The following is a 72089-nucleotide window of genomic DNA, read 5'->3' as shown; positions in this document are numbered from 1 at the left end:
CATTCAGCAAACTCTCATTTGATGGCTTGAGTAAAGTTTGCTAGGCATCATGCAATGCAGTACAAGTTTTATCCAATATAATCGTAAGTGTGTCTAAAGATGTGTTCAACGGTGGCAACGTCGTCATAATGTCGTTTTTATTGTAATATCCGTCAAAGTTATGATTATTATCAGTAGACCAGCAACTACAATGAACGTTAAATAATAAAGGAAACTCGGTGATGGATAAAGACCTTGGATTAAGAATAAAGCAAAGCAAAGATTTCTGAGCAACTTTTTTGGCTCTTTAGGTGTCAGACCACCAATTACTCCCTCCAATTTAGAACGTAGTCCTACTTTGACACAAAATAGTGCTTTTGATGTCATTGTCTACTTAAACTAATCAACAAATTTGCAGAAATGAAACTTTTGGTGAAAGGGAAATATATTTAGACCATTTTGAGCCAAAATTCACTTGTCTATGAGTTTGCATTAAAAATTCAGGATTAATGCGCTACATAGTACACTAATTTAAGATTTCCAGAAAACCGGGAGTTATTTTGGTAGTACCTGTCTTTTCAAAATCAGAAATTTGTTACAAGACTTTAAACATTGGTTGAAAATTGGCATGTAGGAAGGTGATACATGTACAATTCAGGATATACCTGGTTTCCTTGAAGTTAAACTTAAGGTAAAATATTTTGAAAGCTGTGAAAATTGCAAAATTTGGTTGAACAGATAGGGATTTTTAATTGGTGGTCTGACACCTTTTGAATACTCTTTCAAATCGACTAGAAACTTTTTCTTTTCGTGTTGATTTATCACAGGTCTTGTTATATCAACTTTACCATACATGTACAGTTGAGAAAAAAAAGTCTATATTTTACCCATTTTCATCATTGAATTTTATAGCTCCCTCCCATTGAATGCTTCCTAGATTCATTGCTCTTCAACTTTATACTTGTTTGTTTTCTAATGTATTTGTTTTTATCTGAGCGTCACTGAACAGGTCTTATTTAGACGAAACTATTTCAACTTAACAAAAAACAGAACGATAAACATTGTTTGGTGCTGGTTAAGTTAAAACTTGAGTTGAGAAGTACTCGTGTAACTCGTAGTGTAAATCTATCGTTCTGTCCATATTTGATTTCGGGCATTCAGCTTCGAATTCCACTTCATTTTCATCCATATGATTAATACCCCTACCTTCACCACTGTTTATGGCATCTCCATTCGGGGGAATTTTATAATCGTATTCCCTATATTTCAGCTGAGGGAAAGAGAAAGGCATAATCTTCCCAACTAGTGTACCTTTCACGTAATCAAAAAACAGCTGCAGTTTTGAAAACACCGTTAGGTCAGAACCACGATATATTCCGTCGTAAGGTGTTTATTGTTCTTTGAGAGTGACCAATAACATAGCAAGAAAAAATGTACTCCCTGTTACACGACTACCTTAAAAAAACTAAATTAAAATAACATAAGGAGATGTGGTGTGATTGCCACTGTAAGGCATTCGACGATGAACAGAAGCCATACTGGTTGTATGGAATATATGAGTATGACCTGGATAACTTGACACATCCGTTTTGTTGAAGATAAGATGAGAATAATTTTTTGATATGTTTGAAGCAATTAGTTTATCCATGTTTGAAAATAAAACTTCTGCATTAAACGCATGTTTAAAATAATCGTTTGACTTCACACGCAAATTCCATGCGTATTACTCGGGAATACCGCATCTTTAAAAATGCGTGTAACATGAGAGGTAGGAAATATGCATTTCTCATATATACGTATATATATATGTTTAACATGAATGGCATTTGGTCCTGTGTATGTTTGGATATTATTATTTAGTTTATGATGTAGATAATATAACAATTGCATCGATTGAACTTTAAAAGCCTTTAATTATCAGGCCGTCTCCCCTACCTTTTCCCTCCGCCATGTTATCAATTCATTTCATTATTTTTTTTAATAATTTCTCTAACCTTCTGTCCGCAAGAGGGTTACAGTAATGATCTTGTAATATTCATTTCTTCATTGATGTGACAGCTCCCGTTTTTAAAAGTGAGACTATCCTTTTAAAGATCATTAACCCTAAAAAAAAATCATTTTTCACCTACATGTATTACCTACGTATAGACAACACTATAAGGTTAAACACACGTATATATATTATGTTTCAGTAAGTTCAGGTAAAATAAGGTACACGTACAAGTCGAATGTAGATTAAGGATATACATTAATGTTACCAAACCAACTAATCAAATGACATATGAAGAGCAACAGTCAGTTTTGTTAGAATTAGTAATTTTGTAAGGATTTATCATTTTATGTCATGTTTCATCAGTACTAAGAGTGCCAATGAAAATTGTAGAGTACATGTATTTAACTGAAATGTTTAAATACAAACGTGATCAACACGTGCATTGTTTTATCATGACTGAACTACAGCGATTTTACAAATAAATTTATAATAATTACAATGACAGTACCAATTAAAATAGCCATGAATAACACATTTTTTTCACAGTCCCAGTGTTAGAAAAGATACATTTTATCCATAAATGTCAAATTAGACAAGAGCAGATAGAAGGTATACGCAGGTAAGCTGTACAAATATTGCATCTTCAGGAGTCAACAATCGGTAATATTAAAAAGCTTAATGGTAGATTTTAGCTGATTTAAACTAAACAACCACATTGAAAGCAGAAATGAACAGTTAGACGTACTTTGTTTTTCTTCGTTACCTTTTAGTGTGATTAGCAAAAACCCGTTAAAAATGATATTTAAGTTTCTTCTCATCATGTGCTTTTAATCAACGCCCAATGTAAGTGGAGATTTGAAAAATCATATGAGACATTACAGGATCCTGTTGTCTAGTCTAGGTTGTCTTTTGTATATATAGTGTTAACGCGTATTTAGTTTCTTCTTTGTCATATTTCCCATTTTGTAATCTGCAAAAAATGTAAGTATTATATCTGCTCTCTGTCTGATACAGGGTTTTCCAGTTGTGGAAGATCAAGAGTAAGTGAGTAATTGTTTTAAATCTTGTTCTTACACATACAATTTGTTATATAAAAAATCAGATGTGTTATGATTGCTAATAAGATCACTCTTCAAAGACACTAACTGTCACAAAAATTAACACGTGTCCTACTACTAGTATGTTCTGATGTTACATTATTGGATCAGTTAAGGGTGAAGGTTTGGAACCATAAAAACGTTTAAACCTACTGCAATTGTTTAACCTGTCCTGTTCAGTGGTTGCTGTTTGTTGATGTGGTTCAGAAGTGTTTCTCGTTTTTTATATAGATTAGACCGTTGGTTTTCCCGTTTGAATAGTTCAACACTAGTAATTTTTTGGGGCCTTTTTATAGCTTATTGTTCGGTGTGAGCCAAGGCTCCGTGTGTGATACCTCTTTGAATCTCATTTCAGAATATTGATGATTAAGTGATATAAAAACATAACTAACAGAATCAACTTTTATAGCTTAATATTCATAAATAACAATATTATTTTCACAGTCCCAGAGAGAGAAGACACATGTACCAAAATGTCATGGGACAATTCAATCTGCTTTTCAATTTCCAAAATGCAGTATCTTCTACCATTCTTGCTTTTGAAAACATATGAATTAAAATACTTGTTTTCTACAATTAAAGCTCGATTGTTCCTGAAAGGATTTACTAACCATTGCATGAGTGGATATGTTGCTTCACCAATTAGAAACATGATTTATTGTTGTGTTGTTAGAGGTTTTGTCAAGTTAATGTCTAGGTACATTTCCCCTTTGAAACAGAGATAAATGGGTGAATTTCCTAAATTCTGGCATTTTGACCACGATTTGCCAAGTTAACATTATTATCCTAAAACTTAATGATGTGTCAACCAATGCTTGTGATATCATTGAATAAAAACCTTTTGTGTTGTAATAGTCTGCTGAAAGTTGTCTTTGAACAATGACTGTAATACAAATCCCATCTATGACCCTTAGAATAGGTTAAATTATTAAGATATGTGTGATTTAGTTTAGCACTATTGTAAATCTAGATTTTTAGCAATTTTGTCAAAACAGCAACAGGTTACTGTTTGGACCTTAGTGTACTGTCTATCACGAGTAAGAGTGGATAAAAAAGGATAAATATAGAAACATTCAACTTTTTAAATAATAAATATGATCAACCTTCAGAAAGGCATTTATTTACCTTGAAAATAGGTAGTCCATTGTGGAAGCTGGCTTCCAACTGTGATTACAAATTAAAGTACAGCTATATATGGAACCACAGTTCACCACAAATTATACAAATCTTGTGATGAGTTTTTTAGAGCAACTAATGCATGAAAATGCATTGGAAATCTTCAATTAAGACTTAAATATAACTACTTAATTAATAATTATTTAAGATAAATGAATGACACGATAAATTGAAAACTTATTGATAATGCCATGAAAAGGCAAACCCCAATTAAAAATCAAACACCAGAATAGAAAACACAAAATAGGAAACTAATGAATAAGCAACAAGAACCCTAAAAACATCTTGTGTGACCCGGAAGGGAAATCAGATCCTGCTCATGTAAGTACAGATCCATTGTTAATTGCCATTAGGTAGCAATACACAGTTAGAAGTTTAGTTTCGCATTATGGCCCCTGTGAATTTTTTAAATATGAAAGTTTTTGTACAATAAAATTGATTTTTAGATAATTGAAGAATAATATAGCCTTCTTAGTGGGTTTATATGAACATTTAGATTGATTTTAACATGTTTTATAGGCCATTTCAATGATTGACAGTCCGTATTTTCCTATCCGTACCGTTCATAGGTCCATAAATTATTGTAGTGTTTATCAACAAAGATTTTGCGCTCGATCTTTTCAATTCAATTTTATGGAAAAACGAGCAGGAAGACATATGATTTTTTTTGGACCACTTGATAGATATAAACCTATGGATTCAGGAAAGGTATCACTGTAATTCATTGAAATTTTCCTTTAGACCAAATTTTGGAGACTTTTGTGACATGTTCACCCCCCTTTTTTGCTATATTTTGTATCTAAGAAATGCAGATTGTTGCCATGGTTACATCCAAAAGGGATTATATTTCACCCTTATGACCATTAGAAATCAAATCTATGGAAGATTCTCTTTCTACAAGTATATACATGTATAACACACATATAAAGCCTTCTTTGTTAGACAGGGGGAGAAAGAGGGTGTTTAAAAATTATGAGTGTCAATTTTAAGTTTTTTTCCTAACTGTGTATTGCTACCTTAGGTAGGGCACATTCGAGGATAAATGAACAGATTGGTGTTCCGACAATTGGAACATATCCGTCATATGTAAAACAGATATTCCAAAATGGTCAACCAACTCGTGATTGCGTCTGTAGAATCTTCAGAGGTATGATTTCAACTTCACTATTAAAAACTATTGGTATTAAAGCCTGTTTTGAGCAGCCATTAAAATTTATCATAGGCAGTTCCAAATAGCTGGGAGTTTTACACTACATAAGCAGACTCTGCTAGAATGTTAATGCTAATATAAAAATGAAAAGTTCACAATTAGGAAGCCGAAATCATCCCTTATGCCATTTAAATTTTGTTCTCAACCTACTCTCAAAGTTACTTTTAGATGTAGGTCAAGTAAGAGGTGAATTAGACTGAAAAAAATTGTTGTATTATTTAATTCAAGATCTGTAAGAAAGATGTGTTGAAATAGTCAACATACTTTACATTATAATATTAAAAATTGACAAAAACACTTCAAATGGATGCAATTTTATTATCTAAGGTCTACATGTTTCACCTGCGAGGCAGGCGTCTTCAGGACAATTTATATACAATGTATTCTGCCTGAGGTACTCAAAGTGGTGCATATAAAGTGACGCTATAATTAACAATGGTAGGTATTAGTAACGTAATGGTGGTTATTATTGTACAAATAAAAATAGAATGATGAAAAATAGATTTGAAAACGAAAGTGTTCAAGTTATAAAAAGATTGATATTAAAATGTTCTGTATATGGTTAGCATACAGTGGTGTTACTGGTGCATGGGTCAATTATGCTATCATCTTTAGTTAGGTCTATCATGTCTGTCTGGCTTTTCTTTGAAGATGTGTCTAAATAATTATAATTGTTCGTTGTGTACTGATCCCGGCTTTCATAATATTGATGGTACGTCTGTTGATGGTAGGATTTCTTTTCTTTTAAATAGCCATAACTATTGGTACGATATTTATTCCAGTCTATTGGAGTGTTTTGAATTTGAGAATTAATTGTACTATTTGAATCTGATAGGTATAAATCATTTTCCAAAATTTCTGATGTTTACATGTATTGTCGAAATGCGCATCTGGTGCAAGAAAATTAGTACCGTTAATTTTATTATCTTTCTTTTCTGGGTAGGTCACTGCTGATTTTCAGGCGATAATCCTAAATGTGGGTTTCTTTGTACTGTCCCATTTTCGTGCCTCAAAAGGTGGCACCCATTTTTCAACTTGGGTGGCCATCTGTTTTGGTGTTCCTGTAGTTTCTATGTAATTTTCTTGGTCTGTTCCATTATGTTTTTCTCGGATATAGTTTTTGATATTATATTTCCTGGTGAAATTCGCTTCGCAGGTGTTGCAGTTAAAATTCTGGACGGTTCCTTCATGAAAGGTTCTGTTGTGTCTTTTGAGTGTTCCTAAATTGGCAAAATTCTTGTTGCATTTGGTGCAATTGATTCCTATTGTTCCTTCTCTGTTCCTTTTCCTTGGTGTAACTTTAGTTTTCACCATTTTAGCGTCTTCTGTTCAGTGCCCAGGGTTCTGCTGTTAAAAGTTGTCTTATGCAGGCTTCCTCCGTTCTTAAGCGAATGCTGACGTCTGTTGGTGTCTTGGTAATGTCTGTTATTGTTACGTCGTGCCTACTGTGATTAGGTAACGTGAAATGTATTGATATTGGTTTGAATTTATTTTCCGTGTTAATGTCTTGAAAATGTCCACTGAATCGTTTAAAGTGTTTCCAGTTTGTCCTACATATTGTAAGTGGCATATTATGCACTCAATCATGTATACTACATTGTTTGTAGTACATGACATGTCGTCAGTAATTTTTATTTCATAGTTTTAGCATGGCTTTTTGCCGTTTCGGTTTTTATCATGTGTCTGCAAAGGTAGCAATTATGCCCACACGGCTTGCTGCCTTTCTTTCCGTATTTTGGTTTAATGTCGCTCTTGACTAGCATATTTCTTAAATTCACCTTTCGATTATATGCTACTGTGTATTTGTATTTGGTGAGGTTCATGGTGTCTGGTAATCTGTTTAAAATATATTTCTGATTGGTTAAGATTTTTGATATTTTTTCCGTTTTACTATTGTAGGTTGTAACAAATGGAATGATGAGGTTCTGAACTTGGTCATGTTGGTTCTGTTTTTCTTTTGAAAGGTCACTTCTATTTATACATTTGACCTTGGATAAGGCTTGTTTTATTGTCTGGGTAGTTTTTTTCCAGAATTTTTTCACGCATTTTTTGTGTATGGATTTCAAAGTCTTCTGTTTTCTTGTAAATTCTTCGTATTCTTAATGCCTGACTGTATGGGATGCTTCGTTTTTGGTGTGGTGGGTGGTTAGAGTTATAATAAAGGTAAGTATTCACATCTGATGGTTTAGTGTATAGTGTTGTATACATTGTTCCATCTTTTTCTTTAATCACGGTGGTGTCAAAGAAGTTGCTCCGCTCATTATTTTTCTCGCTGGTGAATTTTATTGAATTATATTATTCTATTTTTATTTGTACAATAATAACCACCATTACGTTATATTTACTAATACCTACCATTGTTAATTATAACGTCACTTTATATGCACCACTTTGAGTACCTCAGGCAGAATACATTGTATATAAATTGTCCTGAAGACGCCTGCCTCGCAGGTGAAACATGTAGATCTTAGATAATAAAATTGCAGACCATTTGAAGTGTTGTTATCAATTTTGAATATTATTTAAGTATTGCATTCGTTTGCATGATTTGACAACCCGGCATTCCAAGGTATCCACTTCAGGGACTCTACCAAAACGATTTGTAAGGCGTTGGTTCATCACACGGAGTTTAATACTTTACATTAGTACAATGTATGTAAGACGATTTCGTCTATATAGCAAAACGTGAAGTTAAAAAAACAATGCTAGCTTCTTTCCGTTCTTTCAAAAAATCTTCTGTATGAAGTAAGGTTTTTATGAATAAAGCGGCAAGTCGACAAGAAGCAGAAAACAGAACTAAAATTATCCCATGTATATATACACACAACTAGAAATTACCGAAAATATAATAGTTTCGAAACACGCGTCTGGCGTTTATTCAAAATTTAGTACTGGTATCTATGATGAGTTTATTCATACACAAAAGTAAAATCACCAAAAAAATACCGACCGCAGGGGAAAATTTTAAACGGAAAGTCCCTAATCAAATAGCAAAATTCAAAGCTCTAACACATCAAATGAATGGATAACAACTGTCATATTCCTTGGTACAAGCATTTTCTGATGTAGAAAATGGCGGATTTAACCAGGGTTGTGTTCAATATCGTAGCAGCTATATAATGCTACGTAGATTTGTGTCTACTGAACGAGTAGCTAGCCTAGCTGCTATCAATATCTATGCAACAGCTAGGCTAGCTACACGTTCAATAGTCATTAATCTACGTAGCACTATATAGCTGCTACGATATTGAACGCAACCCAGGTTTTATAGCTAGCTTAACCTCTCACGTGTATGATAGTCGCATACATACAAGAGGCTGTAAAATTGACAATAAACCTGAATTTCCTGCATGAAAATGATAATGGCAAATCTGGACCCCAAACAGAATCAAGTAAATAAAAATGAATTTTTGTTGGGTTCAGAAATGGAAAGGTAAAAATCAAATAAATCATCATTTAGTCACACGAAACAACAAATTCAAACTTGAGATTTCGTCGAAGCATTTTGAAATTATTGCACGGATAATGCTATAATTATCACTTTTTGCTACTCAAAGATCTAGAAACCCAGCAAAGATAAAAGATTTCGTTGAACTTTTTTCCAGTTAATGCACGAACACTGTTAGGCAACAGAAACCGACCTCACTCGGTAGTAAGGTTGAAAATCAAATCTTTCATTACTCTATGAAACCGAGAGAATGAAAGAGATAGCTTAAAACTAAAATGTAATATACTGTTACACTTAACCACTGCAATATTAAGAAACATTTGATACAGTGGAAAGTTCATGTCCACAATTAGATCGCATTGGAAATGGCAAATATAGTAAAGAAAGCGATACATACTTGGAAAAAAGTGTTGTGTGTCTGTTGTGTCGTAGTTCTCCTCTTATATTTGAAGTTTCCCTCAGTTTTAGTTTGTTATCCGGATTTGTTTTTTTTTCTCAATCAATTTATGAATTTCGAACAGCGGTATACTACTGTTGCCTTTATTTAGCAAGACTATCTAAGAATTTATTACGATGATAAATGGTTTACTTTAAGTACAAAGTAAACATTGACATCAAGTCATAATGGTTTACTTTTATAAATTGTTATTTGGATGGAGAGTTGTCTCATTTGCACTCATACCACATCTGCCTATCTATAATACTAAAATTACGAGGTCCAATTTGTCAGCCGTCATCACGTAAAAACGACGAATCACAGAATTCAACTTTATTATATATAACTAATGTAGTACAAAGGTGTAGATTAAAAATTACACCACTCCAGGCCCTTTTGTTTTCCACGTAATTAATATTGCCAATAATGAAGAAGTTCCGGGTCGAGTCCGCTACCGATACCAATAGTATATTCAACTGTTACCTATTACCTTATCTGTACGTTCCGCATCTGACAGGCGCACCACCAAACGTTGTGTTCAGGATTAATATGCTATTATACACGGGTCATAACCACAGGGTTGACACTACTAAATTGTCAAATTGTTACCTATTGTAGTATTTTAATCAGTTAGACTTTCTAAGATAACAATACGACTACTAAAAATCTGGACTAAGAATAAGGCGTATAGGTACAGTTTTCAATTTGTTAGTGGGCATGACGTAGAACAGCGAGGCAAAGAATCCAACTTATTTATAACTTATATCGGACAATGCTGTTGATTAAAAAATACTCCAATTTCCAGGACCTTTTGTTTTCCAAATAATTAATATAACCAATAATTGATAAGTTCCAGTTCGACGGGTTCAAACAGAAAGACTTGAAAGCAGAGAAAAACTGTGATTCTTATAATCGGCATGAATTTAACAGATGACAATACTAATACTAAAATAAGGCTTGCGCATAGTTATATACTTTAATTCAATCACGGACCCGTGATATCACTGGTGTGTTCTAGTACCTATAAAACCTCCTCAACAACGTTACCAATATCAGCATCTAAGTCTTGACGAGTCCTTACAGATGCATGGTGAAAGGCATTTAGTTTTCGCTCACCATTTCCCCCTCATATATAATAAATAGCTGAACAAGAAATTGTATTTACCTATTTTGCCCTTCTGCCTTTCACTTTATTCATTTTAAATATTAAATATTTATATTTATAAATATTAAAAGTTCATTTAAGCAACTGTTAAATGGAAATAATTTGATCAGCTAAATGATTTTGTACAGCGACAGAATGTTTTGTATGCCTTAAACGGTTACGTTTAACGGTTTATTGTCAATGGTAAATAACTTGTCACTATTGAAGTACTGCATGGCATCAAATAGTAGAGTATCAAAAGGCATGCTTTCAAAAGGAGGCAAAAGATAGCAAAGTCAAACAATAGTATACAAAACCAAACGTAGAATATTGAGCAACACGAACCACACAAAAATAGGGGGTGAGCTTAGATAGGCAGATCCTGCTCCACATGTAACACCCATCCTGTTGCGCATGTTACTACATACTAGTGAGGTATAAGGCGTATTTAGAGACTTACTTTAATATAATACTTTTCCACAATTTGCATACCTAAATCAACATTATAAGTTTATTGAATATAATGCACATTTGTACCCATATGGGTTGAAGGCATACATAAATCAACATAGTAATTTTACAATACATCATACAGAAAAAACCAACAAAAGAACCAAACATTATATACATATATGTATCTATTATGCAGTTGTTGAGTCCACCCTCCTCAGTGACCATGACTTTTTAACAAATGAAGCAGCATACTGCATAATTGACGGACAAGAAAGACATAAAACCAATGTATCCAAATTATCCATATTATCTATATCGGAATAGATATTTTTAACTTTTTGCAAAAATTCAAATCTCAAATCTTTATTTTTTGTACATGTAAATAAAAAATGCTCTTCATCATCTATTTTATTTAAACAACAATGTTGACATAAACGTTCTTCTCTTTTTATATTTTTGTATCTACCCCTTTCAATTTCCAAAATATGGTCTCATTACATAAACAAAAATCACATTTTAAAATGAATTTAATACTCTTACAAAATGTGTTGTTAAAAAAATTCTGCGTAATATAAAAAGGAAATTGTTTTTCACGTGATCTCAATATGTTAAGAAGCTTTTATGCAAACATAAATTGTAACCATCAATTTGATAAACCATATGATAAATGTCGCTGGACGCTACACAATCATTTAATTATGTATTATTGTTTTAATGCATACTGGTGTTACAGATGTAGCAATATAAGTTGTAAAAAGTACCTTTTCAAGAGATTCTAAGTTTTTCATTAAAACATAAATTTTTATGCTCAAAATTTATTATGTCACTTTTTCCGACAGTGTTTAATTCTCAAGTGTTTTGTTGTTCCACATCGGTCTTATAATGTTTCATGTTAAAATAATTAACAGCTCTGAAGAAATAATATATAGAAACGCACTGATACGTACAAGTCTAGAAGGTTTTTTTTTTAATATTGTTTGTATCATTGCAGCCTATCATCGAAGTGATAAATTATCCCTGGAAGTTGTTTTAACGACTTTTAGCAAGTGAAATCTTCTCTCACATAATTGCATTTTATACGTTTTAAAAGATAGAACTCAATCAACAACATTGTTTGGATTTGTCGAGATGTAATTGCTGGTAATAAATCAACGAAATTTCATTTATAACTATTTATTCTTCAACTAAAACCACAGAGAGTCAAGAAATTTCCTTGACCTATGAGAAAGCACTACTTTTGATTTGCAATAACAAAAATCCCTTAATATAAAATATTAGTAACTTAATTTTGAAGTTAATTTAAACCCTTCTTTTATTGGGATTTATGTCGATGACCTAATGTTTCATTGACAAATTAATTTATTTAACATGTATTAACTTTTGGGCTTTTATCAGGATCTTGTTGCTTCATATTACTCACAAAATTACATACTAGTATATATATTTGTTTAGGGGCCAGCTGAAGGACGACTCCGGGTTCGGGTATTTCTTGCTGCATTGAAGACCTGTTGGTGACCTTCTGCTGTTGTCTGTTCTATGGTCGGGTTGTTGTCTCTTTGACGCATTCACCATTTCCATTCTCATTTTTTTTTATAACATATATATTTGACAACAACAGATAATGTTTCGGACTCCTATAGGAGTCTCGGGATGATAATAGTTATCAAAGGTACCAGGATTATAATTTAATACGCCAGACGCGCGTTTCGTCTACATAAGTCTCAACAGTGACTCTCATATCAAAATATTTATAAAGCCAAACAAGTACAAATAAGCGGGACGATATCGAAAAGGTCATATATATGTTGGTCTATATATTACTACCTCAAGCTTTGGATCCTTATATTTATTTATTTATTTATTCATGAAATGCACATTTATACCCCTGGGGGTTGAAGGCATATACAAACAATACAATACAATATACACAATGGCAAATGAACATATTAAACATCATATATAAAGTGGTAAAACAGTAGTAATATTCTTATGGACAAGAACATTCATAATGCAACACTCTGCCAGAATACCATGATAGACCATATCCTAACACTACAGAGAGGAGTTATAATACTTCTTTTGGGTATTCTGATACTGCATTTACCGAATTTTCCAACCATGTTTCTTGCCTTGATAACTGTCCTGTCATTCCAGAGAGTGAAACTGAATTATCGGTATATTTACTATTTTTATCCAATAGTACGCGATCTCTGTTAAGGACAAGGCAGGTCGCGAAGGAAAGATAAGACATCCTCAGAAAAGAAGATCAAAAACTAGAACATGAACGTTAGAAGAGGCTTGAAGTTGAAAACCGCATACTACAAACCGAACTTGTGGACTTAAATGGAAAGACCAACTTTTCAGAAATATGTAAAAAATGTATAACTTATCATAGGAACTGAATTTGAAACTTGTGACAATAGTTTTAGTGTGCTCAGTATTTATATATGTATTAGGCATATTGGTTGAAAAAGTTAATTGACTGTTATTTTGTTTAAATTTGAGGTTGAAATACGGAACATAAAATTTCTTTTTAATTCGAAACTGATTGAAGAAATTAAAAATACAAGACTTATAACTAAATATTTAGCGACAAGTCTAGACATGGTAAGTTTATTTGCATACATTAATATTGTTGTATGTATTTGTTTTATTGGATATTTCTCTTTTGATTAATGTCGTCCCGAGGGGAGGGGGAGTGTAATGATGATCGGTTTTACTTAAGATTCATTCATTTTAAATCAACTTTGTATTATATATGGCTTCTAAACTGCCGAACTGGCCGTAGTTGGCTATGAGGTTACTGGCCCTACCAGCCTTACTCCGGTAGAACCGGCCCTTGTCGGTTGTATTATGACGTCAGACAACGAAATCTGCCTTTGATCTGCACTTACGAACTTACTTAAATAGACAGAAACTGAACATCACCCTCTTCAGCTTCATCATTTCGCTATTCTTAAATTATTTGGCTGATATTAGATTTATACTATTGGTAATTCTATGTTCGAAATTCATAAATCGATTAAGAAAAAAAAATCCGGATTACATTAAACTAAAACTGAGGGAAACGCATCAAAAATAAGAGGAGAACTACGACACAACATTAAAATGTATTACAGAGAAACGAACTATAAAATAACGATGGTAATTTTCTGACTTGGTACAGGACATTTTAAGAAAAAATGGTGGGTTGAACTGGTTTTGTGGCATGCCAAAACCTCCCTCTTTTATGGCAATGCTAAATATAACATTAAAGTGACAACATTACATGACAGGACTACAATACAAATAAATGGGAGAACATATAGGACAGAGAAACACAAGAATAATAGCTAACAAAAGGTACCAGGTATTAAATTTTATACGCAAGACGTGCATTTCGTCCACACAAGACTAACCAGTGACGCTCAGATGAACTCATAAACCCATGAACTCCGGAAACTCATTCCCGTTACGCACAGAATAAAGAATGATATAACACTTCTATTGTTCGGAAGAAATACACAAATAAATAGGGAAAAGGTGAATGAATGTTTAATTTACTTCTTAGTTTTATTTCAATTCTGGGTAAATTTTTACGATGTATTGAATTTTATTTGGATTTTACTACATGCTGTATTGATATACGTTAAAACTTATTTTTTCGAGCAAAATCAAACGTATTCATTGTTTGTTATTTTATGTTGGACTAGAATCTTCTATTACAGTTTACTTCAAGTAATAAAACTAATGCATATTGACAAAAGTGATACATCAGATATGCTTGAAATTGAAACTTTATTTTACTATTGTTGTTTTGAACAAATGCAGTTACTTTTTGTTTTATTATTCCCATAACAGTAACAATAATTGTACCTTGCAAATTGTAATACATTTTATTTCTGAAAGTGAGATTTTGTCATGATAATTATCTTCGGGACAAGGCAATTTTAATACATAATAAATATATTTATAATAAACTGTACGTAAAAAGGGCATTTTCATGACTTTGTTTTAAAATTAGTATTATTTAAGATTGATATCTCTGGAAGAAATATAGCGACGACAAGGTGGAAAAATCAATCAGGTACAAATATAAACGGTAGCCCGATATCTTTTAGTTAAGTGGTAACCTTTTAAAAATAACGTTCAGGAGAAGATATAACTAGTAATTCAATTTCATTTACAATTAAAAGACGTAATTTGTTGAATACATTCTAAACTCAATACAACCGTGTTAACCGTAAAATGAGGGTAGGGATTTAGAATTTTGTCTATATTAAAAAGAAGATGTTGAATGATTGCCAATGAGACAACTCTCCTTAAGAGACTAAAATGACACAGAAATTAACAGCTTAAGATCACCGTACGGCATTCAACAATTAGCAAAGCTCATATCGCATAATCAGCTATAAGTGGCCGCGAAATGACAAATGTAAAACAATTCAAACAAGAAAACTTATAAACTATATATTTGAACAGCGGTATACTACTGTTGCCTTTATTTACGCCCTAATTAATGTACAAAAATGAACGATAAAATATGTAACACATCAACAAACGACAACCACTGAATTACAGGCTCCTCTCCTAGCCTGGGACAGTGATGTAACAGTACAACACAAGAACGAACTATAACAATCAGTTGAAAAAGTCTTAACTCATCAGATGGATATAAATACTACACAAAGTGGACGTGGCCTGGTTCTTGTACATCTCAACACTTAGTACGAATCTGAAAGTACTCGCAGTTACTGAAAACTAATACAAAGCTACGAATAACTAATAAAAAATATCATGCATCAAAGACTAAATTATTATCCATTGCACATCCAACACCCAATGGATTTAGCATAAAGACGTCATTAACAGTTAGAGAAAAAATGACCTTGTGCAATGCCAAGTTACAGGTATCGACAGATTGTAGATTCGTGAATGTGTATATGTATATTAAATATGGTGTAGCATTCTACTGTTTTCAATGGATATATCGATCATGTATTTCATAAGTTATTTTATGTATCTGAAGCCTTGTTTCTATTTTTACGTATATTGACGCTATGTTTCTATTTATATGTATATTGGTGGTCAATATAAGAAATTTGTTACCAAATTTAGATTCATGACGTCACACATTACAAACCATTGAGGAAGCGCCGCACCAGTCGAAAAGAAATTTGCAGGCTAATTTATCAGAAGCAGACATCAAGAATTTAATGTTAAGTGCAGTCGCTTAGAATACACTAAAGCTAACACAACAAGCTATAAAGTTGTTCAAAGAATTTTTATGTTTTCAATAACATGTTAAATGTTTTGAAAAATACAATTTAAGAGTACACAGAAAGAACATTAAGCACCATTTCCCTAATACATTATTTACATAAGTAATATAAAAATTGAAGACTTTCACTCAGTCAATACGTTATATATATAGACCTGTTATATTATATTGACACTCGGACTTTTTCCTCGGTCAATATAATCTGAACAGGTCCATATATAACGTATTGACCTCGTCAACAGTCCATCATAATTGATAAAAAATGTTTGCTTTTAATTTACTGATGACAAAATCAATATTAATACAAATAAAAACAATATTCAATGATCTAGGTACAGTGTTAAATTGCAGAAGGTCATGTTGTTCTTCAATAGACAACTTTCGAGTTCGATGCATTTCCGTCAAAAACTCTGGTTTTAGTGAACGTCATTTGTGCGTTTAGGGGCGTCGTCACTTCCGTTCCCACGTTGAGCGAGTGGTTGGAAAACTATAATTCTATATTGTACGAATTATTCGGCAAATTGAATTCTCAAAATTGACAATCAGCATTGCTGTCATTAGGTAATTGTCATTAAGTACCTACAGAACAACCATTATTTTTTGTTTATCCTGCACAATGACGATCACTAAGACGCTTGATGAACGTAAATAGTGCAGGGATACAGGCGACCCCCTCTATCTGGTAAATGACGTCATAAAGGCGCGTATAATTGACGAGTTTTTTCCGGTGACGGATGAACTCGAAAGTGGTCTATTTATTTGTATTGTAGTCCTGTCATGTAATGTTGTCATTTTAATGTTATATTTAACATTGCCATAAAAGCGGGAGGTTTGGCATGCCACAAAACCAGGTTCAACCCACCATTTTTTTTTTTTTTATCTCGTACCAAATCAGGAAAATGGCCGTTGTTATATGATAGTTCGTTCTGTGTGTGTTACATTTGAATGTTGTGTTTCTGTTGTGTGTCGTAGTTCTCTTATATTTGATGCGTTTCTCTCAGTTTTAGTTTGTAACCCGGATTTTTTTGTAGCACTTCAGTGTTCTGTTGTTTCGTTCTTTTCTTCTGATAATTGATGGGGTTCCCTCAGATTTAGTTTATAACCAGGATTTGTTTTCTCTCAATCTTTTATGAATTTTGAACAGCGGTATACTACTGTTGCCTTTATTTGTACAGTGTTGTTTCCATTTTATGTAAAAATCCTTATTTTTATATTTTTCGTAATTTTCACTTCATCGGGATAGTGCAAAATGTATGTACTATTAACTACAAAAGCTTTAATATTGACGTCTTTGTCAATTTACTACCAAGTACAGCAAACTGCCGTGTTGTATATCTGTGATATATGTTTTCATAATTGTGGCTGCTTCATCCGAACTATTATACAAACAACATTAAATATCTTTCATACAAGTGGGGGTTATAGGTAGCCGAACAAACAGGCTTAACCTATCATATTTTCCTCCCGGGAAAGGCAAGTACCAAGTCAGGAATATAACTGACAGTTGTTTTTCACTCTTTCGATTGGTTGGTTGAACGATAGCGTTTGATTCTGTCAGTTTTTATGTATTTCCCCTTTTTAATTTACTTTTTTTTAACAACTCGGGCTGTTGATTGTATATCAAATACACGTGTAGAAGGAAACAGTTGATTCTTGAGGTGAACTTCGAAAATTTATTTTGTATTTTAATACCAAAAAAAGTCCTACTCAAAACGAACAAATCTTTAAAAATCACACTTTTCAGCAATCTCTTAATATTCATCATACTAATCAGAAAAAAACACATTTTTAAAATTCTCACTTGCATAATATACTACTGTTAATGATAATTATGATTTGAAGAACATTGTTTTAGAGAAATACATTCATGTTAAATGGTCCTCCAATTTAGCGTTTATACATAATGAGTAATTTCCTGGTTCACTTGCTAGTCAATATGGCGTGTTCTTATCTTCCAGAATGGGCACAGAAAAAAATGTGCCACTGGATGTTTGAGCAAACGAAAATCAATCAAATTCCTATTTAAGAATTGCATTGTATTTGATATGTTCATGTAAAAAGCAATTAACGACCTAAGAATTTTATCAATCATAGATTTTTCTATATTACAAAATCATACAAACCATAAAGACTGGATGTTAACTATCACGTAGAGAAGTGTTAAACAGATAACCTATGTATCTTAGCAAGCAAAGGTGTTTTCTTTAAAGCTTAATTTTATTAGCACTCCGTACCTTATCATTTTTATACCAGCAGCAAATTCAATTCTTTGAAAATATTGACTCTTCATCAATAATCGAATGTTCTGTATTATCACAACGCTACTAAATAGTATAAATGCTAGACTAGTATTTTTCTTAACAAGAGTATTGTAAAACCACAGCGCTATACTGGATAGTATAAATACTTGAATATGACAAAATGAAATTGGAATACTATATTTGAAAAGTCTTTAGTGAAATTGCATGCCTTTGTATAATTGCTGGCGTCATTGCTTTTAGATCCTACATATATATTTTTTTAACGCGTATTTGATAATCACTGTGTAGATGACTAATTACAGGTGTTATCTTAGTTGTAAAGAAAAGACAATTAAATGCGAAACATGCTCCTAGTTTTATTTTTATCAATACTGTGAATAAAGAGTTTTCCGATCACACCAATCATAGAGTTGATCAATAAATACAACAAGCGTGGACACAGAAAATGTAAAATATACGATAAACATAACCAACTGTTCATTCAAGAAAACGGCAAATTGTTTGATTGACAGGGGAATTTATTTCTCCTCGAAATGAAAACCAATCGTGCTATTACAGAGTATTCGGTACCTGCGATGAACTTCTTCAACACTACTAGTGTATCTGAACAAAACTATACCAACATTTATACTAATGGAAGTGAAATAACAAATTCTTCAAATGGAACTATAAACTTTGAAATGCCTCACGAGTATCGTCACCCTCCGGAAATAACTGCGATTTACATTATAGCATATGGTATTGCGTTTTTATTTGCACTTTTTGGCAATGTCATTGTGATAGCAGTAGTTTTGCGATATAGGTGGATGCATACAGTGACTAATTTTTTCATAGTAAATCTGGCAATAGCTGACATTTTAGTATCGCTGTTTTGTATACCAGTATCACTTCTAACACATATATTTGTTGGTAAGTATATCATACTATTTTTCATAATTGTTTATATAAGTTTGAGAAAGTTTGACTCAAGTTTATGTCATTGATATGCAAAGGGCAGCTATGAAATAAAAGTGATATTAAAAGGTATATAAAAGATAAGAATATACTAGTACTTAAAGATCGAACAGCATTTAATAAGAAATATCATTTCAGGGGGTACAATATTCCTTAAAAATATTCTAGATTCTAGCGTCACTTTAATATCAAAATTTCTATCTATAAGAGTTAAAAAAAAATCTTTCTTGTAATAATAGTTGTCACAGGTACCAGGATTATAAGATAGTTTAAGTAGCCTTTTTTAAATCATGACGTATTGTAACACGTCGTAAATACAAAAATAAACATTCAAAACAAAACACACATACATTCTGAACAAAGTTCATCGATTTAAATCATATATGGCTGGATTGTCTTTTTTCATGTATTATTAGATGACATGAAGTTGCCCGGTCATTACCCATTTATATTAATAAATAGAAACTAGAATAAAATAGCAATATTGGTCATTTTCGAAGCATTTACATAACATATTTGCCTTGATATTGAACATAGCTATATACACTATTGGCCTTTTATTACTGAGTTGGAGGGTTCAGTAATTTACAAATATTGCTTATTGTAAATATCCGGAAAAAAGTATGGTACTGATTTGAGTATGTGCGACACATGTTTCACGGAAAATTTTCATTACACTCGGGAAGATATTTTGGAAAGGCAAACATACAAAATGCTTAAAAACATGAAAAAAAGCATGAAAGTAAACTAAAACAGCAAAATCTTCAAATGTCAAATTAGTTAGTAGGAGTACCATCATCAAAGAAAGAAGAATGCTCGAAACGAACATTTTTTTTGAACATTTGTATCAATCAAATAAGATGTATTTATCTGTAATAAAATCTTAAAGTACTAATAAGAAAATACTCAAGGAATCATTTTTTTCTGAAAGTATTGATGACATAATAAATTGATTGTTTTTTTCTTAACATTCAATAGAAAAAAAATTCATACTATTTGAAGAAAGGATCAAATTATAGATATATTGTGTGGACTGCCACTGGAAAAAAAAAGATTGAGCATATACATATGATTCTTACCATGTGAACATGAAAAACAGGGCTAAATGTTTACTTTTCTGGGCTTTATTTCTAATTTCTTGTTCACGTTTACTGATTCAAAATGTGCATTGGTTAATCTTTTAACTCTGGACTATGTTTTTCTCCGTAGACAACACATTTTAAAATTGCTGTCATAAAATTTTAAACGCTTTCTATATAGATTTGTGTTTGCATAACATTTAATGTCCATAGCTACATATGCAGCCTTCACTTAAAGCCCGGTTGTCACTATCAAAGTAAACTTTGTGAAAGTCTCTTTAACTATCATGTATACTTGGTCCAATTCATCTTCTGCCACTAAGTCCGTCTAAATTTTAAGAAAAAAAGAATAAAATTCTATTCCATCCAAGTGTGTTAAAGTTTAATGGTTTATGTTTAAATTAAATTCTGTGTATGTTATATAGATAAATTTTACTTTTTCGGTAATGACGTCTTCTTTTTTTGGAACTGGTTGAATCGTTTTATTTTGTGAATATGCTACATTTAAGAAATTCATGTTGCTTTGAAAACCGGTAGCGAGCATCGTATAGTAAGACGGTGTTTAATAGTAGTTCCACCTTGTTTGGTATGTTATATTTATAAATGTTTTAATGGTATTTTGTAGTGCTGTATTCAAATATCAATCTGTGACTTGTCAAGTTTCGCGCTCAGACTCCAACCATAACCATAAGACTGGCAAAATACAACCATTTTGTTCTGTTTGTGATTTATTTTTAACTGTTGGACGAAGTTGACAAATGAGCGCATTATGAACAAATGTAAACTATATACGCGTCCTCTAAAATTTCACAATGAATTAAAAATTCTAATATTATTGTCCCAATACTTGCGTCGTTTCAGACTGAACTGATTTTGGTGGTGCAGAATGTTTCACATTTTTAATTTGCACTAAAAAAATGTTGCATGCATTGTTCTGTCCTTTCTTGAAAACATATACTCGACATTTTTTTTCTTGCCCATACAATATGGTTAAAATAAGTAAGTACAAATCTTATAAAATCGTCAGATTTCCACAAGACATGTACAATGTGCGTTAAGCCTTCAAACTGTTTGCATTAGCAAGTCTCACCTCCATAATAATACGCAGTATGTCTAATACAAATTTATTGATCGCTGCTAAAAGTAAAGAAGCAACTTTTTTATATAAATATAATAACACGTAAATATAATACTAATATGAACCTTCTTTATAATTATCTGACACGCCGAGCCAGATGCTTCTAGTCTGCTTACATACAAATAATTGTTCGATGTGTCAGTCGAAAAGAATGTATTCTGACATTGAGCCGACTAGTCTTTGCTTTGCGGTAAATGCTTAGTAGAAATGTTGCAAATTCCAGTTAAATTTCTAGTTTTTTCTTGATGTTGATGTTCAGTGGCAAATATTGCATATAAATCTAAGATAAACGAGAAAAAAGACAAAGGAAGTACTTAAAGAGAGTTGTTCAACTTTCATCAAATTCGAGCCTTTAGACATTGATCCAATAATAATCTGGAACAATTTCCGCTCTCTGAACTGATTTCATTTCTACTGTACACAGGAGTTTTCGATCTCTAATGAAAGTGTGTTGTCTTCAATGTCAAATCAGAATTTGATAAAGTATAGCAATTAAACAAGTAAAGTGGAGACACAATATTACGTAAAAGCTTAAGAAATAAACTTCACCATATGATTACCCTTGCAGTATATCAATCTTTTGGTTAAGTAAATTGTTGACGAACGTTTATTGAGTCAATTTAAGCTAAAAAAAAAAAAAAAAAAAAATGTTTTTGCTTTATACTATAGGAAAATTATTTGAAACGGTTTCCTAGGAAAACTGCCTCGCATGCTAGTTGGGAAAAGAACTCAATGGCAATGTAATGGATTATTCCTGGTTATCTGTTTGTTCACGACACTTAAATACATGGCTGCCCTCACTACTGATTTAGTTACATCATTTTTTGAATCAGAAAACTAAAATTGAGAATGGAACTGGGGAATTTTTGAGTTCTCAACCCTCATCCTATACCTCTAGCCACTGTAAAAAAAAAAACCACACACACACAACAATACGCACAGTAAAAATCAAGATTAAAAGAAGTCAGAGTCCGATGTCAGAATATGTAACAAAAGAAACTAAAATAAAATGACAATGATACATAAATTAACAAAGGGTCACTAGCATTTACTGACATGCCAGTTTCATACCTCAATTAAACTGATTGAAAGATTATGTCTTCTTTATATGAATATCAAGCACAATCCCTCCCGTGAGGGATTTAGTATTACACCATTATAAAAAAGTATGAGAACATAACCCGTATAACTAAACAGTATAGGTGTTGACAACAATCACACCCCGATGAAAAAAAGGCAACACGATAACGCTATCAAGGATTGTTGCAGGCGAAGCTTAAACTACGCCAATGAATTGTTTAACACCCACAAAAAGTTATCAAAGGTACCAGGATTATAATTTAGTACGCCAGACGCGCGTTTCGTCTACATAAGACTCATCAGTGACGCTCATATCAAAATATTTATAAAACCAAACAAGTACAAAGTTGAAGAGCATTGAGGATCCAAAATTCCAAAAAGTTATGCAAATTCGGCTAAGGTAATCTATGCCTGGGATAAGTAAATCCTTAGTATTTTGAAAAATTCAAAATTTTGTAAACAGGAAATTTATGAAAATGACCACATTATTGATATTCATGTCATAAAACCTGACTTAATTTCAATCACGAAGATCTCAAATATTCCACGGTAATATTTAAGAAGCTGCATTTTAATCTACTTGCTGACAAATATTGGCTAATATAACCAATTCAGTATATTGTTCTCAATTAACAAAAAATTATAATATCTTGAAATAGGAATTTTATGTTGAAAGTTTTCTATAATAGTATTCTTATAAAATTATCGTATGACGTTCGGTGAGGCAATTGGTATTTTAATTGCAGACTTTTCCTACCTTGAATATCACCATAAATGGCAATGGTACATGTAAAGTCATGAATTTGAATATAATTGTTAATGGTACAGTGTGACGTACGAATTAGCCCAAGGTCCCATAACGACGACACAATTTGAACTGTTAATGGCCTAGACAATTTACCTCTTCCGATATTTTTTAAATTGTTTGATGATTAGCCAATATACAATTTAGAATACGGTTTTAATGATGTCTAAGAACAAAATATTATTCATTTTGAATTTGAAACTTTTTAACTTTTTTGGATTTCAGCGTCACTCATGAGTCTTTTTCATAAATGATATCGGATATGTTCCTTACGTCGTAACTACAATCCCCTTCCTTTTCACGAATGTGACCTACCGAATTAGACTATTTACCGGATTTGTTATTACATAAGCAACACGACGGGTGCCACATGTGGAGCAGGATCTGCTTACCCTTCCGGAGCACCTGAGATCACCCCTAGTTTTTGATGGGGTTCGTGTTGCTTATTCTTCAGTTTTCTATGTTGTGTCATGTGTACTATTGTTTGTCTGTTTGTCTTTTTCATTTTTAGCCATGGCGTTGTCAGTTTATTTTCGATTTATGAGTTTGACTGTTTCCTAGTATCTTTCGTCCCTCTTTTGTAGACGAAACGCGCGTCTGGCGTAAATATAACATTTTATCCTGGTATCTATGTTGAGTGTATTTGGAAGATATGACATTTTGAAGCTATATCACACTTGAACATGATGTATATGTGTTAGTGACTGAGATTAAGAACAGCAAATACAGCGATGTGTCTATATGCTTTATGTGTGCTTTCGGCTGTGCATGTGCAGATTTTTAGCCATGGATGGATGCCCCATATCATTTCTACTAATTTAATGATATGAGGCTTACAATATTTGATTTAAATGACTAAAAGGAGATACGAGGTATAAAGTAAAATATCGAACTCCGAGAAAAATTCAAAACGGAAAGTACCTAATCATATGGCAATATTAAAAGCTCAAACACACCAAACGAATGGATATTTGTCATTTTACATAAACTCAACACAAAGTTCAAAGACATTCAGTGGTCAACATACAATCTTCACCAATAGACAAATGTCTTAAATAGATACAGTATTTCAAGCTCTAAATTGCCTAGGGTCTAAAAACAATTGAATAAATTCTACAACTATAAAAAAAAAAGGTGAGACAACTACCCAACAGAGACTAAATGACGTCGATTTAAGCAATTATAGGTCACTTTACGTCCATACTATCAAACGAGGGGATATTGTATAAGTACAAACGAGACAACTATGATCCACAAAAAGACCAAAGATGTAAACAACCAATGTTAATCAATTGTAAGCTAATGATTCTGATTACCCATAATCCTTCCTAGTATTCTACTTTATCTAATACTCCTGTCATGTTACGTCGTTGCACTTTTTATAAAAACATATACATACAAATGTTACAATTATTTATTGGATGAGTAATTTGTTTCGGCTTCGGACATACATTATTTGCTAATCACTCGGACAGATTTTAAAAGTATATAGGCATCAGATAGTCAGTTATAAAGTAATCCATGTCTAGTCTAGCTTTCACGATTAAGCGAAAATATGTTGACTAATCTTATATACTCATTACATCAATACATGTATTAGCTAGGTTGATCCGAATTGTCTAATGATTTCCTTTCAACAGTTGATATTTACATGCACTTTCCTCTTTAAATTATTAGTCTAAGTACCATTGATGTCAAGAGTTGTAGTGTTTATTCTCGTTCTTAATACAAATCGGTTTTAACTTTATGCTACGCAAACTTATTTATTGAATAATTGCACATTAAATATAATTACATTCAATCAAGTGTTTACACGCGTTCTTAATACACAATCGAAATTTTTCTTCAATCCTACTGTAATTGCACGTTAAATAATTTCATTTTAAAGGACTTTATTAAATTAAAATTAAAAACAGCTATACTCGACAGCAAAACAACATATTGAAATATTTAAAAAAAAAGAAATCATCGCATTTATAGTATAGATTTTTGACGTTTCATTTGCAGGAAGTCTCAACTTCACCTGTATTGCTCAATAGGTTGACTATGGCAAAGGACAGGAAGCTTTAACCTGCATCAGTTCACCTTTGGATCACTAAAAAATTATACATTTTTTTTTTACATTTACCAAGCTTATCAATGAAGCTCCTGACACGGAGCATGACATTTGAGGCTCCCGTTCCAATTGGATGAGGCAGCGTATTAAATTTGTTTATTCTGTATATCCACACGCGTCAATTGTCCAATAGCACAATATGATAATTCATGGCGACTTTTACAATGAAGTTATATCGTCTGTATCATAAGGATCTTTTCATTGAAATCAATCCATCCTATGATTCATATAAAGGGGGCGAGGGTTCGATCTCTCTTTAAAATGATTCTGTTACGATTTTATCAAAGCTATATGTACACATCTACCTTATGAAGTAGGGTATATAACATGCCACCTATATATATAATTATGGTTTATGCATATATAAACTCATTCTTGAACCAATCATTACACATAAAAAAGTAAGTATATCTGCATTCAAAAAGACTTATTCGTGTATTTATATGTACTTTAAGTATCTGCTTAACTTCATATGTCAGATGTCAGACTAGGTAATCGCATGTGGTAAATAGTAACAGTGTAGTATATACGGTGTTCAAATTTTGAATTGAATTATTTTCATACGGAAACATGTTTACCAATTGTAATGCCGGATATATTGTGTTTTTGGTGTTTGCTTAATAAAAGGGTGGAGACTAGTCTTCGTCATTTCTCGAGGTCATTTATTAATGTGTAATGTATACGTAACTTAACTAACCGATTGAAAAGTTGTATAAAGTTCCGGAGTTTTAAGTGTGGTCCTTGGTGGTCAGTTTATGGTTAATGACTGTTTTGTGTACTGTAGTTGTCTGTTTGTCTTTTTCATGGCTTTGTCAATTCATTTTCGACATATTTGCCACTATACGTTAAGCAACCAACAATCAATCAATCAATTTAGACTTGTGAGTTTGAATGTCCATTGGTATCTTTCGCCTCTGTTTGTTTTTTCTAAAAAACGACAAAGATCTAAAAAGAAAGTTCACTATGAAATCACTTTTCAGCACGACGAACCTTTAAATTACATGTTTTTGTCAGAATTCATTTTGTTTATTCAAATAGTCAGCAAGCCAATGGACACTTATTTTGATTCAGTATTTGATGGGATTCATGCTGCTCAGTCTTTAGTGTCCTAAGTCATTTTCCCTCCGTTGTTCTAATTTATTTCTTAGTCCCCCACAGGAAAAGGACAGAAAAAAGTGCCTCGTGATTCTGCTATTGTTTTTGTTGTTGGTGGTATTGGTGTATGCGTGAAGAGAAAGAGGGAGTGAAGAATTGAAAACTCGTTCTCGACTACAGTCGTTCAGTCATAAACTGCGATATATTAACTATCCATATTATATGTGTCATCACTTTAAATGTGCATACATATGATTACATGAGTATATCATGATAGTTAGGCCTTTTTTGTCCAATTCTCATTCCATAGTAGGACATATTTGATGAAAGTTTTCCCATGAACGGTTCATGGGATGTGCAGACAGTAATCATATCGTTCATGTTACCAATCTTATTGGATTCTCTTACCATTCATTCTTGAGTGTATTATCTAACCAGGTGTAAAACTTCAGTATTTAAATAATTTAAATTATGCAATTTTCCTAAATTTCCAGCTCATGAAAATCCCAGGGTTATAGTTTAAATTTGCAAGATTCCCATTTAGTCTTTTTGATATATAAATGAACTTTACCTATATGGATTCACCACCTCAGGAAAAATTTACCTTAAACGGTTTTAGCTGCATTAATAACACAAACGGTACCAATTTTACTTTACCATACACATTTCACCAATAAATGTTTCTTCAGTGTTGTGCTCAAGGCCCTTGTTAGGCCTCATTGTTTTTGTAATCTCCAACGTTGAAATGCTGGTCTCCCGAAATTTACTTTAAACGGTTTTAGCTGCATTAATAACACAAACGGTACCAATTTTACTTTACCATACACATTTCACCAATAAATGTTTCTTCAGTGTTGTGCTCAAGGCCCTTGTTAGGCCTCATTGTTTTTGTAATCTCCAACGTTGAAATGCTGGTCTCCCGCATTTGGTACTAAAGAAATATGGGTTTTAAGCAGGGAAATCGTATATTATTTTAGTTATACATGTTTAATCGCGTATCTCATATTTTCGGTTTTGAATACTACCTTCCCTAAGCAACAGCTACAACTACCGATCTCATTAGCTTTTTAAGTATACCTTATTTCTTGTGGTAAAGTTGAAGTTATGTTGACGCCAGCATGAGTTGGTTGACCGTTATTGAATATTTGTCCCAGATTACCCGTATACAATGTATGTTCCAATTCTCGTACTCTTTTCATCGGCTATGGCATCACACAACACTGAATTTGAACTATCATTTAACAACACGACAGATACCACATATTGGGCAGGATATGTTTTCCGTTCAGGAGCACCTGATATACCACTCAAATTTCGCGTTGTTCATTTTTGTTATAAAATATTTTTGTCGTTTTTGCTTCATTGTCATGATTTTGTCGGTCTTTAGGTCAGCCTTTTCAACAAATGAGTTTTGATTTTTCCAAATAGTATTTTCCAAATCTTTTTTTAAATGTGAAATATTATCATTTAAAGATGCTAAAACTTCAATTAAACGAATATTTGATATCGGAGATACTTTTAAGAATATATACGAGCTAAGAGAACTAGTGCTATAGCTTTATTGATATCAAGACATAACAGACCTAATGCATATCTTTTGTAAATATATTTTGAAAGGTAATTATTTCATTGTTACAATTCTTATTGACCGACTAATTATAACAGATCTGCCACATGCCAACTTGTTCTGATCAACAATATCTCTTTGTCCGTGAAGAAATAAAAGTATATGCCTACACAATATTCTACAATTTTTGCCAGATGTCATCGACAGTAAAATGCGTAATGGTCGAATTTACTGGGAATTATACGTTTGATGAATATTTAAAATTTAGGATTGGCAGAGGAAATTTGATTTTTATATGAGGCTTACAACTAATTTTTACAATTATTGAATTGCGAGTTCTTAGAAGTGATCCGCTACAGATTTCATGGATGTACAATTAAATAGTTTTTCAATAATTTGAATGCTCTTGATTTAAATAAATACATAATATTTTATTTGTGTTTCCAAAGTAGTTTTTTTGACATTATATAATGCAAAAAAGTTCAACAAGGTATTTCCGTGTTGAATTTCATATCAGTAGTCATGTAAGCCAATAGCCTACTCCTTTATTATTTTGTTTCCCTTTTGTTTTCCTGTTGAAACGATTATCAGCTAAGGATTAGTACAAAATAAATAAAAGAAGCTACGTCAAAAATAAAATAAAGTGGTTTATCAAATTCATTAATAATCACAAATTCATAGGCCATTTACGTTGTTCCAGTAGACTAGCAACCAGGTAAATAACAGAAACAGAAAGTTCTGATTACTCAACGTCCAGTGGCAAATATGTATTATTTATTCAAGCCGAGAACATGCAATAGGAAGACCCAGTAATAGAGGATGAAGGCCGGGGAAATTACATTTTTATGGCTTATATATATATCATGAACTTTGTATATTCTTTAAACTACAGTTACATGTACATGATCATTCATTTTCCTTCAAATACCAATTAAGTCCAATTTATTTAACATTCTTTACGCATTTGTTCAGAATGAATATCATCAATCTAAGAATATTTTTCTAAGATATTAAAACCATTTATCGAAGACAAAAAGACAATATCGTGGTAAAAAAGTTAAACCGACAAAAAGAAAAACTGGCATAAAAAACACTTCACTTGGGAACACGAAGACCTTTACAAAGATCACATCTTGCCCTTCATCAAAAAAGTAAAAATGACATGCAACCAGTGTAAACTATCTTGTCTGTCCTTAAGCAACCATCAGAAGTACATTATTACTGGTTTCAATGTTAAAACATCGGATATTTGTTTTTTTCCCCTCCTTCCCACTTCCGGAATCGGAGCGATATTTTTTACAAAATACTTGTCTATTGATAGGATCGTTTTGTACTTATGGTTTGATTTCCATACTGTTTGTATTCGCACAACTTGCTTTTCTTGTGATTTTTAAAAGTGTAGTTTCATTAAGAATTCCATGTATCAAGCCAGATGCATTCATCATTATTATATAATCCAATTAGTGTTGTTAATTTAATGGCCAATTAAGAATCTTGTTTTGATAGGAGTGCATTTCTGATACCAATGAATACATACACGTACAACTGACACCCGCCATCAATCAAGTAAACAAATTCTTGTTTTTCTTTTGAGTTAATAAAACACGTAGTCATCTTTATGAGTATATAAATACGTATTGAGAGTCTAATTTGTCTTACAACTGTCTGGCTTATTACCAAAAATAAAACGGAAAAGGACTTTAAAGAATAATGAATATGTTTTATTTTAAAATACAAGAACGTCATATTTGTGAATTCTATTGCATTCTCTTTAACATTTTCGGAAACATTTCGTATAACAATTATCACACGGCAACATTATTGTAACATTTAAAAAATATCATAAACCTCTGTGCAATTTTGAATTTAATGACAGCCTATACTTTTCAGTATAATTGAATAAAGAGAAAGTTAAAGACAAATATCGCCTACCACCAGTCTTCATAATAGGAAAGTACTTGTCTTTAAAGTAGGCAGCAATTCACGTTATCAAATTAATGTAATAAATGTTGAATGATTAAATACACCAGTCCAATTGCCGGTTTGAAGGGATGAATAAGGCAAAGTTTAGATTTTTTGGTTCGTATTAATGCAAAGTGAATGAGATAAATATTTTTTATACACACACTTCGGACAGAACAATGATATTATAAACTTTGGATCTATGTTTACTCTTAAAAAATGTTTCAAAATTCCGAAATCTCACAAAAAGTTTGTGAAGATAGATAGAGACCTATGCTCACGGGAAAGTTATATCAATTGTAAAAGTGACATAAACATTGATTATCAATGATGCCAATGTCTTAAATGTTTTAAAATTATAATTAGTCTTGTATGTTCGATGATAATTGAAGGTCTCAATCCAAGCGTTTAACAACCAACCCAAACTATTTTCATGTAAGTTGTTTTATGTTTCTTCAGATTAATATAACAAAATGACAGATAATGCATATCATATTCAATTTGTGACCAATTAAGATGTTTTAGTCATGCTTTTATAAATGATATAGACACTACCAGATGCCCTTAAGAAAATCGCGTAGTAATGATATAACTTTAGACGAAGCGTTTTTTTTTAAGTTATAAAAACTACTGCAGAAATAAAATGGCAATAATTTTCTAGATACTATATCAGGAACATTAAATAACAATATTATGGAAATAATCAATAGTAGAAACTTTTGATAGAAATGGGAAATGATCTTCCCACATTTATTCATTTGATTTTTTTGACATTTGTCTCATTGACAATCATACCACTTCTCTTTATTGTTATACATATTCGATAAAAATAACAAAACTAAATATATGTATATGAACTATATATAATAACAAACGATAAACGATTACACTAGGAGGATACGAAGATTCGCTTCTGAAGATTTTTTTCTATTATTCTTGGGTTTTGAACGTACATGCGTGAGACGACAGTCATTGGCCGTTTACTCCAGTCTACTGCATGTAAAAACTGTTTGACGCATTATGACAAAAACAACCTTCGCATCATGTAAATAACATTTTTAATTACAAAAAAATCAGTTTTAACAGATAAATTGATCAGTCACTGCTTCAATTAAAAAATTAACACTTATACAAAACAGATTGTCACATCAAAGTGCCACAAGAACTCCAATCTGAATGCATTTATTTTATATGAATCTGCAGTAAAACTATGGAAACATGTGTGACAAATATTATCAAAATCTGTGACTATACCTACTTTGTTTTGCAAATCACACTTTGCATTTAGGTAGTAAACCATTAGGTTGTGGTCACACAAACTAGAAATTTAGTATATATGTTCATTATGATGTGATCTTTTAATTAGGGTTTTATCCAATAGTTTGCGATTCACTAAACTTGTAATTTTGATAGTGTGAGCGCGGCATTGTATTTGTTATAATGCATGGACACAGACTCTTGATATATAAGACATATAAGATCGAAAGTAATTTAAATACAGTTTTGAAAACAGTTGCAATATTAATACAACTCAATAGCACTTTCCCTAATGTCGAATATCTCAAAACAAATGGACCTTCATTGTATACTAGTATCATCAAGGTATTATTGTAGAACATAACAAAAGTACAGATCCACACAAACTCTTCCGCGGTTTCACGTGTCTAAATATGTTTAGTTTTTGGTGTAGTTGTTTGTTGACTATGTCATACACTTAGTCTATTTATTTCTTCTTTTTTTACTAATGGTTGTGGCAAATCTTCCATTTGCACTTCTGAGAACTTCTTTTAAATTATCAAACTTTTCTTCCTAATGTTAGCAAGTTTCGTTTTTCACGCAAGCTATCGGAAATTAATCAGTTCAGCTTTCGTGATAAATGGGACCATTGCTATTACATATATAGTATAACAAGTAGGATTCTACGTTAATAGGTATATAAACTTTAATTAACTTCTAATTTTCTTCTAATTATAATAGACACGCTGATGTACTATTGGAATCAGCCTTACATTTATAAAAAAAAACCTGTTGGTTTTAAAACACTTTTCTTTTGTGATTAGACGATACTATAATACAGTTGATAATGAAGAAAAATACAGCTGCGTATATCAAAACACTTCTTTTACATGCTTAGAATGGTACAGATAAACCTTTCTTAATTAATTGGAATAGTACAATTATATCTAGTTATTTTTAATGACGCCCACCTAGAGGTTGCATTGCAGTAAATGAACCGAGTAAAAACAGGTGCTTTTATAACATGTATAAAGTGCCAATTAATTGATTTAAATAAAGAATAAATAGGAGTTTAAAAAACACAACAAATGATAGACTTGCGTAGTTTGATTAAACTAAATAGTGTATTTAGATACAACAAAGCGATTTACAATCGAATAATTGGTTAGATGAAGTCTACTTTTTGGTTAGAAATACATAGTACAGTCTTCAGGGTGTGGTGTTGGTGACATTAATTTTTACTTTAATCGCTAAGGGGAGATAAAAAAAAAAGAAAAAACATATTAACGTGAATACAGCATTTCATGGACAATGAGATCGTATGATGGTATGATGTACCCTACACTAGCAGCCTTGGTTTTGATGCTAAAATTATCTAGTTCTCTTGAAATTACAATCAAAAACGTATATTGTATTTAATGTTGAAAATTCGTTTAAGTCTAGATGCGAGAAATGCATGTTTGTTTATCGTCGATCTTACAAAGTTCAGTGCTATTTTTTTTTGCGTAACAAAAGTGCATAACCCTGCCATGATATATAAAAAAGGTCAGGTTGATTAACTATATCCATTAACGTTTGCAATTTTTAAAATATACTACTATAAAATAATCGCCATATTTGCTATATGCTTTATGACTTAATTTTACAATGTAAATATTTGCATTGGGAATTATCACTGTGGTTATAATTGATGAGGACGTATAGGATCACTTGTCGTATATGTTTATTGTAAACTCAGCAACATTTTAGAGGACAACTTTTCCTGAAATTTTGAATGAAAAAGATCTTCAATACATATCTAATGAATATCTTGAGTGCCCTTACATATGTTTACAGTAGTAGATTGTTTTGTAACTTTGAATTGACAATTCCTGATATTTTCTGTTCTGGTTATGATAATATAAAGTGGATTTTGTTTAAAAAGTACTCATGATGACTTTTAAATAAAAGTGATCTTGTTTTGATTTTAAAGAATTTGTTACTAAAACTTGTCGAAGAGAAAGTATTTGGTCACGTAGCCTCTACATCCATTGGGTTTCTTTAATCTGGATTGTCACAACATAAGGTTCACTCTTATTTAACATAAGCCACACGGTCATCAGGTGTCTTATATGGCACGGGTGTACAAAGCCAAATTAGAGGCTCTCAAGAGCCTGTGTCGCTCACCTGATTCTATTTGGGATTTTGAAATAATATTAAAAATGTAAAAAATTGTAACAGATACTTATAATGATGTTATAAGCCAAATTTGGTTTAATATTGTTATGTTTGGTTTCATTTCATTCAGTAGTTCTCTTAAAGAAGACATTTGTATGTATTTCCTATAGGGTAGCATGTTAAACTAAGCCCCCGTCTGACGGCCATCTTGGATAATGGATCGGGTACAAAGTAACAACACTTAGTCAGCACCTCATAAGGAACATTCATGCCATGTTTGATTTCATTCCTTTAAGTGCTTTTCTAAAAGAAGACATTTGTATGTATTTCCCATAGGGTACTGTATTTAACAGAGTCCCCCCGCTGGCGGCCATCTTTGATGATGGATCGGCTACAAAGTAACAACACTTGGTCAGCATCTCATAAGGAGCATTCATGCTATGTTCGGTTTCAATCCATTCAGTGGTTCTCTAAAAGAAGACATTTGTATGTATTTCCAATAGGGTCTCATGTTAAACTAAGCCCCCCCCTGGCGGCCATCTTGGAAGATGGATCGACTACAAAGTAACAACACTTGGTCAACATCTCATAAGGAGCATTCATCCTATGTTTGGATTCGTTCCATTCAGTGGTTCTCTAAAAGAAGACATTTGTATGTATTTCCCATAGAGACCCATGTTAAACTAAGTCCCCTCCTGGCGGCCATCTTGGATGATGGATCGGCTACAAAGTAACAACACTTGGTCAGCACCTCATAAGGAACATTCATGCCATGTTTGGTTTCATTCCAGTTAGTGGTTCTCTAAAAGAAGACATCTGTATGTATTTCCCATAGGGTCCTATGTTAAACTAAGTCCCACTGGCGGCCATTTTGGATTATAGATAGACTACAAAGAAACAACACTTGGTCAGCACCTCATAAGGAACATTCATGCCATGTTTGGTTTCGTTCCAGTCAGTGGTTCTCTAGAAGAAGTTCAAAATGTGAAGCGGTATATAAAAATATAACAAGTGAACGTCAAAGTGAAATTGCCAGCAAAATCACCGATCTTATTGCAAAGGTCACGGGTATAAACATTGTTCTCAATAGAACACACTATATGAACTGGAAAATGCTATAGGAGAGGAGTACTCAAAGATTCCCCAGACCTCCGGACACTATTCGATAGCTTTCAAAATGCATGCGAGGAACAGATACAAATGTAGCCACAGTCGATAGAATAGAAGAAATTACTGTCATAGATGTCCTTGAGGTTCCTGTAGATGTAGTGATAATTTTGTGAACAGTTGCGTATATGTGGAAAATGATCTTGTTTTCATTTTGTTTGTTTTGCAAATTATTTACAATAAAATGCATATTATTCTCCAAGGTTGTTTTAATTTCTTTTTGCAGTATATATATAGCCTTGCGACCCATCTTAAACATTGGATGTTCAAATTTCAGAAGAAGTCGTGATAAACAAATTGAAAATAGTGAATAACTTAAATTACATAGTTGGTAATTCTGCTTCAAATATATTATGCAACTTTTCCAATGACAATATAGTTTATATTCTCAGTTATTATTTCAGTCATGACAGATCATATCTGCTTTATTAACTGTTAAATTGTTCTCGGCCTGAATATGCATTAAAATTTTGCACTCTACGATAAGCAAACAAACATTAATGAAAATGTCTATACAATTTCAGAACTGCTGATATGTATATAATTTTTTATATGGTTGTTATTCACTTCATGATTAATCCGTTTGCAATGCGATAGATTAATTGTCGTTTTCATAACGTTCAATGGCAAAAGGACATCAACACAAATAATACAGTTTATCAATAAGATTCAAATCATAAGAACTTGAAGGAAGACAGCGAATCCTTGTATACAGCTGGGAAGAGAAGAAACATTTAGTCAATTTTACAATCGACCCAAGCATCTCAAAAAGTTTTCTGTCGCTTGAAAGTAGTAAGGTATTCTTTCATACTTGTTTGGTCCTGATTCAGATAGGACGAATGGATTCTAAACAGAATATAACCGTCCAAGTAAAAAATGAAGTATACCATGATTAAACATACATGCTAGGTGCAGTTTGAACCATGCAAAATTCCTTTCATTTTGGTGTATTGTGCAAGTAAATCTTTTGATAAATAAAACGATTTTCATATGTCTTCAGAAATAATTAACTACAACCTCAAACGTATTCCAATCTTTTTTAATTATAGATCGGAGTGTAGATTTGTGGTTATTTATGAACATTGACCATGTCAAAACTATAAATGATCTTTTCCTACTTTACAAACAACGGTAGTTCATGACATATTCTTCATATAAAACACTTGGCCGTCATTGGTATACTATTTTCCCTTAGTCGGTATCTATTTCACCACCAGACGGTTTTGACGTTTCAATTACATTCATGATTATATAAAAACATCTAGACGATGTACATTGTGACAGTTGGTTTTCTGAAGTTAAATCACGTAATATACAACGTAGTCATATATACAAATAGTTGCATAAGTTTAGCGGTATACCATACAATATATTTATATAAACATTCATGATGCATCACTATTTGACAACTTTATATCATCATAGCTGAATAACACAGGCCCTAAGCTTCGGGGTCTTCAAACCTACTTTTGAAACTAGAGAAATGTACTAGTATCAAACATATATTCTGTAAACTATGTAATCATTGAATTAACTGATACATTTGGTTTATAAATTTCTATTTCATAAAAGTATGTAATTACTCTTAGAATAAGATTTTAACCAGTCAGGCAAACGTTTGGCGGTATTGGTTGTCCTTTTTAGTCTCTTTTTTGATCGAGGGTTTATACTTTAATTTCCATACGACCAAAACTTTAAAAAAACATTTGAAAACACCCCCTTTGAACTTAAACTTGTCAATGATAAAGCTATGAATAATCTAGAGAGAAGATTTTCCCGCCAAAATTTCAATGGCTAATATCTCGAAAACAAGCACATTGACTTATATTTGATTTTGCGAATTTGGTTCCTTTATTATTCCCCTATCAATATATACTAGTATTGTGAAAAGTTTGTTATTTTGAAACTGAGTAGTGAACTTCCTTAAACGTCATTTGATAACCCATGGAATAACTCGTTATCTGAGATTGAATAAAATTTGTTTTGAATATCTCGAAAGGATTTCTTACTATTTACTTATAGATCCAGTGGAAATTGTTAAACTTTCTGATTAGTTGACTAGACTAGACTTTATTAATGCATACTTCGTATGAGACAACTACTAGTCTGGAATGATCTGCTTACATAAGTTTCATCATGCAAAGAATGACTTCTTGCCCCAATTATTGCTAGAAAATTGATAATTTTAATGCCAATGTTGTTTTTTTGTCAACAGTAGAATATCTGTAAAAGAGGGAAGAAAGATGCCAGAGGGACAGTCAAACTCATAAATCGAAAATAAACTGACAACGCCATGGCTTAAAATGGAAAAGATAAACAGACACATGAAACAACATAGAAAACTAAAGAATAAGTAACACAAACCCCACCAAAAGCTAGGGGTGATCTCAGGTGCTCCGGAAGGGTAAGCAGATCCTGCTCCACATGTGGCACCCGTCGTTTTGCTTGTGTGATAACAAATCCGGTAAATAGTCTAATTCGATAGGTCACATTCATGATAGGGAAAGGGATGGTAGTTACGACGATACATATCCGATATCATTTGTGAAACGGTTATTCGATAACGATCAACCAACTCGTGATGGCATCCGTAAAATTTACGAAGGGATGATTTCAACTTTACTATTTGGAACTCTTAGTTTTATAGCTTCCTTGTGAGCAGCAATCCTCTTTCAAGAAAATCATGATAGGAAATGCAAGCATGGAAATATCGGGTCAATTGGGTGATATACACCCCGTATGAAGGTGCTGCTGGAATGTTGCTACTTAGAAGTTCACAATTGGAAAGGTGTTTTAATCATCAAACGGGTTGGTTGACCTTCTCACGTTTGCCGATATAATTGTCATATTCTGGAAAGATACAATCACGTAAAATTATAATACATGCACAATAAACACCCAATTAATTTTTAAAATAATTCGTTCTACTAAAATTGTTTCGCTGCTTTCCTGTGAAGGGAATGTATGCACCCTGCAAAAAACTCACTCTCATTCCACAAGGTGTCCACCTGTTCTGAGAAAACAAAATCCAGTTAGTTTTAATACAAGATATATGAAAAATTGTTATAAATATCGAAATTACGTCAATCACATACATGACTTAATTGTTATGTTTTCCAATGGTTTATTTTTTTTTATAAAGGACATATTCCTGAAATATGTATATTAAACCAGAAATACTTTTAATGCGTAATGAAATTTTCATACGCTTGTTTTAATTGATTCGATGGGATAAGAAGAGAATCGTGGTCTGTAATTATTCAAATTACAAATCAAATATCTACTTCCACCTGTTGGATTTATTCGATGATCGACCGGCTTTGTTTTGTCTACATAATTACCGGGATATGTTTGATAATAATGTCGAGGCAATTTATTCCCGGAAATGTCGGTAATATCTTGCTATAATTTCTTACCAGAGATACAAATCAACATCATAAACTACAATTAAGTGTAATTCTATCGGCATAGGAAATGTTCGTTACCATTCAGTGATTTATATAAATGTCTGAATTGGTTTCTGGCAATCTTAATGTTTGAGGAATTATTGTCAATAATTATTTCAACAAGGTTTTCTAAAATAGTATGCTACTGTTTTTAGCAAATTAAGTTTATTTCTGTTTACGTCATTTCCAACACTGATTAAAATAATAACAAATGTATTGACACAAATAATACGGTGACGTCGTTTATTGCTCTAAGTTCGGTTTTAATCACATAATCGTCCTAATTTGTGTTATTCAACAATACTTTTATATGCATTTTATTTCTATACAGAAAATACCTTTCTCAATGTTTTCATATTAACAAAACATTTAAAACATATCATTTAATCATTCTAGAGCAGAAGCACTGCCACCTAATCAAGCACAAGTGTTCATAATTATATAAAATATAAACGTACATTTTGTATCTGTTCATTATGTAGAACATGCACATAATACAAATATGTTCAACTTAGAAAATAATACCATATCCCCTGATTCTTATAACGAGTGTATGAATTTTAGTGGCATCAAACCAAAGCGACGTAAGCAAACCAATCAAAATAGCCGAACGTCAATTTGTCGTAGTAAATAGCACCCTTAATTTTATTTTCAATAACAGATTTAATTCTTGAATCCATCCTTGCATAGACATACTGACTACTGGGTTAATATAATCTGCGTGGTATACGATTAACCGAAACGGCTCAGTAATACTTAAGTAACCGTATGATATATATTCAAGTGCGCACACTTTCCAAATTAACGGTTTCAGATATAAAACCTTTATCTACAACCATCCAGTCACCATTTTTGGTGATTTTTTTTTATTCATTATTCATTCATATATTAAGAAGGTAGACATCTGTAAAGGGAAACAACTCTTAAAATCATCAGTAAGTTTGTGCCAATATTTTCATCAAAACATTCTAGGCTTCTAGGTTACTTAGATTATTTCTTATTAATCGCATGGTTCATGTAAATGTCTAAAATACATTGATGAATCTTGCCTTTACAAAGTTAATGTGAGCCAAAATTTGTTCCTGTGAAAAAAGTTCCAGTGGAACTAATTTCACAGGAATTATGTTCTGGGAGAACTTTTTTCACAGACAATTTCTGTATAATTTGTTCCATCTCTATAAAATAAGTTCCACACTTTACCTGGTGAAATAAGTTCTGGGTTGGTGAAATTTGTTCCTAACCATGGGAAATAAGTTCCATCTTTGTGAGATTTGTTTCTTCCATGGTGAAATAAGTTCTGGATTTGTGAGATTTGTTCCTCACCTGGTGAAATAAGTTCCTTGTCTGTGAAATATGTTCCACTGGTTAAACAAGCTATCTTAAATAATGAGCTCTTGTCATCAGGGAGTTTAAAGTCATTAAAAAAACATGTATTATATTGATTATGTAATAAATAAAAAGTGTAATCATCCAATTTGGATCATTCGGAGTAAAGCAAAAGTTTAAGAACATACTCAATTAAGAATACTAAAAATTACAATTATGAACCAGAAAAGAGTAGTGTAAGAAATAATAATAAAAGTCATTCTGAAAAAAAAGTATTATAGCTAAAGATGAACATTTGTACTTTTTGAAAAGGACAAAGTGACTGATCAATTTTATTAAAAGACATAAAGAAACAAAAGACACATTTTTTAAAAACTGCAATGACCATAGCTAAGTACGTGTATGTTTAGAACACCCATGACAGCTCAACAGGAAACAAGGAGGTCGAATACCATCTAAACGATAAAACAGAGATACAAATTATGATACATTATCATGATTATCATCGCTTTTATTTCTTATATTCATCCTACATGTCTTCAATTGCAAATGTACCCCATGCAAACACAGAACTTATTTTCTGTGAAATAAATTAGAGCAGAACATTTTCATTGATTTCTATAAAATACCTTTGTTTAAAACTAATATCACAGGAACTTATTTCACCTTTTTTTTAATTTTAATATTGGAACAAAACTCATGGTGCTGTGATTTTTGTTCCGGAACTTATTTCACACTTGGTTAAAAATTAGTTCCGGAATTTTTTTTATAGGGCTGGAACATATTTTCTGTGACATAAGTTCCATTGGAACATATTTCCTATGAAATTTTTTCCGGCGGAACAAATGTCACGCCGGAACAAATTTTTTGTTACATTAATGCATGATACCTGATTTTTACCTGTGACGTCACTTTTGAGGCGTTGACCCAGTCGCGTGAAAGACAGTTCGTACTTTATTTGGCCTTTTTAACATTTTTATGTTCAAGCGTCACTGATGAGTCTTATGTAGACGAAACGCGCTAATATGAAATTTCAATCCTGGTATCTTTGATGAGTGAATTTTCTATGTTGGTTTACGTGTTCGTTTTTATTCTGTAGTTATCATGTCGAAATGTACTATTGTATTGTTTATTTGTGTATTTTTCTGTTCTGAATGTTCTTGCATTGATGTGTACTGTATTCCTGTCGTGTAATGGTGTCATTTTATTGTTAAATTTAACATTCCCATATAAGTGCGGGGTTATGCTAGCCACACAACCAGGTTAAACCCACCATTTTTTTTTATTAAAATGTCCTGTACCAAGTCAGGAAAATAGCAATTGTTAGCTTATAGTTCGTATTTCTGTGTGTTGCATTGTCGTTTATTTTTTGTTCACGTCAGTGTTTCTGTTGTTTCCCTCTTTTAGTTGATGTGTTTCCCTCGGTTTTAGTTTGTAAGCCGGATTTGTTTTTGTCTCAATCGATTAATAACTTTTGAACAGCGGTATACTACTGTTGTCTTTATTTAAAGAATAATCTCCCTGAACCAAGGTTTTCCCTCTTGAATACGTGAACTCGAGAGCATATTTAAATAATATATTTTAATTGATGATCATTCTTAGCACCAATAACTTATCTCAAAAACTGGGTTTTAAAACTTTGTTATAGGTGCCTATAATTGCATTTCTATAATATTACTGGGTGTATGTGTGCGTGAAGAGAACGACTCTAACAATTAAGATTTTAATCGAAATTGTAATAGATAATTTTCAGACCTTTTGCACTGGTTGAGATAAATATGTCTATTCACTTCATATGGCTTATTATCCCGAAAACCGGATTTTTTTTCTAGTAAAGTGTTACACAATGTACAATAACATGTACAGGGTAATCATGGTTTAAATTAAGGATTAATGTGATAATCCTTATGCTTGTTTTTAGTTTTTTTGTGATATAATTTGGTTTGCTGAAGTTTTTATTACCAGTATATAGTTAATCGCTTTTATCTTCGGTTCTCGGTTTTCAATCTCTGTCATCTTAGATTCGTAGTTTTCAATTTCGCTTAGATCCTCAGAGATATTTATCCTTAGAAGTGTAATTTACTTGAACCCCATTTAACACATATAATATCTTAGCTAGGTTTTTTTCTTCTTTTCAATTCAAACAAACTTTGTCTTATCTTTGTTTATATTATAACCTGACCTGGGTATAGAAAAATAGTGGCGTGGTCTTATCAAATTCGACAGTAAGAACTGACCTGCCATTCATGCTAATTAAGTCTAGTTCTACTTACAATATAAACATTTATCTACTGGCAATGTTTGATAATGAATTCATATTAAAATTCTTCCTATATATAGTTTCTGGATTACCAAAAATTATAAAAACAAACAGAAGAAAAGAGAACGCAATTGCACTGTATATGGGATACAACGTCCTTCCTTTCTCATAAAAAAATATGCAAGCATATTTTGAAAGGTCACACATTTCTTTAAAAAACGCATGATTATAATATGTCTCAGAATATGTATGTTTTGTATTTCCAGAATGGCGGTATGGAGCTGTGATGTGCAAAATAACACCATACTTACAAACAGTATCTGTGTGTGCATCTGTTAATACACTAGCTGCCATTGCTGTAGATCGGTAGGTTTTCAGTAATTTACCAAACATTTTTATTGCTTCCATAACTCGTAGTCTGTATACTTGAGTTCGGATATTCAAGTTCATGACGACAAATGCCATTTACAGAGAACTCGCAAGGCACCGTTGTTCATAGATTCAATACCCGCTCCAAAAAAATCCACTGATAAGATCAAGACCCCCAACCCTCCCCGAAAAAAAAAAAAAAAAAATTAACATATATTAATCACAAAACACACAAGAGACATGATATCAAATATGTACCTTATTTACTGCAGACAAATGTTCAAACAAAAATGACTACTTGAAAATGAATCCCTTTTTAATAGTATTGAGAGTAGAACTAAGTGATCAGTTAAAATTGATTACAAAACACCACGTAAGTGCACTACATCTTTTCGTGAGTGCGTTCTGTTTTAATCAATATGGTTTCTAATATATATGGATTCGAGAGTAACAACAACAAAAAAAACACAACCCAAACAACAAAAAAAAAAAACAACCCAAACAACAAAAAACACCTGCATGGCCCATCATAATCTATCGGTTTGAGCATTGAGACATTGAGCGTACATTAACTATCAAAGAAGTAGGTTAAGGATGTTTGCTCCTCTATTTTTTTTTAGTTTTTTTACAGATTTTCGGAATCCTCTGGTTTTATCCATTTATTGACATAAAAAAAAATTGCCCACTAACCCCTACTTTTCTTTCATATTTTTATTACACATAATTTAAAAGGCCATTTTTTCACAATCTTATAAATTCCTTGTTAATTTTTTATATTTTTTTTAACCAAAAATGTGCCAATGCTAAATGTTAGAAAAATCTAGAGAGTTATTTCCCGCCAAATTTTCAATGGCTTATATCTCGAAAACAAGCACACGAACACTCAATTTTTTTTTGCTTTTTTACTTTCTTTATTTATATACTATCAATTTATAAAAGTCTTTTAGAAAGTTTGTTATTTTTAAACAGATTAGCGAACCTCCATGATGTTGTAATCAAATTAAGCTTTTAAAACTTTAAAATATCCATAATTAACTAATTCCACATCTACATTTGAGTTTATCACCGTATATTTTAATGTCAGAACAGACGTTAAGGTTTATCAAGAAATGGAAGCAGTACGTCAGCTAATTAGTGCCTTTGTTGTATTCGTTTGGTTATACATAATTGTAATACATCTCCGTAATTCACTAGTTATTTTGGTACCGATTATCCAAGGTCACAAAGCTCCATTTTCGTAATCTATAGCACCACCATACTTATGCATGTCATGATGTCAAACATAAAAAAAGTAGAATAAAGGTTATTTAACACATTCTCTAAAGACTAGACATTAAGCTTTAAGCATCGAATCAGTTTGTCGTGATTTGAACGTAAGATATAAAGGTAACATAAAATTCTTTTCTGTTATTTTTCAGATACCTGGCTATATGTTACACATTTAACTACAAGATGACTTGGACGACATCTAAGTGTATAATGTGTTTTGTTTGGGTTTTCTCACTTGGTGTTAGTATACCTATGGTTTTATACCGGGAACTAATATTACAGGGTGGCTTACTAAAAGTTTGTATTGAAACTTATCCAAGTGAAACAGTTAGAAAAGTATACTTTATTGGAATATTTGTGTTCTTTTATGCTATTCCACTGATTCTGATTATATTCTGTTATTCATTCATAGGATTTCGTGTGTGGAACAGAAATGCACCCGGAATATTTAAAGCAAATGGTGTTATTCACAAATCAAAAGTCAAAGTTGTAAAAATGTTAGCCGTAGTTGTAATCATCTTTTTCATATCATGGTTGCCAAACTATATAATACAATTCTGGGTATACTTTGAAATGGATCAGTTTAGGGACTACGACTCGCTTATGTTTGTCATCAAATATATTTCACCGGTTGCTCAGTGGATGGTTGTTTCAAATAGCGGAATAAACCCAGTTATTTATTGCTTGTTTAGTAAAAAGATAAGACTTCGAATCAAAGCCATGCTTAAATGTCACAGTAAACACTTTTTGGACAGAACATCTTCACACCCGAAGTATTCCAGTACACGATACTTCTCAGTTGACTACAGTAATGGCCATGTAACATTAAGGCCATATGGGATAGAAAAAAGACGAAAATCAAGTATGCGTAGTTTCAACAGTAACTTTTATGATTAACAATAACGTTAGTGCATGCCGAGTTTTGCTAATATTTAGTCTAGTTCGGCATGGATTTGAACGAGAAATGGGTAAACAAAAGGAAACGGGACACATTTACGGTGTAAAAAAAAATAAAGTGTGAATAAAACATTCCATAGCAATGTAGAACAAATGCTTGGATTATGCTCTAAATATTGACATTCAAAGCAAGAACATTTTTAAAACCAGTACCCAAGTATCGAAATAAAACAATAGATCAATCAATGGGACAATACTGTATGTGTTTATATTCAAGGCTAGCAGTATCCAAGTATATTAGAATGAAATTCAAAACAGTGTGGCTGTGGCCATTGATTGACACATTAAATTCATCCATTGACTGGGACAATTTAGGTGAACGTTTGTATGTAACGACCACTGCTCACTATGTACTTTTTAAAGACACTTAAACTATGGGGTCACCAAAGGTTCTCAACACCTTAATAAAGTAATTCGAAAAATTAATCAGAAATAACACGATGTTTTGATTTATATCAATTATATAAATCAAAACATAAAGGTTATTCCTGATTAATTTTTCGAATTAAATTATAATTAAAGGCGTTAAGAAACCTTTGGTGACCCCACAGTTTAAATTTCTATCGTAGGTACGTCGTGAACAGTTGTCGTTACAGACAAACGTTCACGTAAATTGTCCCAGTCAATGGATGAATTTAATGTGTCAATCAATGGCCACAGCCACACTGTTTTGAATTTCATTCTATAACCAATCCAACAATATTGTATACGTTTATAGATTCATGGCTAGCGTTACCAAATAATGATATAAAACAGTTATATTTGGGAAACCAGTAATGAAGTTAAATTATAAATTACGTCTTTACGTACTTGATGTTTTGTCGGAAGGTTTTAAGGATCTTATTTATTAAATTTTCGACGTTCACCGAAGGCCAAATGACGGAAAAGCAACTACAGAAAACATATAACAAAAAATAGACAATACTTATTCAAAAATTTGAAAAGTAATGGTCTGCTCTTGGGAATGTTTTCTTACTTGAAGTTCTCTATCATAAATGTATGTAAAACTCTCTATAAATATCACAAATATCGATTTCACTAACATAGGATCATTTCTGAAGAAATACTCACCAAAGAATGATTAAAGCAAAATTTCAGAATTATACGATGCAGTTTTAGCTTGCGCCGTTTTGGGTCAATTGCAAATGACAAGAATTTTAATTTTAGATTCTATAAAAAGTACAAAAAGAAATGAAAAGAAAAGAAAAAATTACACCATTACTCGCCGACACTATCCTATTTGCGAAATTTTGGAAAAACTCATAAATTTACAAAACATCGTTTTTAATCAAAATGTTGACCAAATTCTAGTTTTATTTGACCTCAACTTGATCTTAAACTCTTATACAAATACGATACCAGTTCAACAAACGGACTTACGGAGGGGTACAAAGTGTAGACAATATAATGACATGTTTTATTATTATGGGCGAGGAATTTATATTTCAATCCAAAAAAATATAAATTTTGAGAATACAGTTACACTCATAACAGTTACTAAACTCTCGAACTCATGTGTTTACTGATTGAACTCAAGTGAACTTTAATTGAGCTTTATGCTTGAAATCAATTGACGTTGACATTGGGGAAATCGCGGATATTGTTGTGACTATAAATATGATTTATCTATGTATTTTTGCCGAACGCTTAATTTAATTGTCATTGTGAGATCTGCCAGTACAATTGTGAATTTAAGAAAGATGTTTCGGCCCAATTAAAACTGACATATGGAATACAGAAATCCATGGACAAACAGGAAATTATTTTTTCTAGTTGATTAACGGGAATTAGTTTGGGCTGTAATTAATGTTTTGAACATATTTTTGTATTGCAGAAATAAAAATAAAACCATCGAAGATCCTCTTAGTCGTCAAAATAGTCGGTATTCTTATTAAATGGTTGTCATAAAGTGCGAGCTGAATTGTCCAACAGAGACCTTCATATTTTGTTTACACAATCGCCCGTTAGAATGTGATAGTAGTTATCAAAGGTACTAGGATTATAATTTAGTACGCCAGACGCGCGTTTCGTCTACAGAAGACTCATCAGTGACGCTCATATCAAAATATTTATAAAGCCAAACAAATAGTAGTATACTTACCGTACATATAACAGATTCGCATGTAAGATAAAAGTGTACAATACTGAATCCAACGCAATTCAGAAAAGGAAGTCCATTACAAAAATCACAAAATCAAACGGTACAAATGAAAACCAGCTGCCATATTTCTGACGACTTGGTGCAGCTATTTTTCGAAGAATAGAGGACAGCAGTAGTATATTGGTGTTCAAAAGTCATACATCGATTGGAAGAAAACTAATCCGGATTACAAACTTAAACCGAGGGATACACATCAAATATAAGAGAAGAACGCAAAAATGCAACAAAAACAAACGCCAACATACATAGAAACTAACTATTTGATAACAACTGCCATATTCGTGACTTGGAACAGGACATTTTCAGAAAAAAATTAACCTGGTTTTATGGCAAGCCAAACTTCCCGCTCATATTACAATGTTTAAAATATCGCTAAAATGACAACTTTGCGACTGAAATACAGCACAAACAAATAATACAATAATCAAAACAACATGCAAACCGCAGAACAACAGCGAGCATCTTCCATCAACGGCAGACACAACAAACAGTGAAGCACTTACGTAACGAACATGTAATCTCGAACTTATTTTCACATTACCAGTCCAAACAATTTTCATGACAATGATGGTATTGAAATGCAATTTTGTAATTATTTGGACTACACACGATAAGACATAACACATTATCAAACCGATACCAAAAATATAACAGAAAAATAAAAAAAATACAAGAATGTTTGATGTACAAAATATCGAGACATGTCGTAGTGTGAGTTTGCATTGCTTTACGACATGTCTCGAACCAGTCATATTCAGTAATAGGTCATGTTAGGCACTTAACCGACAAACGCAGCACAATCTTAGACGTGGTAAAAATGTCATTAGTTAGTTGAGACACGGCGTATAGATAAAACATTCATAATGGTGTTAATAAGATTAACGAAGTTTTATTTTAGTTTCTCCTACTCATAACTCTATTGGAACAGTTTCTGTGGAAGGATCACACTCCTGTATATGAAGTCAGTAGAGTGTGAAAATGCACGAGCATAACGTATCATTTAAGATATGTAAACACCATACAACGGAGCAAAAGGGGAAGGGGTGTTACTGCTGAGATATGGAAAAGTGATAATTGGGAAGTTAAAATTATCCCGTTTGGTATAAATCCTGTTATCTATGATGAGTTTATTGACATATGTTACATAGAAAAACAGTAGACAACACGAACCCAACCATAAACGAGGGTTGATCTCAGTTGCTCCAGAATGGTAAGCATGTGGCGCCCGTCCTTTTGCTTATGTTATTACAAATCCGTTAAATAGTCTAATTCGGTAGGTCACATTCGTGAAAAGGGAAGGCGATTGTAGTTGCGACATAAGGAGCATATCCGATATCATCTGTGAAACGGGTTATTCAATAACGGTAAACCAACTCGTGATAGCGTCCGTAAAATTTATGAAAGGATGATTTCAAGTTCATCATTTGGAACTCCTAATTTGATAGAGTTTGAAGTCGTCCATCTGTGTTAATATTGAGGTAAAGATCAAGGTATGAATCAGTCCTTCTTAAACTAGTTTTATAATTAGTTTGACCTACCACTTGTACTGCATGCATAACAGTTGTTACATTCCGCTAAATTGACCAAATTGAGTGAGCAACCAAAACAGACATAGTTGATGTGACGATAGTTGGGATCCAGTAGCCAAAACTGTGTTAACATATCGTACATCACAGGCATTCGAAAAAACTAACTAAAATAATAAAACGAACATACAAATCAATCTAACAGAGACGCCAACAAAAAAGGTGCATTAAATAGTAAAGCTTTTTGACGAACACTATCAACAAAAATGTAATTTGCTTTGAATGTACTAATCGTATAAAGTATACCCTTTCTTGAAAAAAATAATATTAAGAACATGTAAATACGAGGGCAAACAAAATTAAACACAACACTATAAAAACCCATATATTTTGATGACTGATTACAACATAACATAGTGAAGGCATTTGGGAGGCTAAATGTATCTTGATCCCCTTATAATACTGAAAATATTTTTCAAAAATACAATTACAAACTTATTGGCAACAGTTAAAGTGTTTTAAAGAATAAATGCATAAGCAGAACAATCACAATTCCATCATAGACCAGCTAAGACTCCAGAAAATGCAACAGCATAAAATAAATTACAAAATTTATGAACTGTAAATATCAATATTTTCCAGCGCTTTCTAAAAGCAAAGAAAATTAAAATCGAGAGCTTCATGTTTACACGAATATTCTCAGTGGTACAATTATTAAACAATGGTGAATACTAATTTTCACATAATTAAATCGACTTTGTGCTAGTACAAAAGCAGAAGCTGGTTATATGCCGCAAATCAAGTTAAGGAGAATAGTTTTATTTCATTTTAACGTCTCCAAAGAAGATTGAAATAGATAATCACACATTCAAGTATTAACCATATCGTATTGGTGCTATAATTTTGATTAAATTTGTCGGATTTTTTGTCAAGCATCTGAACCATCGAAAATTATTTGATTTGTTCGTTGGAACTGTTTTTCCGGATCAACAATCTGTATATGATTGATTGAACGAGTGCTACTTTTTTTTAAACGTAATTATTGCAAAAAAGAAAGTAAACTGACTTGCATGAAAACACGTCCACTGAATATATGTATATTGTATTCCCATTTTTTTTTTATCAAAACAAATTATAGAATAATTATTAGGATTAGTGAAATCATTCACGATTCATCACAAGATATATGAGAAAATAGCGATTGCTTAACCTATATTGTTTTTTTTTTTAACTTTTAGAATACATTATCTAAATATGTATCACTGGTTCATTTTAAGTTCACATTGGGCTTTTAATACTAAAATAAACCATGAAAGATACCACACATTTACCATCGACTTATCTTGGTTCCGAACAATCTGTACATGTTTGATGTCTTGTTGTTAGTTGTGCTTATGCTTAGTACCGATCTTATGAGTCGGGGCCCTTTCCAGCTATTCACAGTGTGTTTTTCTGTGACAGACATAATATAGCATCGTTAAACATTGAAACCCACCATATTGTTGACATGGTTTATGAGTTCGTCTCAAACGAAGAGCCAATAGTCAGGGATGTATGATCATAATAAACACATAAGACTACGAAAGTATAAGACTAGGTATAACAGAAAAACAACATGAAATAAAAAGTAATAAGCTATCTGATATATATAGATTATAACAGACTCCGTAACAGCCCTAGGTCATAATATCATCCCGAGAGCCGACAGGTTAAGGCAATTCTTCAAATATAATGTACAAATTAGTTTTATCATGAGGTACAATTATACCATTATTTTCTATAAGTATATGATAAATAAATGCAAACTACAACAGTATGTAAAAAAAATCGTTAAAAAACACAGCCACACGAATAATCAATATTACACACAGTACACATAATAGTACAGGAACTCAATGCAGACTAACCCGTATGAATTGGGAACGAAAATGAGGCTATTTAGGTCATCACAGTGTTGCCTCGTTGATATTTTGTTTAAGTTTTATTAGATAATAGATTGGAATATTGTTTTGTTTTTTGTTTGTCGACGAAGAAGCTATGCTGTGCCAAAAATAAAAATAAGCTATCAAATCAGTGACTGATGGAATCACAGGTGCCATTTAAAAAAAAAGGTTGCCATGTTTTAGGAAAGAAGGCTGTAAGAGGCTTTACAAATTGAAAAGAGAAGGGGATAAAAATAGGGAATATCAAAATTATTCAATGTAATACACATAAAAATCGTAACAAAAATTAGGTAAGCATCTTCTAGAAACTACTTTACAATTTTTCAATCAGTTTAATTGAAGTCTGGAGCTGGCATGTCAGTTAACTGCTAGTAGTCTGATGTTATTTATGTATTATTGTCATTTTGTTTATTTTCTTTGGTTACATCCTCTGACATCAGACTCGGACTTCTCTTGAACTGAATTTTAATGTGCGTATTGTTATGCGTTTACTTTTCTGCATTGGCTAGAGGTATAGGGGGAGGGTTGAGATCTCACAAACATGTTTAACCCCGCCGCATTATTGCGCCTGACCCAAGTCAGGAGCCTCTGGCCTTTGTTAGTCTTGTATTATTTTAACTTTTATATTCTTATGTACAATTTGGAGTTTAGTATGGCGTTCATGATCACTGAACTAGTATATATTTGTTTAGGGGCAAGCTGAAGGACGCCTCCGGGTGGGGGTATTTCTCGTTGCATTGAAGACCTGTTGGTGACCTTCTGCTGTTGTCTGCTCTATGGTCGGGTTGTTGTCTCTTTGGCACATTCCCCATTTCCATTCTCAATTTTAGGTTTGAATGTTCTCGAAATTAAGGTGCATTTATATAAAAACGAGATGAATGTTATATTGATTGATTGATTGTTGTTCGTTTTCTTTGCAGTAGCAAGTATTTCCGGCATGTTTCAGGAGGAGAGAAATTAACTTAAATTATAGTAGGTAGGATGCAGTAGTTGTGAACATGGATGGATGCCGAGAAATTCGGACTGACACTTGAAAATGAGGGTATATTCAATTGGTATACCAATTTAGCTATACTTTATGTAGTATATATGCGAAAAACGCATTAACGAATAATTGTAAGAATAAAACGTTCTACCATTAATATATGTTTGCCAGTCTCTATTCTGTCAGGACTTCGCTACTTGTTACTAGATACACACAATAAAGCAGACCCCGATCTTTGCAAGTTTTTTAGTTTGTTCACATATCGTTGTTAATAGTATACAATTTGTTGGCGACTGTCATACAAGTGAGAGGTTTAGATATAAGACCCGGTTTAATTCACCATTTTCTACATAAGGAAATGCCGGTATAAAAATCAGCAATATGGCAGATGTTATCGGTTGATGTTTGAGCTTTTGATTCATGTTATTTCACTTTTTATTGTTAGTTTGAAGACACTAATGCTGACATTTTTTCAATATCCGAGTCATGCATGGTTTTTGTCATACATTTAAGTCGGCCAGAATATTATAAAATAAAAAATACTTCCCAGAACTACTAGCGAATTAGAACTCACTATCTCAATTTTTTTTAGCTATTCTCACGGTTCTTGACTGCTGTGAAATATTTTTTTTATAGTCGCTCTTTAGGATGATTGTCAATGAGACCACTATCAACCACAAACAACATTACGTCATGTCAAGTTGTGATTACAAATAATCGATAGCCAACGTAGGCCTAGTACTGTAGCTTAAAATATAAGGTCAACCACCAAAAACTATATATTTTTACATTTTTTATACTATCTTAGTCTTTAAGCGGTTTCCTTTTTTTTTTTTTATTATATCTATCTCATGAGTAAACTACGCTCTGACGTTACTTTTTAAATTTCATAGCGTATAAGTTTCAGCTGCACTTCAAATCAACTCGTTTAGAAAAAATAGATTTCTAAAGGTATGTATGATTAAAAATAAAATTATTTCATAAAAGTGCCATTTTCCTCTTCTGAAAACAGTTAAGAACAGTTCTATAATCGTATTTATAGTGAGAAACAAATCCAGTCCCGGCATCCACCTTTCCTGGGATAAAACTGATGAGGGTCATCCCAAGATTGCGGATGAACAATTGGTAGTTATAAAAGGTACCAGGATTATAATTTAATACGCCAGATGCGCGTTTCGTCTACATAAGACTCATCAGTGACGCTCAGATCAAAACAGGTAAAAAGCCAAACAATACAATACAAAGTTTTTTATTGTCAATTATGACGCCCAATAATTTGAGCAGTACAATTAAGTTCAATTTTATACAAGTGATTACATATTGATTACATTGATTATTTAACAATTAAACAAAGTCAAGCCTTTTTCAACCAAATAAATTCTGCAGGAAAAGATATATATATATATATATATATATATATATATATATATATATATATATATATATATATATATATATATAGTTTTACAATATAATATAGATGGACAAACTACCGGTGACTAAACTGTATCTAGAATTAATTTTCTCTCTTTGAATAAAGTACACAATAATAAACTTACTTTTTTAATTATAACATTATCCTCAGATGACATTAACCATATTAATTTTGATTTATTTGGGAGGCTTTTAAAGTTTTTGTTAACCTTATTCAAGTAATCTATATATTCAGATCTTTTATTTTATAAAACAGGACACTGAAGAAAAAAATGAATTTCATCTTCAACTTCAGTGTTACGAACAAGTACGAAGTTAAAGAGCCATGAGGACCGAAAATTCCAAAAAGTTGTGCCAAATACGGCTAAGGTAATCTACTCCTGAAATAAGAAAATCTTGAGTGTTTCCAAAAAAAGTTTTGTAAACAGGAAATTAAAAAAATGACCATATAATTGATATTCACACCAAAGTGCTGACTACTGGGTTGGTGATACCCTCGGGGACGAAACGTCCATCAGCAGTGGCATCGACCCAGTGGGGTAAATAGTTATCAGAGGTACCAGGATTATAATTTAATACGCCAGACGCGCGTTTCGTCTACAAAAGACTCATCGGTGACGCTCAGATCAAAATATTTATAAAGCCAAACAAGTACACATAAGTACAAATAAGCGGGACGATATCGAAAAGGTCATGTGTAGGTCTATATATTACTACTTCAAGCTTTCGATCCTTATAGACAAGAACATTCATAATGCAACACTCTGCAAGAATACCATGATAGACCATTTCCTAACACTACATTGAAATACTACTTCTACAGAGAGGAATTAAAATACTTCTTTGGGTATTCTGCTACTGCATTTACAGAATTTTCCAACCATGTTTCTTGCCAAACAAGTACAAAGTTGAAGAGCATGGAGGACCGAAAATTCCCAAAAGTTGTGCCAAATACGGCTAAGGTTTTTCTACTCCTTGGATAAGAAAATCTTCAGTTTTTCCAAAAAATTCAAAGTTTTGTAAACAGGAAATTAAAAAAAAAAATGACCATATAATTGACATTCACACCGAAGTGCTGACTACTGGGTTGGTGATACCCTAGGGGACGAGACGTCCACCAGCAGTGGCATCGACCCAGTTGGGTAAATAGTTATCAAAGGTACCAGGATTATAATTTAATATGCAAGACGCGCGTTTCGTCTACATAAGACCCATCAGTGACGCTCAGATCAAAACAGTTAAAAAGCCAAACAATACAATACAAAGTTTTTTTTTGTCAATTATGACGCCCAATAATTTGAGCAGTACAATTAAGTTCAATTTTATACAAGTGATTACATATTGATTACATTGATTATTTAACAATTAAACAAAGTCAAGCCTTTTTCAACCAAATAAATTCTGCAGGAAAAGATATATATGTATATATATATATATATAGTTTTACAATATAATATAGATGGACAAACTACCGGTGACTAAACTGTATCTAGAATTAATTTTCTCTCTTTGAATAAAGTACACAATAATAAACAAAGTACAAAGTTCAAGAGCATTGAGGACCGAAAATTTCAAAAAGTTGTGCCAAATACGGCTAAGGTAATCTACTCTTGGGATAAGAAAATCTTTAGTTTTTCCAAAAAATTCAAAGGAAATTTAAAAATGACCATATAATTGATATTCATGTGCTGACTACTGGGTTGGTTATACCCTCGGCGACGAAACGTCCACCAGTCGTGGCATTGACCCAGTGGTGTAAATATATATCAAAGGTAACAGGATTATAATTAATAGCCAAACAAGTACAAAGTTCAAGAGCATTGAGGACCGAAAATTTTTCCTGTTTACAAAACTGTCTGTTTATTTAACGCATCAATGTAAAAATATCGGAAATTGATGAGACTGTCATTAAAGTGAGAGGGTTAGCGCTATAGAACCAGGTTTAATCCACCATTTTCTACATTTGAAAATGCCTGTACCAAGTCAGGAATATGACAGTTTTTGTCCATTCGTTTTTTATGCGTTTTGTTATTTGATTTTGCCATGTGATTATGGACTTTCCCAATTGATCTTCCTCTAAGTTCAGTATTTTTGTGATTTTACTTTTTAATACGCACGTTTCGTCTACATAACACTCATCAGTGACGGTCAATTCAAAACAATTAGGTCATTATCTGTCTGTTTATTTAACGCATCAATGTAAAAATATCGGAAATTGATGAGACTGTCATTAAAGTGAGAGGGTTAGCGCTATAGAACCAGGTTTAATCCACCATTTTCTACATTTGAAAATGCCTGTACCAAGTCAGGAATATGACAGTTGTACCAAGTCAGGAATATGACAGTTTTTGTCCATTCGTTTTTGATGCGTTTTGTTATTTGATTTTGCCATGTGATTATGGACTTTCCCAATTGATCTTCCTCTAAGTTCAGTATTTTTGTGATTTTACTTTTTAATACGCACGTTTCGTCTACATAACACTCATCAGTGACGGTCAATTCAAAACAATTAGGTCATTATCTGTCTGTTTATTTAACGCATCAATGTAAAAATATCGGAAATTGATGAGACTGTCATTAAAGTGAGAGGGTTAGCGCTATAGAACCAGGTTTAATCCACCATTTTCTACATTTGAAAATGCCTGTACCAAGTCAGGAATATGACAGTTTTTGTCCATTCGTTTTTGATGCGTTTTGTTATTTGATTTTGCCATGTGATTATGGACTTTCCCAATTGATCTTCCTCTAAGTTCAGTATTTTTGTGATTTTACTTTTTAATACGCGCGTTTCGTCTACATAACACTCATCAGTGACGGTCAATTCAAAACAATTAGGTCATTATCTGTCTGTTTATTTAACGCATCAATGTAAAAATATCGGAAATTGATGAGACTGTCATTAAAGTGAGAGGGTTAGCGCTATAGAACCAGGTTTAATCCACCATTTTCTACATTTGAAAATGCCTGTACCAAGTCAGGAATATGACAGTTTTTGTCCATTCGTTTTTGATGCGTTTTGTTTTTTGATTTTGCCATGTGATTATGGACTTTCCCAATTGATCTTCCTCTAAGTTCAGTATTTTTGTGATTTTACTTTTTAATACGCGCGTTTCGTCTACATAACACTCATCAGTGACGCTCAATTCAAAACAATTAGGTCATTATCTGTATTGTCTGTTAAAGTGTTTCTATATCATTTTCGTTACAAATTATAAATTGGTATGATGTAAATTTATAAAAGATTCACACGGAAATCACAAATTACCACCGAGAAATGTGTATGAAACAGAAAATTGGATTTGAAAAAATTGCTAAGATGACCGTAATAGAATCAGCGATTCATAGCAAGGGTGACCATAATTGTTTGAAAGATGACAGTAATTTATAAAGTATGACCGTCAATTATGTTTAGTTTAATCAGAAACATCAATTATGGACTATGTTTTCTTAACAAGCGAAACAAAAAAGAACAAAACAAAACTCAAGAATAATGATTAAAAAACAACATTTTAAGGTAGCCAGAGATCATATATTTGATTTTACAGTTTTTGCTTGCTAGTGTGACGGTAGTCATTTTGCTGTTAACATTTCAGAGCTTTGGTTAACTTTTGTTTTCTTTTATTTTATCTCCGTTTTATTAATAATTCTTGTAGTTCCGGCCGTTTTCTTTCCACCGCCGGGCTACTTCCGGTGTCCCGGTAGCCCGGCCGGGCCTATGACGTCATTTGGGGATAGAAATACATAAGCTCTAGGGTTTGGGGAGTGCACTTTTGGGATTAGAACGCCAGCTGATAGTTGACTTTATTATACTGTTATATATTCTACATTTTTATCTAAAACATAGTTATGTCTTACTAACCAGGTCAGGACTAACGTAAACTTGACCATCGTATTCGTGATAGTTGATATTTATAACTTTAATACTGTAAATGTGAAATAAATACATGTAAACAGCACGTAATAAACACATACTTTAATAATCGTCATTTTATTAGAGAACCTGGGAAAACTTTATGCAAACCGGAACAGGTTTACACTAATCTGTTACACTTGTAATTAGCCGAGTACCAGGATGTTCAAACCCCGTCTTTCTGAAAAAACACATTACATCTATCGTCTGCTTGTTTAAAATAAAAATGGAATACGCACGGACAATACCGTTGCAAATTGGGCTAAAAGTAGATCACAGAGGACAACATTATAAGATTTTAGACCATCACAGACAAGAACATTCTGTTGTTCCATATGTTATTCAGTCTTTGTCATCTGGACAGACCAAGAGAGTATTTAGGCATGAAATTTGCGAAGACTCTGTCACTTCAATGTATAATCGTCTAACAGAAGAAACCATATATATATATATGACATGTATGAACAAAGTTTCATAATAGAAAACAAACAGAGTGAGTCAAAATTTTGCAACTGTTTAAGGTTAATATTGTAAAGACTCATTGCAAATGTTAATAACCAAAAACGATGGCTGAGTAATGTTAGCCACTTTTATGTAAAAAAAAAAAAAGAAATTAAGAGGGAAAGATCTTACGGTAATTTCCCTCCGCCATATTGGGATCGTTGTAACTTCAGTTACCATCATCCTCGTGTCAACAGTGGTTATCAATAAAATTTTCATTGTTTACGAGAAATATGCAATCTACTTTCATTTTTATGACTTTAAATTACGGCAAATAGTTAAAGAAGAAAATTTGTTAAACACATTTATATCAGCTAACCGAGCCCCTATTGAGACAAACTCAACAAAATGCTGTGAATACAAATATGTATATTTCTTAAAATTGACGTCATCTGTTCACAGTTACGGTCATCCTTTATGAATTAGGGTCATCCTTTACAAATTACGGTCACCTCTTTAACAATCACGGTCATCCTTGTTATACTAGTATATATGTTACGGTCATCTTGAAAACATTTCAAGCGATTATTTCAAATCCAATTTCCTGTTTCATGCACATTTCTAGGAAGTAATTTGTGATTTCCGTGTGAATCTTTTATAAATTTATATCGTACTAATGTATGCTTTGTAAAGAAAATGATATAAAACACTTTAAAAAGACAATACAGATATTGACCAAATTTGTCATCCGCCATCAGCTTTACCCCAGTGCATCTTTTTGTTTACATGTTTTTCAAGGTCAGAACTCATATCTGTTTCCTGTAAGGCCAACCAAGTTATTCGTTTACGTCTTTTAAATATAGCAAGCACCTTACATTATTTTATTAATTTTACAAGAAAATATGCCAAACTGAGATGAGACAATCGCAAATTACAACCAAAACAAAATGGTGGTATGTGCAATTAAAACTAACATAGAATGCAATTCAAAACAGTGTGGCTGTGGCCATTGATTGACACAATAAATTCATCCGTTGACTGGGACAATTTACGTGAACGTTTGTCTGTAACGACCACTGTTCACGACGTACCTACGATAGACATTTAAACTGTGGGGTCACCAAAGGTTTCTTAACGCCTTTAATTATAAAATAATTCGAAAAATTAATCAGGAGTAACCTTTATGTTTTGATTTATATAATTGATATAAATCAAAACATCGTGTTATTTCTGATTAATTTTTCGAATTACTTTATTAAGGTGTTGAGAACCTTTGGTGACCCCATAGTTTAAGTGTCTTTAAAAAGTACATAGTGAGCATTGGTCGTTACATACAAACGTTCACCTAAATTGTCCTAGTGAATGGATGAATTTAATGTGTCAATCAATGGCCACAGCTACACTGTTTTGAATTTCATTCTAAAATACTAAATTAAAAATACAGAAACAACAGATAGCAAAAAAGGTAAATACAAAATAGATAATATCTTACAAAAATATTTGCATTTAAAACATTTTTTTAGTTTTATAAAGTACATTTCACCTAGATACATATCAATTGTTTTACTGAATTTTTTTCTTTCGTTTTTTTAAACACACAAACGTCAGTTTTTATTATATTTGTAGATAAACCATATATCCGTAGAGCCTCGCATGTGAGTAAGAATCCTTGGAAGAATGCAAGTGATAGTAGTGCAAAAAGCTGTAAGAAAGGCCAAAATGCATCTGTTGGTAGTAAGAAGAAGCTAGACCAAGAGAAGAAATAAATGTACAAAATAACTTTCAAAATAACACATGCCCTATATGGAAGAATGATGGAATAAAGATTGGTAACCATTCAGTTTTATATTAAGATTGAACAAAATGGGGTTTGGCTGATCAATGCCTTGTTTGAGGAAGGTGGAAATTTTATGACTTTTGATCACTTTAATAATGTATACAATATTGAAACTAATTTTCTCACATATCATTTCTACAACTAGAGGCTCTTTACTAGGTGTCGCTCACCTTGGTCTATTTGAATATTAAACAAAGGACGCAGATGGACTCATGACAAAATTGTGTTTTGGTGATGGTGATGTGTTTGTACATCTTACTTTACTGAACATTCTTGCTGCTTACAATTATCTCTATCTATAATGAACTTTGCCCAGTAGTTTCAGTGGAAAATGATAGTAAAAATTTACAAATTTTATGAAAATTGAAGGACAATAACTCCTTAGGGGGTCAATTGACCATTTTGGTCATGTTGACTTATTTTAAGGTCTTACTTTGTTGTACATTATTGCTGTTTACAGTTTATCTCTATCAATAATAATTTTCAAGATAATAACCATAAACAGCAAAATTTCCTTAAAATTATCATTAAAGCAAACAAACAAAAACCTAATAGACTACATATATTGTATATATATTTCAAATCCAAACAGCCTTTGTCTTGCAATCATTTTCTGCAATGTACCAAACTATAACAGCTGTGTTTATCAAATACATTATATCTTCTGTTTAGTGTATATAACTATTGTGCATAAAAATGTGTATAACTTATTATGTGTATGTGCAAAACAAATAAGACATTCATTATAAAATTATATATATATATGTTTTTTCAAAACCTGTGAATTTGTTATACTAGATATTTATGTTTGAAAATCTTAATGGTAAACTTCTTTTTGAAATTACTGACATCGTATATAATTTTTTCAAGTATGGAAAATTGTATGTATAATACTAACAAAATCTAAAAACAGTATAAACATGTTATTTACTCATGTTGACGAGGCCGGGATAAGGTACTGGGTGTTTTTAAACTTACAAATGTACAGATTTTAATAAAATATGATAAATTATAAAAAAAATTAATTGTAAAATATAGCAAAGGTGATTCACAGAAGCCAAAAAAAAAAGAGTGAAGTGGGTAAATGAGTGAGTGTAAGTGATTGGGCAATTGACAGGGAGAGCGCGAGTCTTAAATACGAGAGGATGATATGTGCTATGTATGAAAGACGTTTGTTCGAGAGCAGGTGAGACAGAGCAGTAGTTTGATATTTACAAAGTGGACACAATGTGAGATGTGTGAAAGATCGGTTCATCTTATTCATTGTACAAAAGGGAGAGTTATTAGAAGTGGTGATTGTTTCCTGTGTTTTGTGAGAAAGGGGTAGATTAATTGGTAAATGAAAATAAAAATCGTTTTCTGATTCATTATTATATTTATTTAACAAAGGAATTACATTTGAAATGTAATGCCAAAAAATCATCACTGGTGAACTCTCTGAAAATGTCCATTGATTTCGATTTTCATGGTTATAAATGATGTTCCCGGTTACATAAATTTCCAGTTCATTGAAAACAGTTTCAAAGAACTATCATACAAACAAATAATGTAATTGACTCATACTAAAAAATCACCTAATTGACAATAAATGATTGGGTATAACGATTTAATGCGTCACGTTGTTTTGTCGCCATGGAATTTGAATGTAAACAAACACGGTCAGCTTTAGAATGGAACAACATCGTACATTCAATGACTGAGAAACAATTATGAGTAACCAAGCATGACAATACACGGAAATAGAAAAATAAAGTAAAGGCTAAAAAAATATCTGTTAAAACAATGTCATTAGGAGAATCACTAACAACCATTGCAGGATATATCCGATTTATTTATCCAAACCTAAAAAAAAAAACTTGTTCCCTCACAAAAATATGCGAGGAATTTAGTGAACTCACCATGAAACTGTGGCATTAATTTATGTATGACAGCAGGACCAAGTGTAGAAATAATGTATATGCACAGAACTGTTTTTTTTTTATTTAGAAGAAAAACCGACATAGTTGGAAAACACAAATGATAACACCATTATAAACACCATTCTATTTTAATGTTTTTTTCATAGTTAGAAAATACACGAAACAATATCATTACAAACGCTATCCCAAAAAATATTTTTGAATGTGTCTTTAAATAAAAAAATCTTTTATTTTTTGAAATTTACATGTCATCACATGAACATCACAAACATAGGTCCCTTTCGTGACGTTGGTCCATTCATGTGACGAACAGTTTATATTTTGTTTGTGGTGTCGTTGTGTGTTGTCTTAAATTTCTGGTAGGACAGACAATAGTTTTCAAAACACAACAAAGAAAAAAACTAAACTGAGCATAACGAATCTCACCAATAATAGAATTTAAGTCTTGTACTTAAATTCAGTTATCACGGTGCGCTGTACCGTATATGTTTTGCTTGGTTATTGGTGAGATTACTATACCATAATCTTATTGGTGGTTGCTGAACCTTAAATCTGACGTAACAAATAAAGGCAAAAGTAGTATACCGCTGTTCAAAACTCATAAATCCATGGACAAAAAACAAAATGGGGGTAACAAACTAAAACCGAGGGAAACGCATTAAATATAAGAGGAGAACAACGACAAAACACTAAAATGTAACGCACACAGAAACGGACCAAGCATCAGACAAAATCTTACGAGAACAACAAACACAACATCAAAACCAAATACATGAATTTGGGATAGACAAGTACCGTGACACGTCTTATCGCAATGTGAAATTACACTCAAAAATAAGAGAAAACAAACGATGCAACGTTCAAATGTAACACACATAGAAACGAACAATAATTTAACAATGGCCATATTCCTGACTTGGTACAGGACATTTTTAAAGGAAAAAATGGTGGGTTGAACCTGGTTTTGTGGCATACCAAACCTCGCACTTTAATGGCTATGTTAAATATAACATTGAAATGAAAACATAATATTACAGGACTACAATACAAATAAATAGGAGAACGTATTAGACAAAGAAACACATGATTAATGGGTAACAAGCCTTTTTCAATTTGGATCCAAGGAGGAATGCAGGAGACAGTTGAACTCAAATATAAAACCAAAAAATATTGTCAGGAAGTATTTAGAATATTCAAACCTTTGAAATTATACTTTGTGGTTTTTACTAACGCATGAATGGTGTTTCGTTATAAAATAACGTTAATATTATGAACTATTTTTGAAGGGTCTCACGTCAAGAGCTAACGTTAACTGAAATATAGGAGCACATGGCGACCACATGGAAAAAATATAATTTTTCGAATATTTTTATCAAGTTATGTATATGAATATTACTGACACGTTTGACACACTTACTAAAGTCGAACGCTTACTTTCAGGTGTAAAGCGCCGATGCCTCACCCCCTTTTTCCACCCTTTCCTTTTCTCTCTCATTACGAATTGTACTTGTGTGAAATGTGTTGACGTTAACCAGTTAATCAACCAAATGATTACATGAGTAACCGCTTAGATTTGTCTGTACAATTTGAAAGTCCTTTATGAAACACACAGAATTTGTATTTATCGTATAGTTTCTATTAAATGATGGTACTTGTAATTCATAAAGTATCGCAGAGACTGATTAATGTCTACTGTTTTAATATGGATTGAAACGTACTGATCTTTTGCACAATTTTTATTTATAATCTTTTTCGAGATTTCCTGGTGTGGATTCCAAGCGACAAAAAAAATATTTTTAGTTGTCAATCAAGATTCTACGAGGAGCAGTAATTTACAGTTTAAATGAAAGTACAAATAATTGAGATATTTATTTCCTTGAACTAATTGAAATTACATTGCATGCCATAAAACTATAGGAGAAGGGAGACTTCAACCACAGTATGTTCCCAAAGATGATGAGTAAGTAATCAATCAGTACCGTTGAATTATTAAAATAGAGCGGGCTACTCATGTTTTATCACTTAATTTTGCTCTTCTAGTCCTTATCAAACTATGTATTAACTTTATCATTATGTTATTAACATATGGATCTTCATTTGACATCAACCACACACATTTTGATTGGTCATTTAAAAATTTAAATTAGTGAATTTTTTAGGATAAATCTAAATGAAACTGTACCTTTTAGTTTTAAGTGATGGACATTGAAGAAAAAAATGAATTTCACCTTCAACATTGTCATTATTTTACATAATTTACAAATTTTGTTTCTGGGGTATTCCTTTATGTCTTCTCTTTTCTATTTCAAGTTCATGGGCTCTGTTTCTTAATTTGGTTAACTCATTTATTGTTTTACATTTACTTTACAGTAAATATTTGTCAAGGCCAATATTATTTTTAAATAATCTATTATATATAGGTTCTTAATATATTTCCTTGCACCATGCCAGGTTTGTCAATATTTAATTGGTTAGGGCGAATTTCATCATATTTAATTCGGATTTTATTTTAATGATAATTGTCTTTTATATATTGGATTTGTAGTTAACAAATATTCTGGGGTTAAACAAAGATTTTCAAGATTCTTTATTTCTCAAATACCACAAAGTAACAATGGTACAAAGAAGTTCATCAAAAGTTATATAACATAACATAAACACACATGACAAGATGAGATGAAAATTGGAAATAAAATACAATAAACAGTAGAAGCCAAGAGTGGTAATTAACCAGGAAGACTTACTTAAAAAGTTATTAACCCTGTTAATTTGCACAGCTTTTTATAAGATATTTAAATAATAAATAAATGCTTCCAATTATACGTTATATATAATTTATACGTGATTCTCGATTCTCTGTATGTAGATTAGACCGTTTGTTTTCCCGTTTGAATGGTTTTACACTAGTAATTTTAGGGCCCTTTATAGCTTGTTGTTCGGTGTGATCCAAGGCTCCGTGTTGAAGGCCGTAATTTGACCTATAATGGTTTACTTTTATAAATTGTTATTTGGATGGAGAGTTGTCTCATTGGCACTCATACCACATCTTCACATCTTCCTATATCTATTCCAAACCAATTTTGGTTTCACATATTTGATAAAATTTTGGACTCTTCAAATGCTTCATTAACGAGGGAGTTATTTTGTTCTGAAAGTCTGACTCAAAATTTATTAGTCATATTAAGAATAATCTCGAGAGGTAGGGATAAGCGCCCTAACTTTCCCATCACTGATAGGTTAGTTGATCTACAAGGTACCTGTGAAATAAATTTCTGAGCCATATGATAAAATTGGCTTCAGTATGTGGTCAAAAAGATGTAAAAGTGTTTTGATATTAAGTTTAAAATTAGTAAAATATCTTTTTTATTTAGAAGAAAAGGCTTGTAATGCTTTATTATATAGAAAATATATACAGTAAATATAATGCCAGATAATTTTATTTTTTTTCATTATTAATAAGCTGATACATGTGAATTTTAAACTTTGATCTCCTTCCTGTGTTATTACAAAAAAAATAAGACTTTGTTTTGTTTTGGGTTTTTTTTTTTTCATTTTAATTTCTAGTGCCCATTTATTACAATAATCCATTAAATTGTCTAAACAATCATATGTAATACAGATGAATTTTCAGAAATCATAAGGTCATCCGCATATATTAAACAGTTAAAGGTACTGTTGTTTAACATACTTGGCAACAGTTAGAATAAAAATTTCTGATAAATCATTGATGAAAAGTTTAGACAATGTAGGGCTGCTTAAATTATCCCCTTATCCCCTTGATGAACACCAATATCTGATGGAAAGTTTTTCATTTTACGATAAGTTTTTACTCACAGAGATGTGTTCTTATACATATCTATAATATTTACATTATAAAATAAATCGGTCAATCCGCTTCCTCAATTAAAAGATGAGGCTAAGTGCCAAACCTGTCTTCTGGCATATACTAAATTTTGTCTTTGAGTTTCATTAATTTTGTATGCCTTATTTTCCCTTCTTTAGAGAAATATTGACATTTCTTCTAAGGAAGCATAAGGATTTATTTGCTTTAGTTACGATCAGATTATGGTGAACGGAACTTGTAAATGTGGTATTGATCTACTGGTATTTTTATTTTGCAAGGTTAAAATAGTTCAGACATTTCTTAAATAAATATATGTATGCAAAGCATATGTTTTTTATACTTAGAATAAAAGTGTGAATATTTTTTGTTTGCTAGTCACATTTTACTTATCTTTATTATACCAGAGATACTGTTCCTTGGAACACATAATATTTTGATACATTACATTTGTACTTGTGTAGTATTAGTTTTCGTTAGATTGTTTGAATTTTATTCTTTGTTGTATCTATGCTATTGAGGATTATGTTCATAATTGAGCTTTCTTTTATGAAATATTTTGTATATCTTAAGTTATGTTTCGTAAAAATCTTTGACAAATTATTTTAGGAACTATCTGGTTTAAATATAAAAAGACAACGAATAATAACAGTCCAAGTGTAAAACGTTGTGGAATTTCAAGGTTACATAAGTATTCAGCAATAGTATAACCAGTTTCATTGGTTCTTATAAATATTTTGCATTACCCGAACGAGATGAGATGAACCATTTTACAGAATATAAGTACAATAGTACTAGTAATATTTTCATGGCCCAGTACTTCATCATTTGAAAAAGGTTTTAGTGGAAATTGAACAACATTGTTCTTTTTATATTTTAGTTTTGGAATTTCTTAGATTAAACTCGCGTGTAAAGATTCTTGTTAAGCTACTTTTAGCAGTTTTTTTTTTTTATATCGTATTAGTTTGTAAGGGCTCAATTCAGTATCGAATTTTACAGTTTTTTATTTCGTATTTATAGCACTAGTACTTATAAAATATTTTGCTTTTGATGATCAAATTATCCCCTATGATATGTTTAATCATCATTTAATCATTCATTAGTGATCATTTAAATATGGGTTACATTGACTACCAAAGGATAAAGAACAGATCGGGTATGTCTGCATAACATCGTTTTGAAGAAACAACCGGTCACACCCTGAATAATAATAATTTGTTTTGCCTAGTTTTATTATAATATAATTCTGACAGCATATCATATGTTTGAATTTTTTTGTCCGTGTTGTAACTATTGCAATGAATTGAATGAATTTTGTGGGGGTCAGTTTTTAAGATTCACTACTTAGCTAATTTTTAAAAGGACATTTAAACGTGTATTTAAAAAAGGGAGAAACAAGCCTGTGGCTGCAACATATTTAATAAGATAAATTGTTTTTTTATATATACTAAATTCTATGTTTATTTTTAGCAATGATGTCGGTTTAGCTGAGACAGTCAGCAAGAAAAAGCAAACTACACCAATAACTGTCAGTAGCAGCCTTGCAAGAAAGTCGACCAAAGGCTACCACCTACATGTATATTTGTACCTGTACCAAAGTTAAACGGCAACTTCATCTAACAATTCGAGGGTACATGTGTTACCATTTACAACATTGGCCTTCATCAACCAACTGTTAAACACATCTGCAGGGGTATAGACCACTTTACAAGTTCAGATGATCCTATATATATGTTTTTCTTATTGACGTAACTTGATTATTTACATATGTAAGTTTATAAATTTGATTATTGGCTAATGCATTTGGCACACAGCTTGGCAGCGAACCCCCATTTTTTGGAGGTTGACATTGTAACCAAGGTCTGGTTTCAATGCCAATCTGGCGGAATTCGCTGCATCAAAAAACATTTCTTTGTATAAATAGTATCATTCACTACAGATAAACAATGTAAGGGTTTTCATACCTCACCGGTGTTCCCACGGTGATCCCAATTGTTCTAATATTATATGCAGTTACCACAATCTGTGATAGTTGTTTATATATGTATTTGATAGTACGGTTGCCATAATCAGCGATATGCCGGTAACCATATATTTTCAGATATACAAGTGACAGTTAAATTGCCAGCGATCTGCGGCACATATATACATTTATATTGAGATTACTTGTATACAATATGTATAAATCTAAATAATATTAAAGGGATAACTGGGACTGATATCAGGTGCTCAAGAAGGGTTAGCAGATCCTGTCACATGTGGCATAAGTCGTGTTGCCTTGTTAGTACAAACCTGGTAACCAGTCTTTTAAAATTCGATAGGTCACTTTCGTGAAAAGGGACATCTAATTCTTATGGAGATTCATAGGATCTGCCCCCTGAGTCATGGTCTAATGCCAATGAAACTTTAGCTTAGTTTAAATGTTTAAGATTTGTCGTTAGTTTAAGGGGGACCAATGCCAATGGTGTTTGCTACGCAGTGGTATAAAACATTGACATATCTAATTTCATCGGAACAATTTAGACCTTTACCTTTAGTGATTGTTCTTCTCACCGAATATTTTGCATATTTTACACTGAAAAGTAAAACTGTTTTAATTTCAACACTTGTATATATTTTTACTGTAAAAAAAGTAAAATAACAAAAATATCGAACTCCGATGAAAATTTTAAACTGTAAATCACTAAGCAAATGACAAAATAAAAAGCTGAAACACATCAAGCGAATGAATAACAGATGCCATGCATAGTTCTGACTTTTAGGTACAGGCATTTTCTGAAGTAGAGATGGTTGATTAAATAAACCTGGATGTATAGCTAGATCAACTTGTAATACAGTCGCATATAATTCCATTAAATTTCCAGCGATGTACAGACTTAATAGGTAAAAATGTAAAAAATAAAGCAGTACGAGTTAAATCTCAGTCACTACAAAAACAAACAAATATGTCATCAAAGAAAACTAAAAGACAAAGGACATACGCAAAAAAACGAAAGAGACAACTGAATCTTACCAATAAAAGATTGGACATTAAAAATTATAATTTCGAATGACAAATAAAAAAATACTATAACACGTTATTAATATGACAAACAACTTCAGTACCTAGAATCTGTAGTATCATCGTGTATTATTTGTGAAGTTGATATAGTACATTGATCAGCAAGGTCTTGGTATCTTCCAATGAACTTGTGAAGAAAAAGAAAGAGACGTTCTTTTACATTTCCCTGGTTCATAAACTTTTTGCTCAAAGCACTGGTGACATTTTAAAACGTGTATCCCATATGCAGTTGAAGTTGGTATTGCTAACAAGGTGGTCAAACTGATAATTTCAAAATTAAAACTGCCTCGTTTGTCATAAATTCAGGTACTGAGATGACCCCCATATCTGCTGTTTCTAGTTCTGGAGAAAATATTAATGGAAACCGTTCAAAATGAATAAAGAAAATCACATCATCAATATACCTGAAAGTGAAATTAAATGATCTGGCTATTTGGTCTTTTTGTTTTTGGCAAGTGCCTGAAGGAACCCTCGTATGAAAATAAGAAGCAGTCAACAAGGAGAGACACACATTTCGTTCTATAGGAATGCCAATAATTCGTTGAAAAAAGTCTTCCTCCAAATTCAACAAATGTGTTGTCAATAACATACAGACGATACATGTGTTTGTAGATATTTGAATGAAAAAGTATTATTTAACAAGAGGCTATCAAGAGCCTGAATCGCTCACCTTAAATTTTTTGCTTAAATCTTCCATCAATGATTATTTTAGGTTTTCAATTTATATAAATGGTTCTTCGATTCTGTTATATCTTCTTCAAAAGCAAAAACAAGAGTGGACACACTGAAATGTCTCGTTTGTCTCGTGTTCATAATATAATTTATGATGAAAGTATAAAAAAAACATTGTATACCCCAAGCATTACATTATTGCTGTTTCACAGTTTATCTACATCTATAATAATATTCAAGATAATAACCAAAAACAGCAAAATTTCCTTAAAATTACCAATTCAGGGGCGGCAACCCAACAACGGGTTGTCCGATTCATCTGAAAATTTAAGGTCAGATAGATCTTGACCTGATAAACAATTTTAGTTTTCAGATTTGCTCTAAATGCTTTGGTTTTTGAGTTATAAGCTAAAAACTGCATTTTACCCCTATGTTCTATTTTTAGCCACGGTGGCCATCTTGGTTGGTTGGCCGGGTCACCGGACACAATTTTTAAATTAGTTACCCCAATGATGATTGTTGCCAAGTTCGGTTTAATTTGGCCCAGTAGTTTCAGAGGAGAAGATTTTTGTAAAAGATAACTAAGATTTACGGAAAATGTTTAAAAATTGACTTTAAAAGGCCATAACTCCTAAAGGGGTCAACTGACCATTTCGGTCATGTTGACTTATTTGTAAAAGAAAAGAGGGACGAAAGATACCAAAGGGACAGTCAAACTCATAAATCCAAAACAAACTGACAACGCCATGGCTAAAAATGAAAAAGACAAACAGAAAAACAATAGTACACATGACACAACATAAAAAACTAAAGAATAAACAACACGAACCCCACCAAAAACTAGGGGTGATCTCAGGTGCTCCGGAAGGGTAAGCAGATCCTGCTCCACATGTGGCACCCGTCGTGTTGCTTATGTGATTACAAATCCGGTAAATAGTCTAATTCGGTAGGTCAAATTCATGAAAGGGAAGGGGATTGTAGTTACGACGTAAGGAACATATCCGATATCATTTGTGAAACGGTTATTCCATAACGGTCAACCAACTCGTGATGGCTTCCGTAAAATTTACGAAGGGATGATTATTCACCATTTGGAACTCTTGGTTTAATAGCTTTCTTGTGAGCAGTAACCCTCTATCAAGAAAATCATGATAGGAAATGCAAGCACGGGAATATCGTATCAATTGGGAGATATATACCCCGTATGCAGGTGCTGCTGGAATGTTGCTACTTAGAAATGGAAAGTTCACAATTGGAAAGCTGAAATCATCTCTTTTGTCGTAAAGTTTTGTTTTCAACCGACCCTCATTGTCAATTTCTAGATGTAAGTCAAGATATGAAGCCGACTTAACTGTATCTGTAGTTTCTTTTATCTCCAATTCGATGGGATAGATGTGTTCCACATAGTCGCCAAATTTTGAATTGTTTAGTGAAAGAACGTCATCTATATAGCGGAAAGTAGAGGATATTGCTAACTTCTTATCGTTCTTCCTAAGAAGTTCCTGCATGAGGTCAGCCTCATAATAATAAAGAAACAAGTCGGCAAGTAGAGGGGCACATTTTGTTCCCATTGGGATGCCGACAGTCTGTTGAAAAACACGTCCTCAGAACGTTACAAATATGTTGTCAATCAAGAAATCAAGCATCTTGATAATATTTGTTTCAGAGAAATTTTTGTTTGAATCAGAGTGATTCTTTACAAAGTATGATTTATCCCTCCCTAAGACAAGATACTTGTATATACGTTGGCCATTCTTTTTTTTGAAGCAAAGTAATACCAACTCTTTCAATTTGTCTTTTAGTTTGGAATGTGGAATACTTGTGTAAAGAGTAGAAAAGTCAAATGTTTTAATACTGTTACAAGATGAAAGAGAGTTAGATTGTAAACTCTAAAAGATCTTTGGAATTTTTAAGTATCCACATCTGATTCACGCCACCTCTAGAATAGGCAGTTTCACAATAACTTTGAAGCCCGTCTTTGATTGCTGATAAAATAGATGTTAATAATTTAGAAAGAGGTTTCGTGGAGCACTTGGAAGACCCAGCAATATACCGTTGTTTGTAAGGACACTTATGTAGTTTAGGTATCCAATACAGTGATGGAAGATCCAGTTCTTCATCTTTGGTTGAAATACCAAAGGAACAAAGAACAGACCTATGATTATCCAGGATTTCCTCTTTGGTAAGTGTCGTGAGGGTATATGTTGAGTTTCCAAGTGAATTGTCTATACCTAATTCGTTCATCAAGCAATTAATGTAGTGACTTTTACAGACAAAAACGATGTTATTTTGGGCTTTGTCTGCGGGGACAATAACATATTTATCATGGAGGTCGGATAAGTGTTCAGCAACATTTGGGTCTTTAAAGATTGACGTAGCATGGGCATTGTAAATCTTACTTTGCTGAACATTTTTGCTGTTTACAGTTTATCTCTATCTATAATAATATTCATGATAATAACCAAAAACAGCAAACTTTCCTTAAAATTACCAATTCAGGGGCAGCTAACTTACAACGGGTTGTCCGATTCATCTAAATATTTCAGGGCAGATAGATCTTGACCTGATAAACTATTTTACCCAAGTCAGATTTGCTCTAAATGCTTTGGTTTTTGAGTTAAAAGCTAAAAACTGCATTTTACCCTATGTTCTATTTTTAGCCATGGCGGCCATGTTTTTTTTGATGAAATGGGAATTAAAACACAAACTTTATTCTAGATACCCTAGGAATCAATCAGATGAAGTTTGGTTTGAATTGGTTCAGTAGTTTCAGAGGAGACGATCTTTGAAATAGTTTATGACGGACGGACAACGACGGACGCCAAGTGATGGCAAAAGCTCACATTTCCTTTTGGAAAGGTGAGCTAAAAACAAGTTTTTCCATTTGGTGGCATTTACTGCAAATACTGACTCTAAACTATTTGAATAGAAAACTTGAAAGACAATTGATTATAATACTATCATTGCTATTGGTTCTAATAATATAGACAAGGCTCCATGATGAAGGCCGTACCTTGAGCATGACCTATAATGATTTACTTTTTACAAATTGTTACTTGGAAGAAGAGTTGTATCATAAGCACTCATACCACACCGTCTTATATCTTTTTGTAAAAAATGCATATGTTATGTTTTGATATTATTTTTTTTATATCTAACGTAACAGATTAATGTCAACCTGTTCCCGTTTGCCTAAAGTTTTTCCAGGTTCTCTAAAGATATAAATATGATCTGAAGTTTTAGATAAAAATGAAGTATAAACATAATGTCAAATATAAACAGACGTTCTGATCCCAAAAGTGCATTCCCCCAAACCATAGAGCTTACGTATTTCTATCCCCAATTGACGTCATAGGCCCGACCGGGCTACCGGGACATCGGAAGTGACCCAGCGGGGAAAAGAACATGGAGGGATCTACAAGAATTATTAACAAAACGGAGAATAAAAGTATAGAAAAGTTCACCAAACCCCTGAAATATTAAAGGACTAATAGCAAAATAACTACCGTGACACCCCTCACTCTTAAGACCTAATGTGCAAAAGACACATTAGTCCGAGGTGGCAAGAATATAACCTAAAATATATAGGTTAAAGGCAATTATTAAATTTACACAAGTAATTAACAATATGTATAACATGACTGGTGAAGTATGTATTGTCCAATGACTATCTGAAATGAAGTTATAGTTAACTCAATATGCAATTCAAATTTAGCCTACAATAGAATTCAATATCATATATAGTTCAACAAGTAATAAAATATTCAATAATATCAACAAATGAATACTTTTCTATAACAATGTTCAACCTGAAATAAATTAAGTTATGTTAAATATAACTAGAACACACCCGAGAAATCGCGGGCATTTAGAGCTTGGTTGAAAGTATGTAAACTGTTTTACGGAGAATTTTTGTAAA

At 32.2% G+C, this 72089-nt stretch overlaps 1 protein-coding gene across 1 annotated transcript; it reads left to right on the top strand.

The window, feature by feature from the left end:
• The first annotated feature begins 18781 nt into the window (after positions 1–18781).
• LOC139487881 (neuropeptide SIFamide receptor-like) lies at positions 18782–44785 on the top strand. The gene is made up of 3 exons (XM_071273047.1): positions 18782–19366; positions 42112–42211; positions 43633–44785. The coding sequence occupies exons 1-3, from the start codon at positions 18991–18993 to the stop codon at positions 44378–44380; spliced, it is 1224 nt and encodes a 407-aa protein (XP_071129148.1). The 5' UTR covers positions 18782–18990; the 3' UTR covers positions 44381–44785.
• Positions 44786–72089: the final 27304 nt, after the last annotated feature.

The sequence above is a fragment of the Mytilus edulis genome, chromosome 9 (assembly GCF_963676685.1).
Source record: "Mytilus edulis chromosome 9, xbMytEdul2.2, whole genome shotgun sequence".
Classification (NCBI taxonomy): domain Eukaryota; kingdom Metazoa; phylum Mollusca; class Bivalvia; order Mytilida; family Mytilidae; genus Mytilus; species Mytilus edulis.
This window is presented reverse-complemented; position numbering and strand designations above follow the sequence as displayed.

What these genes read in the sequence shown, in the direction of transcription:
- LOC139487881 (XM_071273047.1), top strand. Translation starts at nt 18,991, where the DNA reads ATGAAAACCAATCGTGCTATTACAGAGTATTCGGTACCTGCGATGAAC. An exon ending in TCTAACACATATATTTGTTG is followed by an intron (nt 19,367 to 42,111) that starts GTAAGTATATCA and finishes TTGTATTTCCAG; the next exon opens with AATGGCGGTATGGAGCTGTG. An exon ending in GCTGCCATTGCTGTAGATCG is followed by an intron (nt 42,212 to 43,632) that starts GTAGGTTTTCAG and finishes GTTATTTTTCAG; the next exon opens with ATACCTGGCTATATGTTACA.